This window comes from Vidua chalybeata, chromosome 7 (assembly GCF_026979565.1).
Source record: "Vidua chalybeata isolate OUT-0048 chromosome 7, bVidCha1 merged haplotype, whole genome shotgun sequence".
NCBI classification, from domain to species: domain Eukaryota; kingdom Metazoa; phylum Chordata; class Aves; order Passeriformes; family Viduidae; genus Vidua; species Vidua chalybeata.
Genome location: NC_071536.1, coordinates 450,249 through 507,534, shown reverse-complemented (window position 1 = coordinate 507,534; position 57,286 = coordinate 450,249). Strand labels below are relative to the sequence as shown.

At 49.8% G+C, this 57,286-nt stretch overlaps 5 protein-coding genes across 10 annotated transcripts; 2 read left to right on the top strand and 3 right to left on the bottom strand.

Annotated features, from left to right (window-relative positions):
- Nucleotides 1-7,026: 7,026 nt before the first annotated feature.
- Nucleotides 7,027-12,987, bottom strand: LOC128790545 (maestro heat-like repeat-containing protein family member 6). Of its 2 annotated transcripts, none has more exons than XM_053947387.1 (15): nucleotides 12,455-12,987; nucleotides 12,097-12,161; nucleotides 11,356-11,982; nucleotides 11,022-11,170; nucleotides 10,617-10,764; nucleotides 10,223-10,413; nucleotides 10,000-10,137; nucleotides 9,615-9,729; nucleotides 9,306-9,443; nucleotides 8,897-9,073; nucleotides 8,611-8,766; nucleotides 8,350-8,451; nucleotides 7,878-7,980; nucleotides 7,739-7,795; nucleotides 7,027-7,445 (listed from the first exon to the last, which is right to left on the bottom strand). In XM_053947387.1, the coding sequence occupies exons 1-15, from the start codon at nucleotides 12,570-12,572 to the stop codon at nucleotides 7,309-7,311; spliced, it is 2,421 nt and encodes an 806-aa protein (XP_053803362.1). In that variant the 5' UTR covers nucleotides 12,573-12,987; the 3' UTR covers nucleotides 7,027-7,308. The 2 variants fall into 2 exon arrangements, with proteins under 2 accessions (XP_053803362.1, XP_053803363.1); XM_053947388.1 differs by having other exon boundaries at nucleotides 12,097-12,155.
- A 3,889-nt stretch (nucleotides 12,988-16,876) lies between these two features.
- On the bottom strand, nucleotides 16,877-21,262 carry LOC128790871 (maestro heat-like repeat-containing protein family member 6). The gene is made up of 12 exons (XM_053948027.1): nucleotides 21,092-21,262; nucleotides 20,687-20,834; nucleotides 20,293-20,483; nucleotides 20,070-20,207; nucleotides 19,685-19,799; nucleotides 19,376-19,513; nucleotides 18,967-19,143; nucleotides 18,686-18,841; nucleotides 18,436-18,537; nucleotides 17,972-18,074; nucleotides 17,641-17,697; nucleotides 16,877-17,366 (listed from the first exon to the last, which is right to left on the bottom strand). The coding sequence occupies exons 1-12, from the start codon at nucleotides 21,238-21,240 to the stop codon at nucleotides 17,224-17,226; spliced, it is 1,617 nt and encodes a 538-aa protein (XP_053804002.1). The 5' UTR covers nucleotides 21,241-21,262; the 3' UTR covers nucleotides 16,877-17,223.
- Nucleotides 17,726-30,750, top strand: LOC128790872 (endogenous retrovirus group 3 member 1 Env polyprotein-like). Of its 3 annotated transcripts, none has more exons than XM_053948029.1 (2): nucleotides 17,726-17,914; nucleotides 28,110-30,750. In XM_053948029.1, exon 2 carries the CDS (start codon nucleotides 29,269-29,271, stop codon nucleotides 30,190-30,192), a length of 924 nt encoding a protein of 307 aa, XP_053804004.1. In that variant the 5' UTR covers nucleotides 17,726-17,914; nucleotides 28,110-29,268; the 3' UTR covers nucleotides 30,193-30,750. The 3 variants fall into 3 exon arrangements, with proteins under 3 accessions (XP_053804004.1, XP_053804003.1, XP_053804005.1); XM_053948028.1 differs by lacking the exon at nucleotides 17,726-17,914 and adding an exon at nucleotides 22,025-22,410; XM_053948030.1 differs by lacking the exon at nucleotides 17,726-17,914 and adding an exon at nucleotides 22,424-22,471.
- A 1,539-nt stretch (nucleotides 30,751-32,289) lies between these two features.
- LOC128790870 (maestro heat-like repeat-containing protein family member 6) lies at nucleotides 32,290-38,255 on the bottom strand. Its single transcript, XM_053948026.1, has 15 exons — nucleotides 37,723-38,255; nucleotides 37,360-37,424; nucleotides 36,619-37,245; nucleotides 36,285-36,433; nucleotides 35,880-36,027; nucleotides 35,486-35,676; nucleotides 35,263-35,400; nucleotides 34,878-34,992; nucleotides 34,569-34,706; nucleotides 34,160-34,336; nucleotides 33,874-34,029; nucleotides 33,613-33,714; nucleotides 33,141-33,243; nucleotides 33,002-33,058; nucleotides 32,290-32,708 (listed from the first exon to the last, which is right to left on the bottom strand). The coding sequence occupies exons 1-15, from the start codon at nucleotides 37,838-37,840 to the stop codon at nucleotides 32,572-32,574; spliced, it is 2,421 nt and encodes an 806-aa protein (XP_053804001.1). The 5' UTR covers nucleotides 37,841-38,255; the 3' UTR covers nucleotides 32,290-32,571.
- A 4,816-nt stretch (nucleotides 38,256-43,071) lies between these two features.
- Nucleotides 43,072-56,018, top strand: LOC128790865 (endogenous retrovirus group 3 member 1 Env polyprotein-like). Of its 3 annotated transcripts, none has more exons than XM_053948019.1 (2): nucleotides 43,072-43,182; nucleotides 53,378-56,018. In XM_053948019.1, the coding sequence occupies exon 2, from the start codon at nucleotides 54,537-54,539 to the stop codon at nucleotides 55,458-55,460; it is 924 nt and encodes a 307-aa protein (XP_053803994.1). In that variant the 5' UTR covers nucleotides 43,072-43,182; nucleotides 53,378-54,536; the 3' UTR covers nucleotides 55,461-56,018. The 3 variants fall into 3 exon arrangements, with proteins under 3 accessions (XP_053803994.1, XP_053803993.1, XP_053803995.1); XM_053948018.1 differs by lacking the exon at nucleotides 43,072-43,182 and adding an exon at nucleotides 47,293-47,678; XM_053948020.1 differs by lacking the exon at nucleotides 43,072-43,182 and adding an exon at nucleotides 47,692-47,739.
- Nucleotides 56,019-57,286: the final 1,268 nt, after the last annotated feature.

Here is a 57,286-nt window from a genome sequence, read left to right as displayed (position 1 = left end):
GAAGGGTTATTAGAGCAATTTGAGCCAAAAGAGAATAGCCAGATTTTACAATACGTGGATGATCTATTAATTTCAGGGGAGCAAAAGGAACTAATATGAGAAACTACCATAAGACTTTTAAATTTTCTGGGAAAAAAAGGGGTTAAAGGCGTCAAGGAAAAAAGCTCCAATTTGTAGAGCAAGAAGTAAAATATTTAGGACTTTTAATTGGGAAAGGTTATAAGAAATTAGCAATGAGTAGAATTGAGGGAATCCTATCCCTGCCCTCCCCAAAGACAAAAGGGGATGTACGAAAATTATTAGCTTTAGTTGGGTACTGTAAATCCTGGATTGATGGACACACCCAGTTAGTTAAATTTTCATACGATCAATTGGTTGAGACCAGGACTTTTGAATGGACTGAAGCAGATGAGGGGAAATTAATGGCATTGAAGGAAAGACTGATGAAAGCTGCGGTTTTAAGTTTGCCAAATTTGGAAAAACCTTTTGAACTGTTTGTAAATGTAGATGAAGGAATTGTTTAATGGTGTATTAGTGCAAGAGTGGTGCTGAGAAAGGAAACCGGTTGCGTATCTATCTAAATTGTTAGACCCTGTGGTGAGAGGCTGGCCCACCTGCCTACAGTCAGGGGCCGCTACTGTGACTCGAATTGAGGAAAGTTATCAACTAACTTGTGGAGGTAAAATTAAGGTACATATCCCCCATGATATAGAATTAATATTAAGCAAGAAAGCTAGTCAGTGGATTACGGACAGTCGATTACTGAAATATGAAATGAAGTACTCACTAATATTGATAACATAGAACTTACAACTACAAAAGTGCAAAACCCTGCACAATTTTTATATGGGAAATCAGAAGGCCACCTTGAACATTGTTGTGAAGAATTAATTGATCTGCAAACTAAAGCAAGAAAAGATCTACAAGAATTACCTTTATTAGAAGGGGAAGTGTTATTTGTAGATGGCTCTTCTCGAATTGTCGAAGGGAAAAGGATGTCAGGTTGCGCAGTCATAGATGTGGAAACGATGAAAGTAATAGAGAAAGGAAAATTGCCAACGAAATGGTCAGCTCAGTGCTGTGAATTGTATGCCCTAGTAAGAGGTCTAATTTGGTTGAAATACAATAAAGGAACTATCGATACTGATTCTAAGTATGCTTATGGAGTTGTTCACACATTCAGTTAGATTTGATAGGAAAGAGGGTTCATAAAGTCTAAAGGTAAAATGTTAATTCATGAAGAATTGATAAAAGAAATATTAAAAGCACTAAAAGATCCATTACAAGTCGCAGTAGTACATGTTAAAGGACATCAAAGGGGGACATCAATAGAAATACTCGGAAATAATTTAGCGGATCAGACAGCTAAAGGGGCAGCTTTAGGAAAAGAAGAGCAGCTACTTAAAATAGAAAACCTAAGAGTAATAGATGGGGAAGAGATTCCAATATTCACAGAACGAGAGCAAGAAGAATTGCAAAAACAAGGGGGCGTTAAGGATGAATTTGGGAAATGGACAATGCCTGATGGGAGGCAAGTATTGAATAAAAATCTATCTCGGAAAATCCTGGAAATTCTGCATGCCTCTACGCATTGGAGAACTCAAGCACTGTGTGATCACTTCTTAAGAACATATGTGCGCATTGGGTTATTTGGGCTAGGAAAAGCTGTAACAAAGGATTGTATGACTTGTCAGAAAAGAAACAATAAAATAATGGAGAAAGTACCTGTAGGGGGAAGAGAATTACCTAAAAGGCCTTTTCAGGATATACAAATTGACTTCACTGAATTTCCTCAGGTACAGAGGTTTAGATATTTATTAGTTATCATCGATCACCTTACCCATTGGATAGAGGCTTTTCCAACAGTAAAAGCAACTGCGGAGCTGTTAGTAAAATTCTACTTGAACAAATTATCCCACGTTATGGTATAGTGAATACAATAGATTCAGACAGAGGGCCTCATTTTACTGCTAGAATTTTACAAAATGTAATCAAAACCCTTGGTATGACTTGGAAGTTGCATACTCCTTGGAGGCCCCAAAGCTCAGGAAGAGTAGAGCGAGCTAACCAGACCCTGAAAATTACACTTGCCAAGCTAGTAGATGAAACAAAAATTAATTGGATCAAATGCCTCCCATTAGCCCTGATGAGAGTGAGAACAAAGCCTAGATCTGATGTGGGTATTTCCCCTTATGAATTGATGTTTGGACTCCCATTTTTGACCACCTCACATTGCATGGGGACATACGAAGGAGATAAAGATGTGAAAATTCACCTAAAAACAATTGCAAAAACATTAGAAGAGTTAAGAAGAAAATGATATCTCCCCCAAAGTACTCCTATTGATTTTAAAATCCATAAATATCCAGCAGGAGATTGGGTATTAATTAGATCGTGGAAAGAACAGCCGTTAACCCCCAGATGGGAAGGCCCGTACCAAGTTTCATTGACTACCAAAACTGCAAAAAGAACACAAGAGAAAGGGTGGACCCATGATACCAGGGTCAAAAGTCCAGTTCCGGCTCCCACAGAATAGACTATGGGAAATTTGACTAACATCAAGCAGCACCTCTTGTTTTTATAAGTGTTGTTCTAATGTTGTAATTTATGAACTGTTATTTAAAGATATTGTTTATCAACCTGTTATTTAATATCCTATTTAAATCCAGTATTAGTGTAAAAGTTAAGATAAAGAGTTATATGAATATTTATTGTCATATTTATTAAAATGTTACTATTGAAAATATTTATTGAAGTTAGAAAAGCATCTCTTTGATTTTAAAAAGTAAAAGTAAAACATTCAACTAATGGCAACTAATTACAATTTCTGGTATTTCTCATTACAGAATCAGTGACAAGAAGTCTCCATAAGATAGAGCATTCTCCCACCACTGTAGTGATCTGACCCTAAAACGGAAAAAAATAACAAGTCAACACAGGGAAAGAGTGGAGTGAGACGTGGACACCGGTAAGAACCGGTAAGCACAGGGGGCAAGCCCAGATCAGGTGACAGTGCTCTTACCATCCAAAGCTGACTAAGGACCATGAGAATCAAGAGAGTAACCTGTACTGGACCCCTATGGGGGTTGATAGCAATAACGACTGTGAGTCTCCAGGAGAGCTCACCAAACTCCTGTGATAAGTGCTATCATGCTGTCTATACCGGAAATGCGCGAAGCGCAGTTCTCAGATTCCACACTAATCTTAACCCTGAGTGTGTTGACTTGTCACAATTACAAACCTGTGTAGAAGATGGAAAAACCTATTGGCTATTTGAAAATGAAGGGACCCCTAAACAGAAACTAGTGGGGGAATGCCCTACAAGGGAGAAATGGTTCTGCACTGACAAGAAACCAGGGAATAAGGTTTGGACTTAATGGAAAAGGATTGGACTTAAAAAAAGAAAAAGAAATAAAAAGGGTGAATAAACCAGGGGTAGAAACAAAATTACCGAATGGAAAGAATTTGTTTTCAGATCTAGTAGAAAGAATTAGCCATGAGTTCAACGTATCGAATATATGCTGGATATGTGGGGATACCAGGAGGTCAGAAATATGGCCCTGGGAAGGAATCGCGCTCAGCCCTCAAGAAACTCTAAAAGCAATGAAAAACCTAGATAGAGATCGAAAACCAGACGTCCAAAATGCGGAAGAAGTTTGGAACTTAAAGTCCGAGGTAATCGGGGAAGAATGTATATGGAGAAAAGGACTGAACTTTCTTTCCTATGTAGGTGAACTGTCTTGTAAAAGGTATCTAACTACTAATGATACCCATGAGTGGTGGATTCCCCAGAGTAAACATCTGTATTGGGCACAAAAACAAAAGCCAGGCTCAAACTGTTCATTTATACAAAGAGAACAATTGTAGGAGTGTCTAGCTAAAGAACCAAATCTATTTCAAGACGAACCCTGGTTGTCTAAATTTTGGAACAAAAATGAAGTTAGAAATACCAGATCACTAAAATTCTGGAAAGGCCCAAAAGGATTGTTTTGGATTTGTGGAAAGATGGCATATGTGATGCTACCAAAAGACTGGAAGGGCAGTTGTACATTAGGTGTAATAAGAGTGTCATTCTTTTTACTTCCAAAAGATGACCATCCAGATTTAGGGGTACCCCTCTATGATGAATTAAAACGTCAAAAGAGATATCTAATTGGAGGAACCCAGAGCTGGGGAGACGAAGAGTGGCCCCCAGAGAGAATTATTGAAACCTACGGCCCTGCCACCTGGGCACAGGACGGTGCATGGGGGTATAGAACCCCCATTTACATGTTGAACACAATTATAAGGTTACAAGCACTTCTAGGAATAGTTTCTAATGAGACAGCTTTAGTTTTAGACTTGTTATCAGTACAGAGCCGCCAGATGAGGACTGCCATATATCAGAACCGGCTAGCCTTGGACTACCTGCTGGCCGAAGAAGAAGGGGTATGTGGAAAGTTTAATTCATCTGAATGTTGTCTAGAAATTGACAATCATGGGGACCTAATTAAAAATGTAACCACCAGGATTAGAAAACTCGCACATGTACCAGTACAACGATGGACCCCATTGATAAAAGCTAATTGGTGGGATAACATCTGGAATGGAGAATGGTGGAAAAAGATACTGCTTATAGGGGGAGGGGGGTTGGGGGGGGGACTCATAAATTTAATTTTCCTTCCTTGTTTAATACCTTGTCTTATCAGAATGATTAATAACATTGTCCAGACTTCTCTTGAAGGGTTAACAGATGAGAAAATTATGCTGATGAAAGAAAACCAAGACAGAAAAGGAACAGAGAGCGCAAAAGAGATGTATGAGAAATACCAGAAGTTAAGAGAATTTTACCAAAAGTATGAAATCCAGTTTGATAAGTTAAGGCTGATGCGGGCCAAGCCCGATCAAAGAATTAGAGGGGGGATTGTTATGAACAAAAATAAAATTTAAACCTTTGGGGAACGTAGTTAACAATGGTTAAATGTTGTTAATACAAGGTAAATGTTGTTAATACAAGTTAAATGTTGTTAATACCAGTAACAAAGTGTGATTAGTTCTATGAAAACCCAGTAGTGTGGTTCATGTATAAAGGGGGAGTGGAACCAGGGAGGTGATGGGTTGCCAATCTTTGTGCAGGGGCAGAGAAACTTTCAGGAGTATTCTGTCATAGAACACAACCACAACTTAAATCAAGATTGGAAGAGAGACCAGCCAATGGGAGGTGAGAATTCCAAAATGATTGGCCAAGACTGCACCAACTTATAAGTCAATCAGCAATGGAGAAATAGACCTGTCACAGCACAGATCCTGAGCGCCCCAATCAGGAGACAAGAGAGAGACTTGAAAAGGCCTGGGGTGTCTAACTCCCGCGTCTTTCCTGGGAGCCGCTTTCCCTGAAAACACCCCTAGGTTACAATTACTAAGCTGTTGAAACAGTATCTGGACTTGCCTGAGGCTTTTGCGGCCAGTTGTTCATTTTGTAATAAAGAAGCTTACTTTTTTAATCAACATGCCTCCTTTTTGTTACTTTAAAGTTTCCTTCTAAGCCTGTTTGCAACATGTACTGTGGACTATGGAGAGGATCTTGCAAAAGAATTTGCATCAGGATAAAGAGAAGGGGAGAATGAAACAAGGCCTTTGCTTGACATAAGCACAGAAGTAAACGAGTACTTAGCACAGATATACATAACTACTTAGCACCAGTTAGCATAAGGAAAAACTCGAGGGCCAAACCTGACAGGAGAGTGACTTGACAAAAAGCTTTAGACAGAGTCTACCAGAAGAACTAAGGGCAAGTACGGAATCAGCCCTGTGCAGGGAAACCATGAGGAGGAAGTGCTGCTTTAGGGCATGGACACTGCTCCTGGACAGCGGCTGGGCATTAGCTTCGAGGACAGGAATCTGACAGAATGTATTTCTAACCCCCTGCCTATCGAATCACCGCAGCAGGGTAAAGATGGATGGTATTTTTGATACAATTCCTCCATAAATGCACTAAAATTCATACATGGCAGAGAAGCATGTTAGTGGGGTGCAGCCCCATGCCCTCCCCCCGGATCAATAAAAGGGCTTTTGGCCGACAATGCATTTGTCTGCTGATTACTTTGAATTAGGGAGGCCCCTCAGGACTGCAGTATCCTGAGGGAACACCATTGGCCTTGACCTGTAGGCACCTGCAAAAGCTAAAAATCAGCTGCCTCAGCTTCCAGGGCCTCTCTGGGCCATCATCCTGACATGGATGCAGAACTGCTGCCAGGCACTGCTGGGACCCAGCGGGACAGGACCAGCTGTCTCGTGTCCACATAGCACCCCTGACACAGCCAGGGCCGTCCCGAAAGCAGACAGACGCTCCCGTGTCAGCAGAGAGGAGCAAGGAGCACTGGGCTCCCCTCAGCTGGGCTCACCACTGTGCTCCAGTGGGAGGGGCAGACAGGCCACCCACCTTCAGGGCATCCCCTGCATCAAAAGGACGTGCATTTTGGCCTTTTCGTCCCTCCACCCCAGAAGCAGGCCTGATGTCTCCTCCTCTGGAGTGGAGTCTTTCCAGTTCTGACGTCATCTCACGCTTGGCCAGCGCCTGAGATGAGCCGCAATGGCTTGTGATACCACTTCCATGCCAAGCACAGCTCCATTGTCTATTGTTCCTCTTTCACAGGTTAACTTCCCATCGATTGACCAACCCATTGCTTCTTTTAAGGGTCAAATTCACAGCAACTTCACAATAAGGTTTCCTTCATTGTCTGTTCTTCATTACCTGCCTGATGTGCACAACAGCAGACCAAGAATGGCAGGGCCTTAGACACGATTTCGGTCCCTGACACACAGGCTCCTTGTCCCACTGCCGGCCTTCCGTGTGCTCAGCAAGATCTGCAACTCCACAGTGTTGTGGAACTGCACCTTCAGCACAGGCACCTTTCCAGCCTGATCTGCCCTCGTTGCTCTGCGCGTGTGCACAAAACACGGCATGGAAGAGAACGGCAGCAGGGGCCTATGTGTCCAAGGGCTCGGGATTTGCGTCACTTCATCTCCACAGAGATGCAGGCAAAGTGAAAAAGCCAAACAATTTATTAATAGAAGACAAACCAAAGGGATGGGGTAGGAGGGAAAAATGGGATCGGCAGGATCTGAGGGCTAGAGGGAAAGAGCTGTCATCAGGGAGGGAGAGTGGAGGGGAAAAAAGGGGATGGGCAGTGTCTGAGGGCTGGAGGGAAGGAGCTATCTATAAGCAGGGAGAGGGCTGAAGCCCTGCAGGTTTCCCACAGGGTCAGCTGTGCCAATCATCAGCTGTGCCTGGAGCTCCAGCTGGTCTCTTCTGGTCTCAAGGTAGTCTCATCTTCCATGGCATTTGGAGGCCTGATGCAGACACTGGTTCTTCTGAGCCACTTCTGCAGCTCTTTCACTGAATGTATCTTGAACTACTATGTTTGTCTGGGAAGGACTGTCATCTCTCCACAGGGCTTGAAGGGCTGGAAGAGAGAGGGACAGAGCCCTGGTTAGAGCCAGGATCTGTGGGAATCCTAGCAGACCTTCCTGCGAGGTCCATCCCACCCAGCTCTAGCCATGGCCACAAGAAAAGGGGGTGTCAACTGGATCAGCCTGCCATGAGTCCGCCCCTCCGAGACCCTGAAATCTCTCTGTGCTCTGCCCACGCCACCTCTCATCCACACAAGGAGCAAAGCCCACCACAGCAAGGACAGGGATTGCAGCTCCCTGCCCAGGCATCGCACCTCTCCCACCAGCCCCCGCTGTCAGCCCTCACCCTTGTAGATAAACTGGGTCTCTTCCTGCTGCTTCCTCAAGTACCGCCCGGCGGTCACTAGGAACACAGAGCCTGTTATGGACCGTGGCCCAGATCCTGCTGTGGCAGGACAGGGAGGGAGCCTGGGCTCGTGGCTCACCCATGAACCTGATGGCCGCCTCTTGCAGGGGCTCCTGTGGGCTCTGCAGGTAGGGCCGGGCCCGGCGCAGGTGCTCAGCCGCTCGGCTCCTGTCCTCTGCCAGCTGGAGAGAGCGGCAGGAGGGAAGGGTTGGCGCGGGCTCCGCCCCTGGGCCGGGTGCTCCCTGCGCCCAGCCCAGGCCTCCCCTGCCCGCACAGCCCTGAGGCCCGGCCAGCAGCCGCTGGCGCCGGGCTCTGGAGGGGGCAGAGGGCCGGCTGCTGCCCGGGGAGCCGCCGTGCCACCCTGCAGCCCCGCCGGGCCGGGGCTCCATCGGCACCCGGCTGGGGCCCACAGGAGCCTGGAGAAGAGCCCGCGCGGCCTCTGGCTGCAGCAGCGGGCAGGGGCACAGCTGCCAGCCTGAGCTGCCAGACACTGAGCACCGTGCCCATGGGGCTTCTCCAGGCTGAGCCTGGGCCTTCCAGGCCGTCCTTACCAGGACCTCGGCAAACTTTGACAGCTGCTCCTTCTCCACCAGCTGTTCAAGATCCCACCTCTTCAAAAACTTGGACACACGAAGTAGCGTTTCCCGAGAGGCCTGGAGAGCAGCAGAGAGCCAGAGATGGCCCCACAGCCCAGGCCACAAGACCTGTGTCCCTGTGCCAAGGCCTGGAGGAGGCTGCAGCCCACCAGGCGCCAGGGCAGGAGGCAGCCGAGGCCCCTCTCAGAGATCCACCGGCATCACAGAAAACCTCACCTTTGCCACTTGCCAGTTCTCAACATGGCAATACAAGAAAAGTGGGAGCAAGCCCTGACTCAGAATCTTCTTCATGGGCTTTTTTCCCTCATCCACTACCAAGTCCATCATCTTGTGCATGAGTTGAATGGAGAGCAACTGCACATGGCTGTTGTCCTTTAGAAAAGAGGAGGATAAGATTTTAACACCAATTATTCCAGGCTTACTTGAGACAACGTATGAAAATCCATAAGGGAAAAGGTTATCTGGGCAGTCTGTGCCCATGGGTGTGGACACAGAGCCTTACATGCTCAAAGAGCAGCAGGAGTGCCTCAGCCAGCTTTGGGGCGGTGGTGCTGGATACCAGGATGTCTTTGTGCTGGAGCACATTGGTGAACACATGGAGGCTCATGCTGACCACCTCTCTATCTTCATCCCCCAACAGCTCCAGAAGGCTTTGAGACACGCTGCACATTCTTCTGGCCTGGGTGGAACACAAGGCTGTGCTGGGAAGCCATGGACGGCTGCACGGCCAGCAGCACCCTGGCACTGCAACCCCACCCTGCTGCTGCAGGGCCCACAGGCCAAAGGCCTGTCCCAAAGCACTGGGGCAGGTGAGGCAGGAGAGCTGGGAGCAGCTGCCTCAGCTCCTGAAGCCCTGCCAGACCAAGGGGCTGCTTTGCCGGGCACAGCTTCAGCCGTTGCCCCCTTCTCACCATCGAGGGATCCTTGCTGAGCACCACGAGGCCTCTGAGTGCCAGGCGACGCCGCTCCCTGCACTCGCTCTGCAGGTGCCTTGACATAATCTCCAGCATGCTGTCACCACATTTAGTCGTGTCCAGGCACTCGAGGACCTGAAAGGCGCAGGGCAGTGACAGGGGACCCGGCCGGCAGGAGCCCAGAAGCGCACAGGGCTGGGCCCAGGCAGCAGCACAGGGTGTGGGCACTGTCCTGGCAGCTGTGGCTACAAGAGGGCAGAGAGCTGGGAGGCAGCTCAGCGAGGCAGCGCTGGCCAACAGGCTCACCTCCACAAGGAATGCCAGGGCAGGCAGATCCCAGCACGGCTCCTCCCTGCTGAGCTGCCGGAGCAAGTGGAGTGCGATGCGAGAACACAAAGGGATCAAACCACGGAGCATCTCCCTGGCAGGGGGGAAAAAGACACCAAAGCCCTGAGGTGGGGAGACCAAACCTCTCACAACACTGACTCACAGAGCTCTGGTCTTTCCCCAGCATCCCTGGAGGGGATGTGAGCACTTGGAGAGGCAGCCCCTTCTGGGCACCCTCCTCTCCCAGCCTTTTCCAGTCTTCTTGGCTGTCTCCCGCTGAAGAGGCCCACTGGCCCATGAGCACAGGGACTGTGTGGGGCACAGGGCACAAATGCTGGGGGCAGTGGGCAGAAGAGGGTCTCACCTGGCCAGCAGACCCACGGCATAGTGCTGGGTGTGAGCACAAAGCAGCGTGTCCCAGCCACGCTTGCGCTCCATAGCCACCACCACATGGTCACACTGCAGTCGGCAGAGCAGAGCCTTCATGGCCTGCACTGCAAACCTGTGTGCAGAGGAAAGCCCAGGTCACACTGGGAGCACTGGCGCTGGCCACAAGGGCATGGGAAGGACAGGAGGACTGTTGGGACCTGTTGGGCTTGCTGGGAAGGCGGTGTTTCTCCTGGCATGCACTCCAGAAATTATCAACTTCCTCTGGTGGCATCTGCTGTGTGGTGATGACAACATGGAAGAGCAGAGCCACAAACAGGCGGGAGGAATAAAGGATGATCGCCTTGTGGCACTCAGGCACTTGGACAATCAGCCAGATCACCAGAGTTGCCTGCAAAAGAAGCAGCCCAAGGCAGCGCTCAGTGCCGAGGTGTCCATGGGGCAGGGCCCAAGGGCAGGCTCAGGGGGAGCAGCGGGCCTGCTGCCCCCTGAGCCTGCCCCTAGGCCAGGTTTCAGCCCAGCGCCTGAGGCATGGAGAGGATGGAGAGCTGCTGGAGAGGCAACCTGGGGCTGAGCAAAGGCCCAGAAACTCACAGCCAGGGCAAAAAGGTCCTTGTTGTCCCCATCGGAGGTGCACATTCTGTGCAGAGGCCAGTCCTCCATCACACAGAGCAGTGTTGGCAGCGCATTCTCCAGTGCTGGTCCCGATGAGCCTATGGCTCTCCACATCATTGCAGCAGCTCTGTGGGATGGCAGCTCTGTGTCAGGGGCATCTCAGTCACAGCACCATGCCCTGCGTAGCTGTGGGGACCCAGGTGACAGAGGCCTGGTGCCCTGAAGGGCAGGGGGGGAGCATTGGCAGCAGGCTCAGGAAACAGAGGGGCCTGAGGGTCCTGGGCCTCTCTGCCTGTCTGGCAGAGACCATTGGACAGGCTGTGCAGGGCCACGGGCCCTAAAGGCTGCTGAGCCCTGAGCTCTCAAGGCTCGTGGGCCCCGTACCTGTCACATGTTGGGGCACAGCGCAGGAGGGTCAGCACCACGTCAGCAGGGTGTTCTTCTGCCAGCCTCACAATGTCCGTTTGCAGCCTGGCATCCACAGAGACGTGGGACATGAGACTCTGGTGGATGTTCTCCACCTTGGCTGGCACCTGGAGGAGACATGGGGGAGACTTGGAGCGCTGTCCAAAGGAACAACTTCCCCAGCTTCCCCCAAGAAGTGCTTCTGTTCCCACCACACTGTGGGTGGCCTCAAAGGCTGAGGGGGCCCAGAGACCATGGCTTGAGGGGACACACCATCCTGGGAGGCCTCCAGGTGTGGACCCAGGCTGCTTACCTGCTGCTGCTGGTGAGAAGAAACACAAGGCTCCTTGAAACAGTCGAATATGAGTTCCTGACTCAGAGTGGGAGTGGGCGTGGTGTCAGTATTTGCAAGGCCCTGAGTCTCTGCGGTGTTGGCGTTTGTGATGGCCACATCCTCAGTCAGTGCCATGTCAGCCTTTGCCCTGTGATCGTTCATTGCAGCCTCAGAGTCTTCTAAGTGCTCCATTGAATCTGGGTTGGTGTCAGTAGTTGTGATGCCCTTAGTCTCTCTGGTTTTGGTGTTTCTGATGGCCACATCCTCAGTCAGTGCCATGTCAGCCTTTGCCCTGTGATCATTCATTGCAACCTCAGAGTCTTCTGAGTGCTCCAGTGAATCTGGGCTGGTGTCAGTAGTTGTGATGCCCTGAGTCTCTTCCTTGTCGTGGTTTGTGATGGCCACGTCCTCAGTCATTGGCGTGAGAAGAGCCTTTGCCCAGGTTTCAGTTTCTGAGGTCTCAGAGTCTTCTGAGCACTCAGCTGAACCTGGGCTGCCATCAGGCTCTGCCTGGAGCTCAGTCAGCCCCGAGTCAGGCTCGGCTGCGCCCGCAGCTGCTGTGCTGCCAGTCTTTCTACGCTGAATGCGCAGGAACTGCCGGAACATCTGCAGGAGAAGAAAGGACAGGGAAGCCTGGGATGTTCCATGGAGTGCTCCAAGCATGGTGCTGGGCTGAGCAGTGACAGCAGGCCCAGCCCATGTGGGGATGGCTGCTGGTACCTTCAGGCTTTTGCGGAAGCGGCCACGGGCGGGTTCCTGCTCTTGTGTCCGGTCCAGGGCTGCATCTGGCAAAGAGTGAGCGCAGCCAGAGCTGAGGGGCTGCGGGAGAGGCCGGAGAACACAGCCCAGCCCTGCGCTCCCCAGGCAGGGAGAGCCCCGGGATGTCCCAGGGGATGGAGCACGGCCACTGCAGGGTGTCTGCCCAGCCCCTCCTCCGTCCTGTCCATGGGCCTGTCATCAGTGGGGGGGATGGGATGGGATGGGATGGGATGGGATGGGATGGGATGGGATGGGATGGGATGGGATGGGGCCGAGCTGGCTGCAGTGATCAGCCCTGTGGCCCAGCTCTGCCACTCACCATCCTGCAGTGTCTGGAACTGCTCCGCTTCTTCATGCTCTTGTGCTGGGTCAGCTCCAGGGTCTTTCTTTTTTTTCCCCCTGATCACTTTAAACACACTGAGAAATCTGGCTGCCATGCCAGAGTCTGGCCTTGAGGCCACCTTGAAGGAAGATGGCAGGGTGAAGTTCTGAGTCAACAAGTCGCGTCGTTGTGCCTTGAAGGCATCTGAGGCAGAGAAACCTCAGGACGGCTGCAGGACAGCAAGTCCTGCACTCTGGTCTTGAGGGCTCCTGCCACAATGACAGGAGACTCCTCGTAAGGCTTGTGGTCACCAATTTCCTCAGTCTGGCCTTGCGGGCACCTGCAAAAGAAAAGCCTCGGGAAGGCCACGGGCTGCCAAGTCCCGCAGTCCTGCCACGAGGTCACCTGCAGGAATAACGCCTCGGAAAAGCTCCGGGTCAGACACGAAGGAGCGCGCTGTGCGGGGGCTCCTCACAGCACCGCTCTGTCCTGTCCTGTCCCGTCGCCTGCTCCGAGCACTGTGGCGTGCTCTTGTCACCGCCAGCTCCTATGTCACCACGCGTCACAAAGGGAGGGCCCTTGGACACCCCGGCCCCTTCCATGACACGGTGACCGTGCTGCAGCGTGTCACAAAGGGCCCTTGCACACACTGCCACCTGCCCTGGGGCCACCCCCAGCCCCACCCAAAGTGGCCCAGGTTGGAAGGAATCTCTGGCCCTAAGTGTCTAAGGCAGCCCAACAGGATCTTTAGGAACAACTCAAACCATCAGCAAACCCTGCCCTGCTCTGTGGTATCAGGGCATTTAAGACTCCTCAATTCCGGAAGGCTTTACTTCTCATTACACAACTCAAGTAGTTCCAAAATTTGCAAACTTCTCAAATCAATAGCGATTGCCGGAGAATGTGAATGATTTGGAAGTTTGTTCCCATCTAAAAGCAGCAACTCATTTGCCTTAACACATTCCATTGGAAGTCAATTCTGAAACATAGCACTATACAGAAGCAAAAGAAGGCCATTCTTTGGTGTGCAAATGGTTTTCGATGATAATATCACAATTCTCTTAAGGAATAAAAGCTCTCAAGGAATGAAAGTCCACTCAGTCTTACAAAAGTAGCCCAGACAAATGAGTAGATGGACAAAGGGCTCGTCCTCCCTCAGTACAGATATCTAAGTGGCCAATAAAGTACAGCTCTCCCATCTTGTTCCCTGCAAGAGAATCAGGACCATGAAGAGAAATAGTCACAGATATTCCTTCTGGCCTCCATAAGCAAAGCTGTGCCAAACCACAGATGCTGCCTTCAAGCTGACTCAAATTCCAGCCTAGACCTCTCACCTTGCAGACAACTCCTTCCCCAACACGCTCCCCAACACCAACCCCCTGCAAACACCCGCAGAGAAGCCCTCAACAGCCCACCAGGAGCCCCAGCTGTCCCCGTCCCTCCGCAGAGCTTTCCCACCGTCCAGCAGACCCCCTGGTTCCCTGCACGTGCTTTGGGATGGCACTCGGGAGCATCTGCTCCAAGGTCTTCCCTGGCAGCAAGCTCAGGCTGCCAGGCCTATGGACCCTGGCTCATCCTTCCCACCGAGCCTTCCTGTGCACGGCTGTTCCATTGGCACATCTGCGCTCAGCTCGGACTTCTCCACTCAGCCAGGGCTGCTGGGAAAGGATGGAGAGCAGCCTGGCAAGCTCTTTCTCCAGCTCCCCCTTCACTCTCGGGGGAGGTAGAGCATTCCAGAGGAAAGCAACTGGTGCCGCAAGGAGTGGGCGGCATCAGGCAGCTCTGGGGAGGCCCCTCAGGACTGCAGTATCCTGAGGGAACACTGTTGGCCATCCCCTGCATGTATCTGCAAAAGCTTAAAGTCAGCTGCCTCAGCTTCCAGGGCCTCTCTGGGCCAGCATCCTGACGTGGATGCAGGACTGCTGCCAGGCACTGCTGGGACCCAGCGGGACAGGACCAGCTGTCTCGTGTCCACATAGCACCCCTGACACAGCCAGGGCCGTCCCGAAAGCAGACAGACGCTCCCGTGTCAGCAGAGAGGAGCAAGGAGCACTGGGCTCCTCTCAGGGTATCTCAGCTGGGCTCGCTCCACAACACGCCCCCATTTTAAGGCCTGCTGATGCCCAGCTGCCAGAAATGCCTACCTTGTGCTCTCCAAGATGCACAGGGAGAGCCAATGAGCAGGACACTTGGGGAGGCAAACCTTCCAAGCCTTTCTGAGGCCAGGAGCACACCAAGATCAGCCAAGACTCTCCACGCTGCCTGGCCCACCCAGCCCACTCTGGGCTGGCTCTGGGCCACAGCGGCTCCCACCAAGCAGGTGGCAAATGCATATTGCAGAGAGTTGAAACACAGATGTCTTGGTTTGGAAAGACAGGTATCTGCTAAGGAAGGCAGGAGCCTCCTCTGAAATGGAAAAAGGTAGACCTGTTCCCTCTGAATTGTTAGAAGTTTGAAATTAAGGGGGGCTCTTGGGCAAAAATATGGGAGCAGGAATAACAGTTCTTTATTAGGGAAGAAATGAAAAGATAAAATAAACAGTGCAGTGAACTAAAACAACACATTCTGACAGAGTCAGAATACAACCTGACACCCTGTTGGTCAGGTTGTTGGTAGCAGTGCAATTGGAATTGTGGCTGCAGTCCTCCTGGAGTGTCAGGTGTGGTTCTTTTGGAGAAGTGATCTTGTAGAAAAGGGTGCAGTCTTCCTCTGAAAAGGCAGTGGAAGAGGCAGCTGTTCCTCTGGGAAAATCCAGCGCAAAAAAGCTGTGCTCCTGAGCCAGAATTTCAAGCCTATACATGCAGGTAGGATTGCTTGGCTCCTCCCTCTGGCCAGAGCCTCTCCCAGTGGGATGTGAGAGTTCTTATCAGTCATGCAGTGACACTCAATGGCCCCTTATCAGCAGATGTCTCCCCATAAGGAAGGATTGATTGTGGAAGAGATAAGGAACAAGTGCCCATTTAACACAAGACAAGTGCCATACAGATGGCAAATAGAATACATCTTGCTTTTTCCAGTCTGGGACAACAGCAGCCAGGGAAGATGTGAAATGTGTGTGTAAAGGCCTTTGAATTCACAGCGCCCAGAGAGAGCTTTGGGGCTCACAGCGGGACAGAGATGGTTCTGCTCACACCTCTGTCCAAAGGGGGGTAACACATCCTGCTGCAGGTGCTTGGGTTGTTCTCTGCAGCTCCAGGTGGATGCCAAAGCTGCTCTTCACAGCCTTCTTCCTGCCCCTCTGCCAAGTGCAATGGGCCTTCAAGGACTGAAAGGAGCACAGAGAGCCAAAGGGGGACACTTGCAGCTGCCTCACTGGGAGCTCCCTGGGCGAAGCACTTTCCTTGAGAAGCAAGCCCCTTTCCTCCAAAGGTGTTTCCCTAAATGCGCAGCTTTTCCGGGGAACACCAACACAGCCTTAAGAAACGCTGGCAAGGCTGAAGGAGTTCAGGTCCTTTCAGGACAGGCGCTCCAGCTCTAGCTCGTATTCCCCCAAGTGCGTATCCAGGTGGAGGTTCAGATGTGCAGACCTAGGCCCTCTACCAACACAAGATGCCCACTGCCTCTTCACCTGCCTCAACTCCTGCCTGTGCTCACGGCACCAAATCCAGGCTGTTCCCGGCCACAGACCAGAGCCCTGTTACTACAAGATGCTCTTGCCAGCACCTTCCAGGACTCTCCGCTGTACACACAGCGCTTTTCATGCCCGCTCCCAACAGGCTTTGGAAGGCAGAGTACAACCTGGCTGCCTCTGCCAGCAGCACACCCCAAACACAGGCAGAGGAAGAAGCAGCAGGGGCTGTTTTGCGGCCATGCCCAAGAGAAACGGGAAGGGTGCCCTCCCTGTGGGCTCACTTGGTTGGCTTTCTGACTGGCTCTGAGCCTGGGGCTGCCATTCCTCACCTGTGGGGACCAGAACCACACCCGGGATCCCAGCACTGCCTGACAGCGCTCCGGGCACTGGCACGGTTGCGCGTCCGAGTCCTGGGCGCTGCGCTGCAGCTTCATTTGCTCTTAGGCACACCCAAAGCCCCCTGTTAAGCCCGGATGGTCGCTGGTTCTGTCCTCTTCCGCATCCTGTGCAGGGATGGAGCACTGCTGAGCTTTAGGAAGCTATTCTTGAAAACTTCCAGCATTCCAAGCTCCTTTGAACTCTGTGGATGCTTGCCATGGAATCACTCACAGCTGGGTTCATCCTCAGGTTGGCTCTTCCAAATTCCAGGGGCTCCAGGGTGCTCAGCAAGATCTGCAACTCCACAGTGTTGTGGAACTGCACCTTCAGCACAGGCACCTTTTCAGCCGGATCTGCCCTCGTTGCTCTGTGTGTGCGCCCAAAACATGGCGTGGAAGAGAACGGCAGCAGGGGCCCGTGTGTCCCTGGGCTCAGGATTTGCGTCGCTTCATCTCCACAGAGATGCAGGCAAAGGGAAGAAGCCAAACCGTTTATTAATGGAAGATGAAACAAAGAGACGAGAGGGGAGGGGAAAAGAGGGGATGGGCAGGGTCTGAGGGCTGGAGGTAGGGAGCTGTCAACAGGGAGGGAGAGTGGAGGGGAAGAAAAGGTGATGGATAGACTGAGGGCTGGTGAGGCAGAGCTATCAAAAAGGAGGACATGTGGAGAGAAAAAAAGGTGATGGGCAGTGTCTGGGGGCTGGAGGAAGGGAGCTATCTAGAGGGAGGGAGCTATCTACAGGCAGGGAGAGTGCTGAAGCCACAAGAACTGTGCCCTATGCCAGGAGTTCCAGCAGCACTGAGAGGTGATGTCCTCTTCAATGTCTCCGGGTGTGTTCTTGGGACACTGGTTCACTGGATCCAGAAGGTGTGCCTAATTCTTTAGGTCTTTGAGGAAACTGGGCTTGATTTTCCAGGTTAGAGCATGACGGGCTGGCATCCTGCCTCCGGGCTTGAAGGGCTGGAAGAGACAGCAACAGAGACATGGTGAGATCCCGGATCTGTGGGAATGCTAGGAGTCCTTCTGAACAGGGCCATCCCACCCAGAAGGGAGTAGGAGACATTGGAATCAGCTGGGAGGTACTTGCCATGTCTCCCAGACGTGTGCCTGAAATCTCTGTGTGCTCTGCCCACAGCCTCCCTGGTGCGCACCGGGAGCAGAGCCCACTGCAGCCGGGACAGGGCTCGCAGCTGCCCCCGCCAGCCCCCGCTGTCAGCCCGCTGCCCTCACTCACCATTGCAGATCAGCTGGAGCTCTCCCTGCTGCCCCCTCGAGCTGCGCTCGGCCATCCCTGCGAACACAGAGCCTGTCACGGCCCAGCGGCACAGCTCCCTGCCAGCGGCGCTGCCAGCCCTGTGGTCACACGGCCTCCTGGCCCGGCAGGGCTCAGCCCGGGCCCTTGCCGCACGCTGCCAACCCAAGGGCACGGCTGCCGGAGGGCTGCAGCAGCGCCCAGGCCAGGCGGGGCTCCACGGCGCCGGGCCCGGATGGCGCTGCCGGGGCAGCAGGTGGGGCTGGGGCCGAGCTGCGGCGGGGCGGGGAGGGAGCCCGGGCTTGTGGCTCACCCATGAACCTGACGGCCGCCTCTCGCAGGGGCTCCTGTGGGCTCTGCAGGTAGGGCCGGGCCCGGCGCAGGTGCTCGGCCGCTCGGCTCCTGTCCTCTGCCAGCTGGAGAGAGCAGCAGGAGGGAAGGGTTGGCGCGGGCTCCGCCCCTGGGCCGGGCGCTCCCTGCGCCCAGCCCAGGCCTCCCCTGCCCGCACAGCCCTGAGGCCCGGCCAGCAGCCGCTGGCGCCGGGCTCTGGAGGGGGCAGAGGGCCGGCTGCTGCCCGGTGAGCCGCCGTGCCGCCCCGCAGCTCCGCCGAGCTGGGGCTCCATCGGCACCCGGCTGGGACCCACGGGAGTCTGGAGAAGAGCCCGCGCGGCCTCTGGCTGCAGCAGCGGGCAGGGGCACAGCTGCCAGCCCACACACTGAGCACTGTGCCCATGGGGCTTCTCCAGGCTGAGCCTGGGCCTTCCAGGCCGTCCTTACCAGGACCTCAGCAAACTTTGACAGCTGCTCCTTCTCCACCACTTGTTCGAGAGCCCTCCTGTTCAGGTACTTGGCCACCCAATGCAGCGTTTCCTGAGAGGCCTGGAGAGCAGCAGAGAGCCAGAGATGGCCCCACAGCCCAGGCCACAAGACCTGTGCCCCTGTGCCAAGGCCTGGAGGAGGCTGCAGCCCGCCAGGCGCCAGGGCAGGAGGCAGCCGAGCCCCCTCCCAGCATCATAGAAATGCTCACCTTTGCCACGTGCCAGTTGTCATCATGACAGTAGATGAAAAGTGTGTCCAGGCTCTTGTTCACAATTGTCTCCAGGGGCTTTTTTCCCTCATCCACTACCAAGTCCATCACCTTACAGAAGAGTTGAATGGAGAGCAACTGCACATGGCTGTTGTCCTAGAGGAAAGGAAAAGACCTACACCAGCTACTCCAGGCCCACCTGGGCAAAGGCCTGAAAATCCACAGGGCACAAAGTTTCTGGGAAGCACCCGATGCCTGTGGCTCAGGATGCAGAACCTTACGTGATCAAAGAGCAGCAGGAGTGCCTCAGCCAGCTTTGGGGCGGTGGTGCTGGATACCAGGATGTCTTTGTGCTGGAGCACATTGGTGAACACATGGAGGCTCATGCTGACCACCTCTCTATCTCCATCCCCCAACAGCTCCAGAAGGCTTTGAGACACGCTGCACATTCTTCTGGCCTGGGTGGAACACAAGGCTGTGCTGGGAAGCCATGGACGGCTGCACGGCCAGCAGCGCCCTGGCACTGCAACCCCACCCTGCTGCTGCAGGGCCCACAGGCCAAAGGCCTGTCCCAAAGCACTGGGGCAGGTGAGGCAGGAGAGCTGGGAGCAGCTGCCTCAGCTCCTGAAGCCCTGCCAGACCAAGGGGCTGCTTTGCCCGGCGCAGCTTCAGCCGTTGCCCCCTTCTCACCATCGAGGGATCCTTGCTGGGCACCACGAGGCCTCTGAGTGCCAGGCGATGCCGCTCCCTGCACTCGCTCTGCAGGTGCCTTGACATAATCTCCAGCATGCTGTCACCACATTTAGTCGTGTCCAGGCACTCGAGGACCTGAAAGGCACAGGGCAGTGACAGGGGACCCGGCCGGCAGGAGCCCAGAAGCGCACAGGGCTGGGCCCAGGCAGCAGCACAGGGTGTGGGCACTGTCCTGGCAGCTGTGGCTACAAGAGGGCAGAGAGCTGGGAGGCAGCTCAGCGAGGCAGCGCTGGCCAACAGGCTCACCTCCACAAGGAATGCCAGGGCAGGCAGATCCCAGCACGGCTCCTCCCTGCTGAGCTGCCGGAGCAAGTGGAGTGCGATGCGAGAACACAAAGGGATCAAACCACGGAGCATCTCCCTGGCAGGGGGGAAAAAGACACCAAAGCCCTGAGGTGGGGAGACCAAACCTCTCACAACACTGACTCACAGAGCTCTGGTCTTTCCCCAGCATCCCTGGAGGGGATGTGAGCACTTGGAGAGGCAGCCCCTTCTGGGCACCCTCCTCTCCCAGCCTTTTCCAGTCTTCTTGGCTGTCTCCCGCTGAAGAGGCCCACTGGCCCATGAGCACAGGGACTGTGTGGGGCACAGGGCACAAATGCTGGGGGCAGTGGGCAGAAGAGGGTCTCACCTGGCCAGCAGACCCACGGCATAGTGCTGGGTGTGAGCACAAAGCAGCGTGTCCCAGCCACGCTTGCGCTCCATAGCCACCACCACATGGTCACACTGCAGTCGGCAGAGCAGAGCCTTCATGGCCTGCACTGCAAACCTGTGTGCAGAGGAAAGCCCAGGTCACACTGGGAGCACTGGCGCTGGCCACAAGGGCATGGGAAGGACAGGAGGACTGTTGGGACCTGTTGGGCTTGCTGGGAAGGCGGTGTTCCTCCCTGCATGCTCTCCAGAAGTTATCAACTTCCTCTGGTGGCATCTGCTGTGTGGTGATGACAACATGGAAGAGCAGAGCCACAAACAGGCGGGAGGAATAAAGGACGATGGTCTCGTGGCACTCAGGCACTTGGACAATCAGCCAGATCACCAGAGTTGCCTGCAAAAGAAGCAGCCCAAGGCAGCGCTCAGTGCCGAGGTGTCCATGGGGCAGGGCCCAAGGGCAGGCTCAGGGGGAGCAGCGGGCCTGCTGCCCCCTGAGCCTGCCCCTAGGCCAGGTTTCAGCCCAGCGCCTGAGGCATGGAGAGGATGGAGAGCTGCTGGAGAGGCGACCTGGGGCTGAGCAAAGGCCCAGAAACTCACAGCCAGGGCAAAAAGGTCCTTGTTGTCCCCATCGGAGGTGCACATTCTGTGCAGAGGCCAGTCCTCCATCACACAGAGCAGTGTTGGCAGCACTTTCTCCAGTGCTGGTCCTGATGAGCCTATGGCTCTCCACATCATTGCAGCAGCTCTGTGGGATGGCAGCTCTGTGTCAGGGGCATCTCAGTCACAGCACCATGCCCTGTGCAGCTGTGGGGGCCCAGGTGACAGAGGCCTGGTGCCCTGAAGGGCAGGGGGGGAGCATTGGCAGCAGGCTCAGGAAACAGAGGGGCCTGAGGGTCCTGGGCCTCTCTGCCTGTCTGGCAGAGACCATTGGACAGGCTGTGCAGGGCCACGGGCCCTAAAGGCTGCTGAGCCCTGAGCTCTCAAGGCTCGTGGGCCCCGTACCTGTCACACGTTGGGGCACAGCGCAGGAAGGTCAGCACCACGTCAGCAGGGTGTTCTTCTGCCAGCCTCACAATGTCCGTTTGCAGCCTGGCATCCACAGAGACGTGGGACATGAGACTCTGGTGGATGTTCTCCACCTTGGCTGGCATCTGGAGGAGACATGGGGGAGACTTGGAGCGCTGTCCAAAGGAACAACTTCCCCAGCTTCCCCCAAGAAATGCTTCTGTTCCCACCACACTGTGCTGGCCTCAAAGGCTGAGGGGGCCCAGAGACCATGGCTTGAGGGGACACACCATCCTCGGAGGCCTCCAGGTGTGGACCCAGGCTGCTTACCTGCTGCTGCTGGTGAGAAGAAACACAAGGCTCCTTGAAATAGTCGAATATGAGTTCCTGACTCAGAGTGGGAGTGGGCGTGGTGTCAGTATTTGCAAGGCCCTGAGTCTCTGCGGTGTTGGCGTTTGTGATGGCCACATCCTCAGTCAGTGCCATGTCAGCCTTTGCCCTGTGATCATTCATTGCAACCTCAGAGTCTTCTGAGTGCTCCAGTGAATCTGGGCTGGTGTCAGTAGTTGTGACGCCCTGAGTCTCTTCCTTGTCGTGGTTTGTGATGGCCACGTCCTCAGTCATTGACGTGAGAAGAGCCTTTGCCTAGGTTTCAGTCTCTGAGGTCTCAGAGTCTTCTGAGTGCTCAGCCAAATCTGTGTTGCCATCAGGCTCTGCCTGGAGCTCGGTCAGCCCCGAGTCAGGCTCGGCTCTGCCCTCAGCTGCTGTGCTGCCGGTCTTTCTATGCCGAATGCGCAGGAACTGCCGGAACATCTGCAGGAGAAGAAAGGACAGGGAAGCCTGGGATGTTCCATGGAGTGCTCCAAGCGTGGTGCTGGGCTGAGCAGTGACAGCAGGCCCAGCCCATGTGGGGATGGCTGCTGGTACCTTCAGGCTTTTGCGGAAGCGGCCACGGGCGGGTTCCTGCTCTTGTGTCCGGTCCAGGGCTGCATCTGGCAAAGAATCAATGCACGGGCTGGCTGGCGGGCATCCCCCCAGAAAACGCTCTGGTCAAAATAGAACTGGGGGAAAAGATGAGGAAAATGAAATGTCTGGTGAATGCAGGTGCAACACATTCTGTATTAAATATAGAGTTGGAAAAAATTGGTCCTGGTAAAGTTTTGAATATTAGTGGAGCCACAAGTCACCAGCAGAAGTTATCCCTTTCAAAACCACAATCTTATAAACTGGGAAAAGGAGTAGGAATTCATCGGTTCTTATATATGCCTACGCCCCCCAATCATCCCTCACAGATGGGAGTGGCTTTGTAGGAGCAGGTCAGTGAAAATCAGGATATACAATTAGCAGAGAGCAACAGGGGATAGAAGCCCTACCTCTGTGAGTTTTTGTCTCTATAGATTGTTTTTTTTTTTTATTATTTCATTAAGTTTGTTCATTTTATTAATCTCAATTACAAGAATTCCAATTTGGTATTTTGGATTATTACTAGTTATATATAGATTGATCTTTTTATTGTAATCTATTCAGATTGATTTATTTAATTGTTTCTGTTAGATTCATTTGGTGTTCTACTGGTAATGTTTTATTTAGATTCTACATTTTAATCATTTAATTTCAATTTATCAATTATTTTATTTGATTGTTTTACTCTACAAAGTTTTGTCAAATTTCATTATTTAATTTCAATCATTCAATTTAATCATTTTATTTAAAGTTGACAATTGTGATTCCAATTATTTAATTTCAGTCATTCTGCTTCAAATCTACTAATTATTTCATTCTATTTCAATTATTTGATTTTCAGTTATTTAAACCTGAACTGGATTAGAAATTGTTATTCCAATTGTTTTATTTCAGTTGTTTTATTCCATTTTTTAATTTCAAGTTATTAATTATTTTATTCAATTGTTTTAATTTTAAAGTTGATACAATTGTGATTTTAATTCTTTAATTTCCATCATTCTGCTTCAAATCTATTAATTATTTCATTCTATTTCAATTATTTGATTTTGAATTATTCTCATTTAAATCTGAACCGCGATTGAATGTTGTTATTTCAATTATTTTGTTCTAATTGTTTTATTTCAATTTTTTTCAATATCTTATTTCAATTTTTTTACTTCAATTCACCAATTATTTTAAGTAATTGTTTTAATTATTTCATTCTATTTCAAATATTTGTTTTTCAATTAGTCTTATTTAAACCTGACCTGGATTAGAAATTGTTATTCCAATTTTTTTTATTCCAGTTGTTTTATTCTGGTTGTTTTATTGCAATTGTTTCATTCCAATTGTTTCATTCCAGTTGTTTTATTTCAGTTGTTTTATTTCAATTGCTTTGTTTCAATTTATTAATTATTTAATTCAATTGTTTTAATTTAAAAAATTGTTAATTCCATTATTTTGTTAGATACAATACTTAAAATTAAATGATCATGTGCTAGTCTGATTGCTTATTTCCAATCATTTTATTGAAATTTAATTGTTTTATTCCAATTGTTTCTTTATTGCAATTACACAATTCTCATTTTGTGATTCCAATTAATTTAATTCTGATCATTTTTACTTTAATTAAATTATTTTATTTTAATTATTTATTTCAAATGTTTTAATTAAATGCCAATACTTTAATTTTTTGTTTGATTTCAATCACTTGATTATTCAAGCTCGTATTCATTACGTTAATTTAGATTGTTGTATTCAATATTTTGGATAGAATTTATTTTTGACCAATCAAGGTTCCAATTGCTTTATCAGTTTATTTTGTTAAGAGTTATTTCAATTGACCTATTTCATATAAGTGTAGATCCTTTCATGAGCTCATTTGAGTTACTGGTTGCTAGGTTAGTTAGTTGTCCGGTTCATTTACAAAATGGGGCAGTGTACTAGTAAGAACTCCCGTAGGGGAAGGACTGAGAAGGGTAAGCTGAAAGAAATTCCACCCAGTAGCCCTTTAGGAGAAATGATTGAAAAATGGGAAAGTGATGAGAAGTTTAAGGAATTAGATAAAATAAAGATGATACAGTATTGGGTCGAGATATGGCCAAAGGAGGCTCTTCAAGAAGGGTCAGTTTACTGGCCTTGGTATGGTTCAAAGGAGAGAAAACCAGACCAAAGAGGAGAATTTGAAAAACCAGACTGCTTTTACTGCGGTAAAGGGGGTCACGTTAAGAAATATTGTAAGCAGCTCGTAAAGGGCCAGAAATTATACAGAGAAACTGAGACAGGAGTTGGAGAAGGAGAAGATTAGGGATGTCAAGGGCTCTATTCTCTGAGGGCAGTAAAAGATTTAAAAGCAGAGCCCTCGATAAATTGAGAAGTAGGCCCTCAGAGAGAAGAATTTGAATTTTTAGTAGATACAGGAGCTGATAGGTCATGTGTTTTTAAGATACCAGAAGGAGCAAACTTAGTAGAGCAACTTGTAAAGTAAGAGGGGCAAGCAACAGTCCATTTGAAGTACCTGTAATTAAACAAGTAATAGTGAGAGGAAATTCAAGGGAAGGATGTGTTGATTCACTATTTATGCCTAAGTTGAACTGTAACTTACTCGGCCGTGATTTACAAATAAAGATGGGGATGGGGTAGTTCCGAAAGAAGGGAAGATGGTAGCAACAATTATGAGATTAAATAGAGAAGACGAGAAAGAAATAGATTCCCAGGTGTGGGCAGAAGAGGGTGGTTGAGGTTTATTAGACATACCACCGATAGAGATAAAAATGAAACCCGGAACTACAGCCATTCAAGTCCGTCAATATCCCATCTCAGCTGAAGGAAAACAGGGGTTAAGTCCCGTAATAAAAGGATTGATTCAAGATGGGGTATTAGAGCCGTGCATGTCACCCCACAATACACCAATTTTACCAGTTAAGAAACCGGATGGAAGATAGCGATTAGTACAGGATCTAAGAGAGGTCAATAAGCAAACTGTAGCCAGATATCCAGTAGTGCCCGACCCTTACACTCTGTTGAATAAAAAACCACCAGAACATTCCTGGTTTAGTGTGATAGCTCTTAAAGATGTATTTTGGGCGTGCCCATTAGCAGAGGAAAGTAGGGGGTGGTTTGCTTTTGAATGGTATGATGAGAACACAGGGAGAAAACAACAATATCAATGGATGAGATTGCCCCAAGGGTTTACTGAATCACCAAATTTGTTTGGACAAGCACTGGAAGGGTTATTAGAGCAATTTGAGCCAAAAGAGAATAGCCAGATTTTACAATACGTGGATGATCTATTAATTTCAGGGGAGCAAAAGGAACTAATATGAGAAACTACCATAAGACTTTTAAATTTTCTGGGAAAAAAAGGGGTTAAAGGCGTCAAGGAAAAAAGCTCCAATTTGTAGAGCAAGAAGTAAAATATTTAGGACTTTTAATTGGGAAAGGTTATAAGAAATTAGCAATGAGTAGAATTGAGGGAATCCTATCCCTGCCCTCCCCAAAGACAAAAGGGGATGTACGAAAATTATTAGCTTTAGTTGGGTACTGTAAATCCTGGATTGATGGACACACCCAGTTAGTTAAATTTTCATACGATCAATTGGTTGAGACCAGGACTTTTGAATGGACTGAAGCAGATGAGGGGAAATTAATGGCATTGAAGGAAAGACTGATGAAAGCTCCGGTTTTAAGTTTGCCAAATTTGGAAAAACCTTTTGAACTGTTTGTAAATGTAGATGAAGGAATTGTTTAATGGTGTATTAGTGCAAGAGTGGTGCTGAGAAAGGAAACCGGTTGCGTATCTATCTAAATTGTTAGACCCTGTGGTGAGAGGCTGGCCCACCTGCCTACAGTCAGGGGCCGCTACTGTGACTCGAATTGAGGAAAGTTATCAACTAACTTGTGGAGGTAAAATTAAGGTACATATCCCCCATGATATAGAATTAATATTAAGCAAGAAAGCTAGTCAGTGGATTACGGACAGTCGATTACTGAAATATGAAATGAAGTACTCACTAATATTGATAACATAGAACTTACAACTACAAAAGTGCAAAACCCTGCACAATTTTTATATGGGAAATCAGAAGGCCACCTTGAACATTGTTGTGAAGAATTAATTGATCTGCAAACTAAAGCAAGAAAAGATCTACAAGAATTACCTTTATTAGAAGGGGAAGTGTTATTTGTAGATGGCTCTTCTCGAATTGTCGAAGGGAAAAGGATGTCAGGTTGCGCAGTCATAGATGTGGAAACGATGAAAGTAATAGAGAAAGGAAAATTGCCAACGAAATGGTCAGCTCAGTGCTGTGAATTGTATGCCCTAGTAAGAGGTCTAATTTGGTTGAAATACAATAAAGGAACTATCGATACTGATTCTAAGTATGCTTATGGAGTTGTTCACACATTCAGTTAGATTTGATAGGAAAGAGGGTTCATAAAGTCTAAAGGTAAAATGTTAATTCATGAAGAATTGATAAAAGAAATATTAAAAGCACTAAAAGATCCATTACAAGTCGCAGTAGTACATGTTAAAGGACATCAAAGGGGGACATCAATAGAAATACTCGGAAATAATTTAGCGGATCAGACAGCTAAAGGGGCAGCTTTAGGAAAAGAAGAGCAGCTACTTAAAATAGAAAACCTAAGAGTAATAGATGGGGAAGAGATTCCAATATTCACAGAACGAGAGCAAGAAGAATTGCAAAAACAAGGGGGCGTTAAGGATGAATTTGGGAAATGGACAATGCCTGATGGGAGGCAAGTATTGAATAAAAATCTATCTCGGAAAATCCTGGAAATTCTGCATGCCTCTACGCATTGGAGAACTCAAGCACTGTGTGATCACTTCTTAAGAACATATGTGCGCATTGGGTTATTTGGGCTAGGAAAAGCTGTAACAAAGGATTGTATGACTTGTCAGAAAAGAAACAATAAAATAATGGAGAAAGTACCTGTAGGGGGAAGAGAATTACCTAAAAGGCCTTTTCAGGATATACAAATTGACTTCACTGAATTTCCTCAGGTACAGAGGTTTAGATATTTATTAGTTATCATCGATCACCTTACCCATTGGATAGAGGCTTTTCCAACAGTAAAAGCAACTGCGGAGCTGTTAGTAAAATTCTACTTGAACAAATTATCCCACGTTATGGTATAGTGAATACAATAGATTCAGACAGAGGGCCTCATTTTACTGCTAGAATTTTACAAAATGTAATCAAAACCCTTGGTATGACTTGGAAGTTGCATACTCCTTGGAGGCCCCAAAGCTCAGGAAGAGTAGAGCGAGCTAACCAGACCCTGAAAATTACACTTGCCAAGCTAGTAGATGAAACAAAAATTAATTGGATCAAATGCCTCCCATTAGCCCTGATGAGAGTGAGAACAAAGCCTAGATCTGATGTGGGTATTTCCCCTTATGAATTGATGTTTGGACTCCCATTTTTGACCACCTCACATTGCATGGGGACATACGAAGGAGATAAAGATGTGAAAATTCACCTAAAAACAATTGCAAAAACATTAGAAGAGTTAAGAAGAAAATGATATCTCCCCCAAAGTACTCCTATTGATTTTAAAATCCATAAATATCCAGCAGGAGATTGGGTATTAATTAGATCGTGGAAAGAACAGCCGTTAACCCCCAGATGGGAAGGCCCGTACCAAGTTTCATTGACTACCAAAACTGCAAAAAGAACACAAGAGAAAGGGTGGACCCATGATACCAGGGTCAAAAGTCCAGTTCCGGCTCCCACAGAATAGACTATGGGAAATTTGACTAACATCAAGCAGCACCTCTTGTTTTTATAAGTGTTGTTCTAATGTTGTAATTTATGAACTGTTATTTAAAGATATTGTTTATCAACCTGTTATTTAATATCCTATTTAAATCCAGTATTAGTGTAAAAGTTAAGATAAAGAATTATATGAATATTTATTGTCATATTTATTAAAATGTTACTATTGAAAATATTTATTGAAGTTAGAAAAGCATCTCTTTGATTTTAAAAAGTAAAAGTAAAACATTCAACTAATGGCAACTAATTACAATTTCTGGTATTTCTCATTACAGAATCAGTGACAAGAAGTCTCCATAAGATAGAGCATTCTCCCACCACTGTAGTGATCTGACCCTAAAACGGAAAAAAATAACAAGTCAACACAGGGAAAGAGTGGAGTGAGACGTGGACACCGGTAAGAACCGGTAAGCACAGGGGGCAAGCCCAGATCAGGTGACAGTGCTCTTACCATCCAAAGCTGACTAAGGACCATGAGAATCAAGAGAGTAACCTGTACTGGACCCCTATGGGGGTTGATAGCAATAACGACTGTGAGTCTCCAGGAGAGCTCACCAAACTCCTGTGATAAGTGCTATCATGCTGTCTATACCGGAAATGCGCGAAGCGCAGTTCTCAGATTCCACACTAATCTTAACCCTGAGTGTGTTGACTTGTCACAATTACAAACCTGTGTAGAAGATGGAAAAACCTATTGGCTATTTGAAAATGAAGGGACCCCTAAACAGAAACTAGTGGGGGAATGCCCTACAAGGGAGAAATGGTTCTGCACTGACAAGAAACCAGGGAATAAGGTTTGGACTTAATGGAAAAGGATTGGACTTAAAAAAAGAAAAAGAAATAAAAAGGGTGAATAAACCAGGGGTAGAAACAAAATTACCGAATGGAAAGAATTTGTTTTCAGATCTAGTAGAAAGAATTAGCCATGAGTTCAACGTATCGAATATATGCTGGATATGTGGGGATACCAGGAGGTCAGAAATATGGCCCTGGGAAGGAATCGCGCTCAGCCCTCAAGAAACTCTAAAAGCAATGAAAAACCTAGATAGAGATCGAAAACCAGACGTCCAAAATGCGGAAGAAGTTTGGAACTTAAAGTCCGAGGTAATCGGGGAAGAATGTATATGGAGAAAAGGACTGAACTTTCTTTCCTATGTAGGTGAACTGTCTTGTAAAAGGTATCTAACTACTAATGATACCCATGAGTGGTGGATTCCCCAGAGTAAACATCTGTATTGGGCACAAAAACAAAAGCCAGGCTCAAACTGTTCATTTATACAAAGAGAACAATTGTAGGAGTGTCTAGCTAAAGAACCAAATCTATTTCAAGACGAACCCTGGTTGTCTAAATTTTGGAACAAAAATGAAGTTAGAAATACCAGATCACTAAAATTCTGGAAAGGCCCAAAAGGATTGTTTTGGATTTGTGGAAAGATGGCATATGTGATGCTACCAAAAGACTGGAAGGGCAGTTGTACATTAGGTGTAATAAGAGTGTCATTCTTTTTACTTCCAAAAGATGACCATCCAGATTTAGGGGTACCCCTCTATGATGAATTAAAACGTCAAAAGAGATATCTAATTGGAGGAACCCAGAGCTGGGGAGACGAAGAGTGGCCCCCAGAGAGAATTATTGAAACCTACGGCCCTGCCACCTGGGCACAGGACGGTGCATGGGGGTATAGAACCCCCATTTACATGTTGAACACAATTATAAGGTTACAAGCACTTCTAGGAATAGTTTCTAATGAGACAGCTTTAGTTTTAGACTTGTTATCAGTACAGAGCCGCCAGATGAGGACTGCCATATATCAGAACCGGCTAGCCTTGGACTACCTGCTGGCCGAAGAAGAAGGGGTATGTGGAAAGTTTAATTCATCTGAATGTTGTCTAGAAATTGACAATCATGGGGACCTAATTAAAAATGTAACCACCAGGATTAGAAAACTCGCACATGTACCAGTACAACGATGGACCCCATTGATAAAAGCTAATTGGTGGGATAACATCTGGAATGGAGAATGGTGGAAAAAGATACTGCTTATAGGGGGAGGGGGGTTGGGGGGGGGACTCATAAATTTAATTTTCCTTCCTTGTTTAATACCTTGTCTTATCAGAATGATTAATAACATTGTCCAGACTTCTCTTGAAGGGTTAACAGATGAGAAAATTATGCTGATGAAAGAAAACCAAGACAGAAAAGGAACAGAGAGCGCAAAAGAGATGTATGAGAAATACCAGAAGTTAAGAGAATTTTACCAAAAGTATGAAATCCAGTTTGATAAGTTAAGGCTGATGCGGGCCAAGCCCGATCAAAGAATTAGAGGGGGGATTGTTATGAACAAAAATAAAATTTAAACCTTTGGGGAACGTAGTTAACAATGGTTAAATGTTGTTAATACAAGGTAAATGTTGTTAATACAAGTTAAATGTTGTTAATACCAGTAACAAAGTGTGATTAGTTCTATGAAAACCCAGTAGTGTGGTTCATGTATAAAGGGGGAGTGGAACCAGGGAGGTGATGGGTTGCCAATCTTTGTGCAGGGGCAGAGAAACTTTCAGGAGTATTCTGTCATAGAACACAACCACAACTTAAATCAAGATTGGAAGAGAGACCAGCCAATGGGAGGTGAGAATTCCAAAATGATTGGCCAAGACTGCACCAACTTATAAGTCAATCAGCAATGGAGAAATAGACCTGTCACAGCACAGATCCTGAGCGCCCCAATCAGGAGACAAGAGAGAGACTTGAAAAGGCCTGGGGTGTCTAACTCCCGCGTCTTTCCTGGGAGCCGCTTTCCCTGAAAACACCCCTAGGTTACAATTACTAAGCTGTTGAAACAGTATCTGGACTTGCCTGAGGCTTTTGCGGCCAGTTGTTCATTTTGTAATAAAGAAGCTTACTTTTTTAATCAACATGCCTCCTTTTTGTTACTTTAAAGTTTCCTTCTAAGCCTGTTTGCAACATGTACTGTGGACTATGGAGAGGATCTTGCAAAAGAATTTGCATCAGGATAAAGAGAAGGGGAGAATGAAACAAGGCCTTTGCTTGACATAAGCACAGAAGTAAACGAGTACTTAGCACAGATATACATAACTACTTAGCACCAGTTAGCATAAGGAAAAACTCGAGGGCCAAACCTGACAGGAGAGTGACTTGACAAAAAGCTTTAGACAGAGTCTACCAGAAGAACTAAGGGCAAGTACGGAATCAGCCCTGTGCAGGGAAACCATGAGGAGGAAGTGCTGCTTTAGGGCATGGACACTGCTCCTGGACAGCGGCTGGGCATTAGCTTCGAGGACAGGAATCTGACAGAATGTATTTCTAACCCCCTGCCTATCGAATCACCGCAGCAGGGTAAAGATGGATGGTATTTTTGATACAATTCCTCCATAAATGCACTAAAATTCATACATGGCAGAGAAGCATGTTAGTGGGGTGCAGCCCCATGCCCTCCCCCCGGATCAATAAAAGGGCTTTTGGCCGACAATGCATTTGTCTGCTGATTACTTTGAATTAGGGAGGCCCCTCAGGACTGCAGTATCCTGAGGGAACACCATTGGCCTTGACCTGTAGGCACCTGCAAAAGCTAAAAATCAGCTGCCTCAGCTTCCAGGGCCTCTCTGGGCCATCATCCTGACATGGATGCAGAACTGCTGCCAGGCACTGCTGGGACCCAGCGGGACAGGACCAGCTGTCTCGTGTCCACATAGCACCCCTGACACAGCCAGGGCCGTCCCGAAAGCAGACAGACGCTCCCGTGTCAGCAGAGAGGAGCAAGGAGCACTGGGCTCCCCTCAGCTGGGCTCACCACTGTGCTCCAGTGGGAGGGGCAGACAGGCCACCCACCTTCAGGGCATCCCCTGCATCAAAAGGACGTGCATTTTGGCCTTTTCGTCCCTCCACCCCAGAAGCAGGCCTGATGTCTCCTCCTCTGGAGTGGAGTCTTTCCAGTTCTGACGTCATCTCACGCTTGGCCAGCGCCTGAGATGAGCCGCAATGGCTTGTGATACCACTTCCATGCCAAGCACAGCTCCATTGTCTATTGTTCCTCTTTCACAGGTTAACTTCCCATCGATTGACCAACCCATTGCTTCTTTTAAGGGTCAAATTCACAGCAACTTCACAATAAGGTTTCCTTCATTGTCTGTTCTTCATTACCTGCCTGATGTGCACAACAGCAGACCAAGAATGGCAGGGCCTTAGACACGATTTCGGTCCCTGACACACAGGCTCCTTGTCCCACTGCCGGCCTTCCGTGTGCTCAGCAAGATCTGCAACTCCACAGTGTTGTGGAACTGCACCTTCAGCACAGGCACCTTTCCAGCCTGATCTGCCCTCGTTGCTCTGCGCGTGTGCACAAAACACGGCATGGAAGAGAACGGCAGCAGGGGCCTATGTGTCCAAGGGCTCGGGATTTGCGTCACTTCATCTCCACAGAGATGCAGGCAAAGTGAAAAAGCCAAACAATTTATTAATAGAAGACAAACCAAAGGGATGGGGTAGGAGGGAAAAATGGGATCGGCAGGATCTGAGGGCTAGAGGGAAAGAGCTGTCATCAGGGAGGGAGAGTGGAGGGGAAAAAAGGGGATGGGCAGTGTCTGAGGGCTGGAGGGAAGGAGCTATCTATAAGCAGGGAGAGGGCTGAAGCCCTGCAGGTTTCCCACAGGGTCAGCTGTGCCAATCATCAGCTGTGCCTGGAGCTCCAGCTGGTCTCTTCTGGTCTCAAGGTAGTCTCATCTTCCATGGCATTTGGAGGCCTGATGCAGACACTGGTTCTTCTGAGCCACTTCTGCAGCTCTTTCACTGAATGTATCTTGAACTACTATGTTTGTCTGGGAAGGACTGTCATCTCTCCACAGGGCTTGAAGGGCTGGAAGAGAGAGGGACAGAGCCCTGGTTAGAGCCAGGATCTGTGGGAATCCTAGCAGACCTTCCTGCGAGGTCCATCCCACCCAGCTCTAGCCATGGCCACAAGAAAAGGGGGTGTCAACTGGATCAGCCTGCCATGAGTCCGCCCCTCCGAGACCCTGAAATCTCTCTGTGCTCTGCCCACGCCACCTCTCATCCACACAAGGAGCAAAGCCCACCACAGCAAGGACAGGGATTGCAGCTCCCTGCCCAGGCATCGCACCTCTCCCACCAGCCCCCGCTGTCAGCCCTCACCCTTGTAGATAAACTGGGTCTCTTCCTGCTGCTTCCTCAAGTACCGCCCGGCGGTCACTAGGAACACAGAGCCTGTTATGGACCGTGGCCCAGATCCTGCTGTGGCAGGACAGGGAGGGAGCCTGGGCTCGTGGCTCACCCATGAACCTGATGGCCGCCTCTTGCAGGGGCTCCTGTGGGCTCTGCAGGTAGGGCCGGGCCCGGCGCAGGTGCTCAGCCGCTCGGCTCCTGTCCTCTGCCAGCTGGAGAGAGCGGCAGGAGGGAAGGGTTGGCGCGGTCTCCGCCCCTGGGCCGGGTGCTCCCTGCGCCCAGCCCAGGCCTCCCCTGCCCGCACAGCCCTGAGGCCCGGCCAGCAGCCGCTGGCGCCGGGCTCTGGAGGGGGCAGAGGGCCGGCTGCTGCCCGGGGAGCCGCCGTGCCACCCTGCAGCCCCGCCGGGCCGGGGCTCCATCGGCACCCGGCTGGGGCCCACAGGAGCCTGGAGAAGAGCCCGCGCGGCCTCTGGCTGCAGCAGCGGGCAGGGGCACAGCTGCCAGCCTGAGCTGCCAGACACTGAGCACCGTGCCCATGGGGCTTCTCCAGGCTGAGCCTGGGCCTTCCAGGCCGTCCTTACCAGGACCTCGGCAAACTTTGACAGCTGCTCCTTCTCCACCAGCTGTTCAAGATCCCACCTCTTCAAAAACTTGGACACACGAAGTAGCGTTTCCCGAGAGGCCTGGAGAGCAGCAGAGAGCCAGAGATGGCCCCACAGCCCAGGCCACAAGACCTGTGTCCCTGTGCCAAGGCCTGGAGGAGGCTGCAGCCCACCAGGCGCCAGGGCAGGAGGCAGCCGAGGCCCCTCTCAGAGATCCACCGGCATCACAGAAAACCTCACCTTTGCCACTTGCCAGTTCTCAACATGGCAATACAAGAAAAGTGGGAGCAAGCCCTGACTCAGAATCTTCTTCATGGGCTTTTTTCCCTCATCCACTACCAAGTCCATCATCTTGTGCATGAGTTGAATGGAGAGCAACTGCACATGGCTGTTGTCCTTTAGAAAAGAGGAGGATAAGATTTTAACACCAATTATTCCAGGCTTACTTGAGACAACGTATGAAAATCCATAAGGGAAAAGGTTATCTGGGCAGTCTGTGCCCATGGGTGTGGACACAGAGCCTTACATGCTCAAAGAGCAGCAGGAGTGCCTCAGCCAGCTTTGGGGCGGTGGTGCTGGATACCAGGATGTCTTTGTGCTGGAGCACATTGGTGAACACATGGAGGCTCATGCTGACCACCTCTCTATCTTCATCCCCCAACAGCTCCAGAAGGCTTTGAGACACGCTGCACATTCTTCTGGCCTGGGTGGAACACAAGGCTGTGCTGGGAAGCCATGGACGGCTGCACGGCCAGCAGCACCCTGGCACTGCAACCCCACCCTGCTGCTGCAGGGCCCACAGGCCAAAGGCCTGTCCCAAAGCACTGGGGCAGGTGAGGCAGGAGAGCTGGGAGCAGCTGCCTCAGCTCCTGAAGCCCTGCCAGACCAAGGGGCTGCTTTGCCGGGCACAGCTTCAGCCGTTGCCCCCTTCTCACCATCGAGGGATCCTTGCTGAGCACCACGAGGCCTCTGAGTGCCAGGCGACGCCGCTCCCTGCACTCGCTCTGCAGGTGCCTTGACATAATCTCCAGCATGCTGTCACCACATTTAGTCGTGTCCAGGCACTCGAGGACCTGAAAGGCGCAGGGCAGTGACAGGGGACCCGGCCGGCAGGAGCCCAGAAGCGCACAGGGCTGGGCCCAGGCAGCAGCACAGGGTGTGGGCACTGTCCTGGCAGCTGTGGCTACAAGAGGGCAGAGAGCTGGGAGGCAGCTCAGCGAGGCAGCGCTGGCCAACAGGCTCACCTCCACAAGGAATGCCAGGGCAGGCAGATCCCAGCACGGCTCCTCCCTGCTGAGCTGCCGGAGCAAGTGGAGTGCGATGCGAGAACACAAAGGGATCAAACCACGGAGCATCTCCCTGGCAGGGGGGAAAAAGACACCAAAGCCCTGAGGTGGGGAGACCAAACCTCTCACAACACTGACTCACAGAGCTCTGGTCTTTCCCCAGCATCCCTGGAGGGGATGTGAGCACTTGGAGAGGCAGCCCCTTCTGGGCACCCTCCTCTCCCAGCCTTTTCCAGTCTTCTTGGCTGTCTCCCGCTGAAGAGGCCCACTGGCCCATGAGCACAGGGACTGTGTGGGGCACAGGGCACAAATGCTGGGGGCAGTGGGCAGAAGAGGGTCTCACCTGGCCAGCAGACCCACGGCATAGTGCTGGGTGTGAGCACAAAGCAGCGTGTCCCAGCCACGCTTGCGCTCCATAGCCACCACCACATGGTCACACTGCAGTCGGCAGAGCAGAGCCTTCATGGCCTGCACTGCAAACCTGTGTGCAGAGGAAAGCCCAGGTCACACTGGGAGCACTGGCGCTGGCCACAAGGGCATGGGAAGGACAGGAGGACTGTTGGGACCTGTTGGGCTTGCTGGGAAGGCGGTGTTTCTCCTGGCATGCACTCCAGAAATTATCAACTTCCTCTGGTGGCATCTGCTGTGTGGTGATGACAACATGGAAGAGCAGAGCCACAAACAGGCGGGAGGAATAAAGGATGATCGCCTTGTGGCACTCAGGCACTTGGACAATCAGCCAGATCACCAGAGTTGCCTGCAAAAGAAGCAGCCCAAGGCAGCGCTCAGTGCCGAGGTGTCCATGGGGCAGGGCCCAAGGGCAGGCTCAGGGGGAGCAGCGGGCCTGCTGCCCCCTGAGCCTGCCCCTAGGCCAGGTTTCAGCCCAGCGCCTGAGGCATGGAGAGGATGGAGAGCTGCTGGAGAGGCAACCTGGGGCTGAGCAAAGGCCCAGAAACTCACAGCCAGGGCAAAAAGGTCCTTGTTGTCCCCATCGGAGGTGCACATTCTGTGCAGAGGCCAGTCCTCCATCACACAGAGCAGTGTTGGCAGCGCATTCTCCAGTGCTGGTCCCGATGAGCCTATGGCTCTCCACATCATTGCAGCAGCTCTGTGGGATGGCAGCTCTGTGTCAGGGGCATCTCAGTCACAGCACCATGCCCTGCGTAGCTGTGGGGACCCAGGTGACAGAGGCCTGGTGCCCTGAAGGGCAGGGGGGGAGCATTGGCAGCAGGCTCAGGAAACAGAGGGGCCTGAGGGTCCTGGGCCTCTCTGCCTGTCTGGCAGAGACCATTGGACAGGCTGTGCAGGGCCACGGGCCCTAAAGGCTGCTGAGCCCTGAGCTCTCAAGGCTCGTGGGCCCCGTACCTGTCACATGTTGGGGCACAGCGCAGGAGGGTCAGCACCACGTCAGCAGGGTGTTCTTCTGCCAGCCTCACAATGTCCGTTTGCAGCCTGGCATCCACAGAGACGTGGGACATGAGACTCTGGTGGATGTTCTCCACCTTGGCTGGCACCTGGAGGAGACATGGGGGAGACTTGGAGCGCTGTCCAAAGGAACAACTTCCCCAGCTTCCCCCAAGAAGTGCTTCTGTTCCCACCACACTGTGGGTGGCCTCAAAGGCTGAGGGGGCCCAGAGACCATGGCTTGAGGGGACACACCATCCTGGGAGGCCTCCAGGTGTGGACCCAGGCTGCTTACCTGCTGCTGCTGGTGAGAAGAAACACAAGGCTCCTTGAAACAGTCGAATATGAGTTCCTGACTCAGAGTGGGAGTGGGCGTGGTGTCAGTATTTGCAAGGCCCTGAGTCTCTGCGGTGTTGGCGTTTGTGATGGCCACATCCTCAGTCAGTGCCATGTCAGCCTTTGCCCTGTGATCGTTCATTGCAGCCTCAGAGTCTTCTAAGTGCTCCATTGAATCTGGGTTGGTGTCAGTAGTTGTGATGCCCTTAGTCTCTCTGGTTTTGGTGTTTCTGATGGCCACATCCTCAGTCAGTGCCATGTCAGCCTTTGCCCTGTGATCATTCATTGCAACCTCAGAGTCTTCTGAGTGCTCCAGTGAATCTGGGCTGGTGTCAGTAGTTGTGATGCCCTGAGTCTCTTCCTTGTCGTGGTTTGTGATGGCCACGTCCTCAGTCATTGGCGTGAGAAGAGCCTTTGCCCAGGTTTCAGTTTCTGAGGTCTCAGAGTCTTCTGAGCACTCAGCTGAACCTGGGCTGCCATCAGGCTCTGCCTGGAGCTCAGTCAGCCCCGAGTCAGGCTCGGCTGCGCCCGCAGCTGCTGTGCTGCCAGTCTTTCTACGCTGAATGCGCAGGAACTGCCGGAACATCTGCAGGAGAAGAAAGGACAGGGAAGCCTGGGATGTTCCATGGAGTGCTCCAAGCATGGTGCTGGGCTGAGCAGTGACAGCAGGCCCAGCCCATGTGGGGATGGCTGCTGGTACCTTCAGGCTTTTGCGGAAGCGGCCACGGGCGGGTTCCTGCTCTTGTGTCCGGTCCAGGGCTGCATCTGGCAAAGAGTGAGCGCAGCCAGAGCTGAGGGGCTGCGGGAGAGGCCGGAGAACACAGCCCAGCCCTGCGCTCCCCAGGCAGGGAGAGCCCCGGGATGTCCCAGGGGATGGAGCACGGCCACTGCAGGGTGTCTGCCCAGCCCCTCCTCCGTCCTGTCCATGGGCCTGTCCCCAGTGGGGGGGATGAGATGGGATGGGATGGGATGGGATGGGATGGGATGGGATGGGATGGGATGGGATGGGATGGAGCCAAGCTGGCTGCAGTCATCAGCCCTGTGGCCCAGCTCTGCCACTCACCATCCTGCAGTGTCTGGAACTGCTCCGCTTCTTCATGCTCTTGTGCTGGGTCAGCTCCAGGGTCTTTCTTTTTTTTCCCCCTGATCACTTTAAACACACTGAGAAATCTGGCTGCCATGCCAGAGTCTGGCCTTGAGGCCACCTTGAAGGAAGATGGCAGGGTGAAGTTCTGAGTCAACAAGTCGCGTCGTTGTGCCTTGAAGGCATCTGAGGCAGAGAAACCTCAGGACGGCTGCAGGACAGCAAGTCCTGCACTCTGGTCTTGAGGGCTCCTGCCACAATGACAGGAGACTCCTCGTAAGGCTTGTGGTCACCAATTTCCTCAGTCTGGCCTTGCGGGCACCTGCAAAAGAAAAGCCTCGGGAAGGCCACGGGCTGCCAAGTCCCGCAGTCCTGCCACGAGGTCACCTGCAGGAATAACGCCTCGGAAAAGCTCCGGGTCAGACACGAAGGAGCGCGCTGTGCGGGGGCTCCTCACAGCACCGCTCTGTCCTGTCCTGTCCCGTCGCCTGCTCCGAGCACTGTGGCGTGCTCTTGTCACCGCCAGCTCCTATGTCACCACGCGTCACAAAGGGAGGGCCCTTGGACACCCCGGCCCCTTCCATGACATGGTGACCGTGCTGCAGCGTGTCACAAAGGGCCCTTGCACACACTGCCACCTGCCCTGGGGCCACCCCCAGCCCCACCCAAAGTGGCCCAGGTTGGAAGGAATCTCTGGCCCTAAGTGTCTAAGGCAGCCCAACAGGATCTTTAGGAACAACTCAAACCATCAGCAAACCCTGCCCTGCTCTGTGGTATCAGGGCATTTAAGACTCCTCAATTCCGGAAGGCTTTACTTCTCATTACACAACTCAAGTAGTTCCAAAATTTGCAAACTTCTCAAATCAATAGCGATTGCCGGAGAATGTGAATGATTTGGAAGTTTGTTCCCATCTAAAAGCAGCAACTCATTTGCCTTAACACATTCCATTGGAAGTCAATTCTGAAACATAGCACTATACAGAAGCAAAAGAAGGCCATTCTTTGGTGTGCAAATGGTTTTCGATGATAATATCACAATTCTCTTAAGGAATAAAAGCTCTCAAGGAATGAAAGTCCACTCAGTCTTACAAAAGTAGCCCAGACAAATGAGTAGATGGACAAAGGGCTCGTCCTCCCTCAGTACAGATATCTAAGTGGCCAATAAAGTACAGCTCTCCCATCTTGTTCCCTGCAAGAGAATCAGGACCATGAAGAGAAATAGTCACAGATATTCCTTCTGGCCTCCATAAGTAAAGCTGTGCCAAACCACAGATGCTGCCTTCAAGCTGACTCAAATTCCAGCCTAGACCTCTCACCTTGCAGACAACTCCTTCCCCAACACGCTCCCCAACACCAACCCCCTGCAAACACCCGCAGAGAAGCCCTCAACAGCCCACCAGGAGCCCCAGCTGTCCCCGTCCCTCCGCAGAGCTTTCCCACCGTCCAGCAGACCCCCTGGTTCCCTGCACGTGCTTTGGGATGGCACTCGGGAGCATCTGCTCCAAGGTCTTCCCTGGCAGCAAGCTCAGGCTGCCAGGCCTATGGACCCTGGCTCATCCTTCCCACCGAGCCTTCCTGTGCACGGCTGTTCCATTGGCACATCTGCGCTCAGCTCGGACTTCTCCACTCAGCCAGGGCTGCTGGGAAAGGATGGAGAGCAGCCTGGCAAGCTCTTTCTCCAGCTCCCCCTTCACTCTCGGGGGAGGTAGAGCATTCCAGAGGAAAGCAACTGGTGCCGCAAGGAGTGGGCGGCATCAGGCAGCTCTGGGGAGGCCCCTCAGGACTGCAGTATCCTGAGGGAACACTGTTGGCCATCCCCTGCATGTATCTGCAAAAGCTTAAAGTCAGCTGCCTCAGCTTCCAGGGCCTCTCTGGGCCAGCATCCTGACGTGGATGCAGGACTGCTGCCAGGCACTGCTGGGACCCAGCGGGACAGGACCAGCTGTCTCGTGTCCACATAGCACCCCTGACACAGCCAGGGCCGTCCCGAAAGCAGACAGACGCTCCCGTGTCAGCAGAGAGGAGCAAGGAGCACTGGGCTCCTCTCAGGGTATCTCAGCTGGGCTCGCTCCACAACACGCCCCCATTTTAAGGCCTGCTGATGCCCAGCTGCCAGAAATGCCTACCTTGTGCTCTCCAAGATGCACAGGGAGAGCCAATGAGCAGGACACTTGGGGAGGCAAACCTTCCAAGCCTTTCTGAGGCCAGGAGCACACCAAGATCAGCCAAGACTCTCCACGCTGCCTGGCCCACCCAGCCCACTCTGGGCTGGCTCTGGGCCACAGCGGCTCCCACCAAGCAGGTGGCAAATGCATATTGCAGAGAGTTGAAACACAGATGTCTTGGTTTGGAAAGACAGGTATCTGCTAAGGAAGGCAGGAGCCTCCTCTGAAATGGAAAAAGGTAGACCTGTTCCCTCTGAATTGTTAGAAGTTTGAAATTAAGGGGGGCTCTTGGGCAAAAATATGGGAGCAGGAATAACAGTTCTTTATTAGGGAAGAAATGAAAAGATAAAATAAACAGTGCAGTGAACTAAAACAACACATTCTGACAGAGTCAGAATACAACCTGACACCCTGTTGGTCAGGTTGTTGGTAGCAGTGCAATTGGAATTGTGGCTGCAGTCCTCCTGGAGTGTCAGGTGTGGTTCTTTTGGAGAAGTGATCTTGTAGAAAAGGGTGCAGTCTTCCTCTGAAAAGGCAGTGGAAGAGGCAGCTGTTCCTCTGGGAAAATCCAGCGCAAAAAAGCTGTGCTCCTGAGCCAGAATTTCAAGCCTATACATGCAGGTAGGATTGCTTGGCTCCTCCCTCTGGCCAGAGCCTCTCCCAGTGGGATGTGAGAGTTCTTATCAGTCATGCAGTGACACTCAATGGCCCCTTATCAGCAGATGTCTCCCCATAAGGAAGGATTGATTGTGGAAGAGATAAGGAACAAGTGCCCATTTAACACAAGACAAGTGCCATACAGATGGCAAATAGAATACATCTTGCTTTTTCCAGTCTGGGACAACAGCAGCCAGGGAAGATGTGAAATGTGTGTGTAAAGGCCTTTGAATTCACAGCGCCCAGAGAGAGCTTTGGGGCTCACAGCGGGACAGAGATGGTTCTGCTCACACCTCTGTCCAAAGGGGGGTAACACATCCTGCTGCAGGTGCTTGGGTTGTTCTCTGCAGCTCCAGGTGGATGCCAAAGCTGCTCTTCACAGCCTTCTTCCTGCCCCTCTGCCAAGTGCAATGGGCCTTCAAGGACTGAAAGGAGCACAGAGAGCCAAAGGGGGACACTTGCAGCTGCCTCACTGGGAGCTCCCTGGGCGAAGCACTTTCCTTGAGAAGCAAGCCCCTTTCCTCCAAAGGTGTTTCCCTAAATGCGCAGCTTTTCCGGGGAACACCAACACAGCCTTAAGAAACGCTGGCAAGGCTGAAGGAGTTCAGGTCCTTTCAGGACAGGCGCTCCAGCTCTAGCTCGTATTCCCCCAAGTGCGTATCCAGGTGGAGGTTCAGATGTGCAGACCTAGGCCCTCTACCAACACAAGCTGCCCACTGCCTCTTCACCTGCCTCAACTCCTGCCTGTGCTCACGGCACCAAATCCAGGCTGTTCCCGGCCACAGACCAGAGCCCTGTTACTACAAGATGCTCTTGCCAGCACCTTCCAGGACTCTCCGCTGTACACACAGCGCTTTTCATGCCCGCTCCCAACAGGCTTTGGAAGGCAGAGCACAACCTGGCTGCCTCTGCCAGCAGCACACCCCAAACACAGGCAGAGGAAGAAGCAGCAGGGGCTGTTTTGCGGCCATGCCCAAGAGAAACGGGAAGGGTGCCCTCCCTGTGGGCTCACTTGGTTGGCTTTCTGACTGGCTCTGAGCCTGGGGCTGCCATTCCTCACCTGTGGGGACCAGAACCACACCCGGGATCCCAGCACTGCCTGACAGCGCTCCGGGCACTGGCACGGTTGCGCGTCCGAGTCCTGGGCGCTGCGCTGCAGCTTCATTTGCTCTTAGGCACACCCAAAGCCCCCTGTTAAGCCCGGATGGTCGCTGGTTCTGTCCTCTTCCGCATCCTGTGCAGGGATGGAGCACTGCTGAGCTTTAGGAAGCTATTCTTGAAAACTTCCAGCATTCCAAGCTCCTTTGAACTCTGTGGATGCTTGCCATGGAATCACTCACAGCTGGGTTCATCCTCAGGTTGGCTCTTCCAAATTCCAGGGGCTCCAGGGTGCTCAGCAAGATCTGCAACTCCACAGTGTTGTGGAACTGCACCTTCAGCACAGGCACCTTTTCAGCCGGATCTGCCCTCGTTGCTCTGTGTGTGCGCCCAAAACATGGCGTGGAAGAGAACGGCAGCAGGGGCCCGTGTGTCCCTGGGCTCAGGATTTGCGTCGCTTCATCTCCACAGAGATGCAGGCAAAGGGAAGAAGCCAAACCGTTTATTAATGGAAGATGAAACAAAGAGACGAGAGGGGAGGGGAAAAGAGGGGATGGGCAGGGTCTGAGGGCTGGAGGTAGGGAGCTGTCAACAGGGAGGGAGAGTGGAGGGGAAGAAAAGGTGATGGATAGACTGAGGGCTGGTGAGGCAGAGCTATCAAAAAGGAGGACATGTGGAGAGAAAAAAAGGTGATGGGCAGTGTCTGGGGGCTGGAGGAAGGGAGCTATCTAGAGGGAGGGAGCTATCTACAGGCAGGGAGAGTGCTGAAGCCACAAGAACTGTGCCCTATGCCAGGAGTTCCAGCAGCACTGAGAGGTGATGTCCTCTTCAATGTCTCCGGGTGTGTTCTTGGGACACTGGTTCACTGGATCCAGAAGGTGTGCCTAATTCTTTAGGTCTTTGAGGAAACTGGGCTTGATTTTCCAGGTTAGAGCATGACGGGCTGGCATCCTGCCTCCGGGCTTGAAGGGCTGGAAGAGACAGCAACAGAGACATGGTGAGATCCCGGATCTGTGGGAATGCTAGGAGTCCTTCTGAACAGGGCCATCCCACCCAGAAGGGAGTAGGAGACATTGGAATCAGCTGGGAGGTACTTGCCATGTCTCCCAGACGTGTGCCTGAAATCTCTGTGTGCTCTGCCCACAGCCTCCCTGGTGCGCACCGGGAGCAGAGCCCACTGCAGCCGGGACAGGGCTCGCAGCTGCCCCCGCCAGCCCCCGCTGTCAGCCCGCTGCCCTCACTCACCATTGCAGATCAGCTGGAGCTCTCCCTGCTGCCCCCTCGAGCTGCGCTCGGCCATCCCTGCGAACACAGAGCCTGTCACGGCCCAGCGGCACAGCTCCCTGCCAGCGGCGCTGCCAGCCCTGTGGCCACACGGCCTCCTGGCCCGGCAGGGCTCAGCCCGGGCCCTTGCCGCACGCTGCCAACCCAAGGGCACGGCTGCCGGAGGGCTGCAGCAGCGCCCAGGCCAGGCGGGGCTCCACGGCGCCGGGCCCGGATGGCGCTGCCGGGGCAGCAGGTGGGGCTGGGGCCGAGCTGCGGCGGGGCGGGGAGGGAGCCCGGGCTTGTGGCTCACCCATGAACCTGACGGCCGCCTCTCGCAGGGGCTCCTGTGGGCTCTGCAGGTAGGGCCGGGCCCGGCGCAGGTGCTCGGCCGCTCGGCTCCTGTCCTCTGCCAGCTGGAGAGAGCAGCAGGAGGGAAGGGTTGGCGCGGGCTCCGCCCCTGGGCCGGGCGCTCCCTGCGCCCAGCCCAGGCCTCCCCTGCCCGCACAGCCCTGAGGCCCGGCCAGCAGCCGCTGGCGCCGGGCTCTGGAGGGGGCAGAGGGCCGGCTGCTGCCCGGTGAGCCGCCGTGCCGCCCCGCAGCTCCGCCGAGCTGGGGCTCCATCGGCACCCGGCTGGGACCCACGGGAGCCTGGAGAAGAGCCCGCGCGGCCTCTGGCTGCAGCAGCGGGCAGGGGCACAGCTGCCAGCCCACACACTGAGCACTGTGCCCATGGGGCTTCTCCAGGCTGAGCCTGGGCCTTCCAGGCCGTCCTTACCAGGACCTCAGCAAACTTTGACAGCTGCTCCTTCTCCACCACTTGTTCGAGATCCCTCCTGTTCAGGTACTTGGCCACCCAATGCAGCGTTTCCTGAGAGGCCTGGAGAGCAGCAGAGAGCCAGAGATGGCCCCACAGCCCAGGCCACAAGACCTGTGCCCCTGTGCCAAGGCCTGGAGGAGGCTGCAGCCCGCCAGGCGCCAGGGCAGGAGGCAGCCGAGCCCCCTCCCAGCATCATAGAAATGCTCACCTTTGCCACGTGCCAGTTGTCATCATGACAGTAGATGAAAAGTGTGTCCAGGCTCTTGTTCACAATTGTCTCCAGGGGCTTTTTTCCCTCATCCACTACCAAGTCCATCACCTTACAGAAGAGTTGAATGGAGAGCAACTGCACATGGCTGTTGTCCTAGAGGAAAGGAAAAGACCTACACCAGCTACTCCAGGCCCACCTGGGCAAAGGCCTGAAAATCCACAGGGCACAAAGTTTCTGGGAAGCACCCGATGCCTGTGGCTCAGGATGCAGAACCTTACGTGATCAAAGAGCAGCAGGAGTGCCTCAGCCAGCTTTGGGGCGGTGGTGCTGGATACCAGGATGTCTTTGTGCTGGAGCACATTGGTGAACACATGGAGGCTCATGCTGACCACCTCTCTATCTCCATCCCCCAACAGCTCCAGAAGGCTTTGAGACACGCTGCACATTCTTCTGGCCTGGGTGGAACACAAGGCTGTGCTGGGAAGCCATGGACGGCTGCACGGCCAGCAGCGCCCTGGCACTGCAACCCCACCCTGCTGCTGCAGGGCCCACAGGCCAAAGGCCTGTCCCAAAGCACTGGGGCAGGTGAGGCAGGAGAGCTGGGAGCAGCTGCCTCAGCTCCTGAAGCCCTGCCAGACCAAGGGGCTGCTTTGCCCGGCGCAGCTTCAGCCGTTGCCCCCTTCTCACCATCGAGGGATCCTTGCTGGGCACCACGAGGCCTCTGAGTGCCAGGCGATGCCGCTCCCTGCACTCGCTCTGCAGGTGCCTTGACATAATCTCCAGCATGCTGTCACCACATTTAGTCGTGTCCAGGCACTCGAGGACCTGAAAGGCACAGGGCAGTGACAGGGGACCCGGCCGGCAGGAGCCCAGAAGCGCACAGGGCTGGGCCCAGGCAGCAGCACAGGGTGTGGGCACTGTCCTGGCAGCTGTGGCTACAAGAGGGCAGAGAGCTGGGAGGCAGCTCAGCGAGGCAGCGCTGGCCAACAGGCTCACCTCCACAAGGAATGCCAGGGCAGGCAGATCCCAGCACGGCTCCTCCCTGCTGAGCTGCCGGAGCAAGTGGAGTGCGATGCGAGAACACAAAGGGATCAAACCACGGAGCATCTCCCTGGCAGGGGGGAAAAAGACACCAAAGCCCTGAGGTGGGGAGACCAAACCTCTCACAACACTGACTCACAGAGCTCTGGTCTTTCCCCAGCATCCCTGGAGGGGATGTGAGCACTTGGAGAGGCAGCCCCTTCTGGGCACCCTCCTCTCCCAGCCTTTTCCAGTCTTCTTGGCTGTCTCCCGCTGAAGAGGCCCACTGGCCCATGAGCACAGGGACTGTGTGGGGCACAGGGCACAAATGCTGGGGGCAGTGGGCAGAAGAGGGTCTCACCTGGCCAGCAGACCCACGGCATAGTGCTGGGTGTGAGCACAAAGCAGCGTGTCCCAGCCACGCTTGCGCTCCATAGCCACCACCACATGGTCACACTGCAGTCGGCAGAGCAGAGCCTTCATGGCCTGCACTGCAAACCTGTGTGCAGAGGAAAGCCCAGGTCACACTGGGAGCACTGGCGCTGGCCACAAGGGCATGGGAAGGACAGGAGGACTGTTGGGACCTGTTGGGCTTGCTGGGAAGGCGGTGTTCCTCCCTGCATGCTCTCCAGAAGTTATCAACTTCCTCTGGTGGCATCTGCTGTGTGGTGATGACAACATGGAAGAGCAGAGCCACAAACAGGCGGGAGGAATAAAGGACGATGGTCTCGTGGCACTCAGGCACTTGGACAATCAGCCAGATCACCAGAGTTGCCTGCAAAAGAAGCAGCCCAAGGCAGCGCTCAGTGCCGAGGTGTCCATGGGGCAGGGCCCAAGGGCAGGCTCAGGGGGAGCAGCGGGCCTGCTGCCCCCTGAGCCTGCCCCTAGGCCAGGTTTCAGCCCAGCGCCTGAGGCATGGAGAGGATGGAGAGCTGCTGGAGAGGCGACCTGGGGCTGAGCAAAGGCCCAGAAACTCACAGCCAGGGCAAAAAGGTCCTTGTTGTCCCCATCGGAGGTGCACATTCTGTGCAGAGGCCAGTCCTCCATCACACAGAGCAGTGTTGGCAGCACTTTCTCCAGTGCTGGTCCTGATGAGCCTATGGCTCTCCACATCATTGCAGCAGCTCTGTGGGATGGCAGCTCTGTGTCAGGGGCATCTCAGTCACAGCACCATGCCCTGTGCAGCTGTGGGGGCCCAGGTGACAGAGGCCTGGTGCCCTGAAGGGCAGGGGGGGAGCATTGGCAGCAGGCTCAGGAAACAGAGGGGCCTGAGGGTCCTGGGCCTCTCTGCCTGTCTGGCAGAGACCATTGGACAGGCTGTGCAGGGCCACGGGCCCTAAAGGCTGCTGAGCCCTGAGCTCTCAAGGCTCGTGGGCCCCGTACCTGTCACACGTTGGGGCACAGCGCAGGAAGGTCAGCACCACGTCAGCAGGGTGTTCTTCTGCCAGCCTCACAATGTCCGTTTGCAGCCTGGCATCCACAGAGACGTGGGACATGAGACTCTGGTGGATGTTCTCCACCTTGGCTGGCATCTGGAGGAGACATGGGGGAGACTTGGAGCGCTGTCCAAAGGAACAACTTCCCCAGCTTCCCCCAAGAAATGCTTCTGTTCCCACCACACTGTGCTGGCCTCAAAGGCTGAGGGGGCCCAGAGACCATGGCTTGAGGGGACACACCATCCTGGGAGGCCTCCAGGTGTGGACCCAGGCTGCTTACCTGCTGCTGCTGGTGAGAAGAAACACAAGGCTCCTTGAAATAGTCGAATATGAGTTCCTGACTCAGAGTGGGAGTGGGCGTGGTGTCAGTATTTGCAAGGCCCTGAGTCTCTGCGGTGTTGGCGTTTGTGATGGCCACATCCTCAGTCAGTGCCATGTCAGCCTTTGCCCTGTGATCATTCATTGCAACCTCAGAGTCTTCTGAGTGCTCCAGTGAATCTGGGCTGGTGTCAGTAGTTGTGACGCCCTGAGTCTCTTCCTTGTCGTGGTTTGTGATGGCCACGTCCTCAGTCATTGACGTGAGAAGAGCCTTTGCCTAGGTTTCAGTCTCTGAGGTCTCAGAGTCTTCTGAGTGCTCAGCCAAATCTGTGTTGCCATCAGGCTCTGCCTGGAGCTCGGTCAGCCCCGAGTCAGGCTCGGCTCTGCCCTCAGCTGCTGTGCTGCCGGTCTTTCTATGCCGAATGCGCAGGAACTGCCGGAACATCTGCAGGAGAAGAAAGGACAGGGAAGCCTGGGATGTTCCATGGAGTGCTCCAAGCGTGGTGCTGGGCTGAGCAGTGACAGCAGGCCCAGCCCATGTGGGGATGGCTGCTGGTACCTTCAGGCTTTTGCGGAAGCGGCCACGGGCGGGTTCCTGCTCTTGTGTCCGGTCCAGGGCTGCATCTGGCAAAGAATCAATGCACGGGCTGGCTGGCGGGCATCCCCCCAGAAAACGCTCTGGTCAAAATAGAACTGGGGGAAAAGATGAGGAAAATGAAATGTCTGGTGAATGCAGGTGCAACACATTCTGTATTAAATATAGAGTTGGAAAAAATTGGTCCTGGTAAAGTTTTGAATATTAGTGGAGCCACAAGTCACCAGCAGAAGTTATCCCTTTCAAAACCACAATCTTATAAACTGGGAAAAGGAGTAGGAATTCATCGGTTCTTATATATGCCTACGCCCCCCAATCATCCCTCACAGATGGGAGTGGCTTTGTAGGAGCAGGTCAGTGAAAATCAGGATATACAATTAGCAGAGAGCAACAGGGGATAGAAGCCCTACCTCTGTGAGTTTTTGTCTCTATAGATTGTTTTTTTTTTTTATTATTTCATTAAGTTTGTTCATTTTATTAATCTCAATTACAAGAATTCCAATTTGGTATTTTGGATTATTACTAGTTATATATAGATTGATCTTTTTATTGTAATCTATTCAGATTGATTTATTTAATTGTTTCTGTTAGATTCATTTGGTGTTCTACTGGTAATGTTTTATTTAGATTCTACATTTTAATCATTTAATTTCAATTTATCAATTATTTTATTTGATTGTTTTACTCTACAAAGTTTTGTCAAATTTCATTATTTAATTTCAATCATTCAATTTAATCATTTTATTTAAAGTTGACAATTGTGATTCCAATTATTTAATTTCAGTCATTCTGCTTCAAATCTACTAATTATTTCATTCTATTTCAATTATTTGATTTTCAGTTATTTAAACCTGAACTGGATTAGAAATTGTTATTCCAATTGTTTTATTTCAGTTGTTTTATTCCATTTTTTAATTTCAAGTTATTAATTATTTTATTCAATTGTTTTAATTTTAAAGTTGATACAATTGTGATTTTAATTCTTTAATTTCCATCATTCTGCTTCAAATCTATTAATTATTTCATTCTATTTCAATTATTTGATTTTGAATTATTCTCATTTAAATCTGAACCGCGATTGAATGTTGTTATTTCAATTATTTTGTTCTAATTGTTTTATTTCAATTTTTTTCAATATCTTATTTCAATTGTTTTACTTCAATTCACCAATTATTTTAAGTAATTGTTTTAATTATGTCATTCTATTTCAAATATTTGTTTTTCAATTAGTCTTATTTAAACCTGACCTGGATTAGAAATTGTTATTCCAATTTTTTTTATTCCAGTTGTTTTATTCTGGTTGTTTTATTGCAATTGTTTCATTCCAATTGTTTCATTCCAGTTGTTTTATTTCAGTTGTTTTATTTCAATTGCTTTGTTTCAATTTATTAATTATTTAATTCAATTGTTTTAATTTAAAAAATTGTTAATTCCATTATTTTGTTAGATACAATACTTAAAATTAAATGATCATGTGCTAGTCTGATTGCTTATTTCCAATCATTTTATTGAAATTTAATTGTTTTATTCCAATTGTTTCTTTATTGCAATTACACAATTCTCATTTTGTGATTCCAATTAATTTAATTCTGATCATTTTTACTTTAATTAAATTATTTTATTTTAATTATTTATTTCAAATGTTTTAATTAAATGCCAATACTTTAATTTTTTGTTTGATTTCAATCACTTGATTATTCAAGCTCGTATTCATTACGTTAATTTAGATTGTTGTATTCAATATTTTGGATAGAATTTATTTTTGACCAATCAAGGTTCCAATTGCTTTATCAGTTTATTTTGTTAAGAGTTATTTCAATTGACCTATTTCATATAAGTGTAGATCCTTTCATGAGCTCATTTGAGTTACTGGTTGCTAGGTTAGTTAGTTGTCCGGTTCATTTACAAAATGGGGCAGTGTACTAGTAAGAACTCCCGTAGGGGAAGGACTGAGAAGGGTAAGCTGAAAGAAATTCCACCCAGTAGCCCTTTAGGAGAAATGATTGAAAAATGGGAAAGTGATGAGAAGTTTAAGGAATTAGATAAAATAAAGATGATACAGTATTGGGTCGAGATATGGCCAAAGGAGGCTCTTCAAGAAGGGTCAGTTTACTGGCCTTGGTATGGTTCAAAGGAGAGAAAACCAGACCAAAGAGGAGAATTTGAAAAACCAGACTGCTTTTACTGCGGTAAAGGGGGTCACGTTAAGAAATATTGTAAGCAGCTCGTAAAGGGCCAGAAATTATACAGAGAAACTGAGACAGGAGTTGGAGAAGGAGAAGATTAGGGATGTCAAGGGCTCTATTCTCTGAGGGCAGTAAAAGATTTAAAAGCAGAGCCCTCGATAAATTGAGAAGTAGGCCCTCAGAGAGAAGAATTTGAATTTTTAGTAGATACAGGAGCTGATAGGTCATGTGTTTTTAAGATACCAGAAGGAGCAAACTTAGTAGAGCAACTTGTAAAGTAAGAGGGGCAAGCAACAGTCCATTTGAAGTACCTGTAATTAAACAAGTAATAGTGAGAGGAAATTCAAGGGAAGGATGTGTTGATTCACTATTTATGCCTAAGTTGAACTGTAACTTACTCGGCCGTGATTTACAAATAAAGATGGGGATGGGGTAGTTCCGAAAGAAGGGAAGATGGTAGCAACAATTATGAGATTAAATAGAGAAGACGAGAAAGAAATAGATTCCCAGGTGTGGGCAGAAGAGGGTGGTTGAGGTTTATTAGACATACCACCGATAGAGATAAAAATGAAACCCGGAACTACAGCCATTCAAGTCCGTCAATATCCCATCTCAGCTGAAGGAAAACAGGGGTTAAGTCCCGTAATAAAAGGATTGATTCAAGATGGGGTATTAGAGCCGTGCATGTCACCCCACAATACACCAATTTTACCAGTTAAGAAACCGGATGGAAGATAGCGATTAGTACAGGATCTAAGAGAGGTCAATAAGCAAACTGTAGCCAGATATCCAGTAGTGCCCGACCCTTACACTCTGTTGAATAAAAAACCACCAGAACATTCCTGGTTTAGTGTGATAGCTCTTAAAGATGTATTTTGGGCGTGCCCATTAGCAGAGGAAAGTAGGGGGTGGTTTGCTTTTGAATGGTATGATGAGAACACAGGGAGAAAACAACAATATCAATGGATGAGATTGCCCCAAGGGTTTACTGAATCACCAAATTTGTTTGGACAAGCACTGGAAGGGTTATTAGAGCAATTTGAGCCAAAAGAGAATAGCCAGATTTTACAATACGTGGATGATCTATTAATTTCAGGGGAGCAAAAGGAACTAATATGAGAAACTACCATAAGACTTTTAAATTTTCTGGGAAAAAAAGGGGTTAAAGGCGTCAAGGAAAAAAGCTCCAATTTGTAGAGCAAGAAGTAAAATATTTAGGACTTTTAATTGGGAAAGGTTATAAGAAATTAGCAATGAGTAGAATTGAGGGAATCCTATCCCTGCCCTCCCCAAAGACAAAAGGGGATGTACGAAAATTATTAGCTTTAGTTGGGTACTGTAAATCCTGGATTGATGGACACACCCAGTTAGTTAAATTTTCATACGATCAATTGGTTGAGACCAGGACTTTTGAATGGACTGAAGCAGATGAGGGGAAATTAATGGCATTGAAGGAAAGACTGATGAAAGCTCCGGTTTTAAGTTTGCCAAATTTGGAAAAACCTTTTGAACTGTTTGTAAATGTAGATGAAGGAATTGTTTAATGGTGTATTAGTGCAAGAGTGGTGCTGAGAAAGGAAACCGGTTGCGTATCTATCTAAATTGTTAGACCCTGTGGTGAGAGGCTGGCCCACCTGCCTACAGTCAGGGGCCGCTACTGTGACTCGAATTGAGGAAAGTTATCAACTAACTTGTGGAGGTAAAATTAAGGTACATATCCCCCATGATATAGAATTAATATTAAGCAAGAAAGCTAGTCAGTGGATTACGGACAGTCGATTACTGAAATATGAAATGAAGTACTCACTAATATTGATAACATAGAACTTACAACTACAAAAGTGCAAAACCCTGCACAATTTTTATATGGGAAATCAGAAGGCCACCTTGAACATTGTTGTGAAGAATTAATTGATCTGCAAACTAAAGCAAGAAAAGATCTACAAGAATTACCTTTATTAGAAGGGGAAGTGTTATTTGTAGATGGCTCTTCTCGAATTGTCGAAGGGAAAAGGATGTCAGGTTGCGCAGTCATAGATGTGGAAACGATGAAAGTAATAGAGAAAGGAAAATTGCCAACGAAATGGTCAGCTCAGTGCTGTGAATTGTATGCCCTAGTAAGAGGTCTAATTTGGTTGAAATACAATAAAGGAACTATCGATACTGATTCTAAGTATGCTTATGGAGTTGTTCACACATTCAGTTAGATTTGATAGGAAAGAGGGTTCATAAAGTCTAAAGGTAAAATGTTAATTCATGAAGAATTGATAAAAGAAATATTAAAAGCACTAAAAGATCCATTACAAGTCGCAGTAGTACATGTTAAAGGACATCAAAGGGGGACATCAATAGAAATACTCGGAAATAATTTAGCGGATCAGACAGCTAAAGGGGCAGCTTTAGGAAAAGAAGAGCAGCTACTTAAAATAGAAAACCTAAGAGTAATAGATGGGGAAGAGATTCCAATATTCACAGAACGAGAGCAAGAAGAATTGCAAAAACAAGGGGGCGTTAAGGATGAATTTGGGAAATGGACAATGCCTGATGGGAGGCAAGTATTGAATAAAAATCTATCTCGGAAAATCCTGGAAATTCTGCATGCCTCTACGCATTGGAGAACTCAAGCACTGTGTGATCACTTCTTAAGAACATATGTGCGCATTGGGTTATTTGGGCTAGGAAAAGCTGTAACAAAGGATTGTATGACTTGTCAGAAAAGAAACAATAAAATAATGGAGAAAGTACCTGTAGGGGGAAGAGAATTACCTAAAAGGCCTTTTCAGGATATACAAATTGACTTCACTGAATTTCCTCAGGTACAGAGGTTTAGATATTTATTAGTTATCATCGATCACCTTACCCATTGGATAGAGGCTTTTCCAACAGTAAAAGCAACTGCGGAGCTGTTAGTAAAATTCTACTTGAACAAATTATCCCACGTTATGGTATAGTGAATACAATAGATTCAGACAGAGGGCCTCATTTTACTGCTAGAATTTTACAAAATGTAATCAAAACCCTTGGTATGACTTGGAAGTTGCATACTCCTTGGAGGCCCCAAAGCTCAGGAAGAGTAGAGCGAGCTAACCAGACCCTGAAAATTACACTTGCCAAGCTAGTAGATGAAACAAAAATTAATTGGATCAAATGCCTCCCATTAGCCCTGATGAGAGTGAGAACAAAGCCTAGATCTGATGTGGGTATTTCCCCTTATGAATTGATGTTTGGACTCCCATTTTTGACCACCTCACATTGCATGGGGACATACGAAGGAGATAAAGATGTGAAAATTCACCTAAAAACAATTGCAAAAACATTAGAAGAGTTAAGAAGAAAATGATATCTCCCCCAAAGTACTCCTATTGATTTTAAAATCCATAAATATCCAGCAGGAGATTGGGTATTAATTAGATCGTGGAAAGAACAGCCGTTAACCCCCAGATGGGAAGGCCCGTACCAAGTTTCATTGACTACCAAAACTGCAAAAAGAACACAAGAGAAAGGGTGGACCCATGATACCAGGGTCAAAAGTCCAGTTCCGGCTCCCACAGAATAGACTATGGGAAATTTGACTAACATCAAGCAGCACCTCTTGTTTTTATAAGTGTTGTTCTAATGTTGTAATTTATGAACTGTTATTTAAAGATATTGTTTATCAACCTGTTATTTAATATCCTATTTAAATCCAGTATTAGTGTAAAAGTTAAGATAAAGAGTTATATGAATATTTATTGTCATATTTATTAAAATGTTACTATTGAAAATATTTATTGAAGTTAGAAAAGCATCTCTTTGATTTTAAAAAGTAAAAGTAAAACATTCAACTAATGGCAACTAATTACAATTTCTGGTATTTCTCATTACAGAATCAGTGACAAGAAGTCTCCATAAGATAGAGCATTCTCCCACCACTGTAGTGATCTGACCCTAAAACGGAAAAAAATAACAAGTCAACACAGGGAAAGAGTGGAGTGAGACGTGGACACCGGTAAGAACCGGTAAGCACAGGGGGCAAGCCCAGATCAGGTGACAGTGCTCTTACCATCCAAAGCTGACTAAGGACCATGAGAATCAAGAGAGTAACCTGTACTGGACCCCTATGGGGGTTGATAGCAATAACGACTGTGAGTCTCCAGGAGAGCTCACCAAACTCCTGTGATAAGTGCTATCATGCTGTCTATACCGGAAATGCGCGAAGCGCAGTTCTCAGATTCCACACTAATCTTAACCCTGAGTGTGTTGACTTGTCACAATTACAAACCTGTGTAGAAGATGGAAAAACCTATTGGCTATTTGAAAATGAAGGGACCCCTAAACAGAAACTAGTGGGGGAATGCCCTACAAGGGAGAAATGGTTCTGCACTGACAAGAAACCAGGGAATAAGGTTTGGACTTAATGGAAAAGGATTGGACTTAAAAAAAGAAAAAGAAATAAAAAGGGTGAATAAACCAGGGGTAGAAACAAAATTACCGAATGGAAAGAATTTGTTTTCAGATCTAGTAGAAAGAATTAGCCATGAGTTCAACGTATCGAATATATGCTGGATATGTGGGGATACCAGGAGGTCAGAAATATGGCCCTGGGAAGGAATCGCGCTCAGCCCTCAAGAAACTCTAAAAGCAATGAAAAACCTAGATAGAGATCGAAAACCAGACGTCCAAAATGCGGAAGAAGTTTGGAACTTAAAGTCCGAGGTAATCGGGGAAGAATGTATATGGAGAAAAGGACTGAACTTTCTTTCCTATGTAGGTGAACTGTCTTGTAAAAGGTATCTAACTACTAATGATACCCATGAGTGGTGGATTCCCCAGAGTAAACATCTGTATTGGGCACAAAAACAAAAGCCAGGCTCAAACTGTTCATTTATACAAAGAGAACAATTGTAGGAGTGTCTAGCTAAAGAACCAAATCTATTTCAAGACGAACCCTGGTTGTCTAAATTTTGGAACAAAAATGAAGTTAGAAATACCAGATCACTAAAATTCTGGAAAGGCCCAAAAGGATTGTTTTGGATTTGTGGAAAGATGGCATATGTGATGCTACCAAAAGACTGGAAGGGCAGTTGTACATTAGGTGTAATAAGAGTGTCATTCTTTTTACTTCCAAAAGATGACCATCCAGATTTAGGGGTACCCCTCTATGATGAATTAAAACGTCAAAAGAGATATCTAATTGGAGGAACCCAGAGCTGGGGAGACGAAGAGTGGCCCCCAGAGAGAATTATTGAAACCTACGGCCCTGCCACCTGGGCACAGGACGGTGCATGGGGGTATAGAACCCCCATTTACATGTTGAACACAATTATAAGGTTACAAGCACTTCTAGGAATAGTTTCTAATGAGACAGCTTTAGTTTTAGACTTGTTATCAGTACAGAGCCGCCAGATGAGGACTGCCATATATCAGAACCGGCTAGCCTTGGACTACCTGCTGGCCGAAGAAGAAGGGGTATGTGGAAAGTTTAATTCATCTGAATGTTGTCTAGAAATTGACAATCATGGGGACCTAATTAAAAATGTAACCACCAGGATTAGAAAACTCGCACATGTACCAGTACAACGATGGACCCCATTGATAAAAGCTAATTGGTGGGATAACATCTGGAATGGAGAATGGTGGAAAAAGATACTGCTTATAGGGGGAGGGGGGTTGGGGGGGGGACTCATAAATTTAATTTTCCTTCCTTGTTTAATACCTTGTCTTATCAGAATGATTAATAACATTGTCCAGACTTCTCTTGAAGGGTTAACAGATGAGAAAATTATGCTGATGAAAGAAAACCAAGACAGAAAAGGAACAGAGAGCGCAAAAGAGATGTATGAGAAATACCAGAAGTTAAGAGAATTTTACCAAAAGTATGAAATCCAGTTTGATAAGTTAAGGCTGATGCGGGCCAAGCCCGATCAAAGAATTAGAGGGGGGATTGTTATGAACAAAAATAAAATTTAAACCTTTGGGGAACGTAGTTAACAATGGTTAAATGTTGTTAATACAAGGTAAATGTTGTTAATACAAGTTAAATGTTGTTAATACCAGTAACAAAGTGTGATTAGTTCTATGAAAACCCAGTAGTGTGGTTCATGTATAAAGGGGGAGTGGAACCAGGGAGGTGATGGGTTGCCAATCTTTGTGCAGGGGCAGAGAAACTTTCAGGAGTATTCTGTCATAGAACACAACCACAACTTAAATCAAGATTGGAAGAGAGACCAGCCAATGGGAGGTGAGAATTCCAAAATGATTGGCCAAGACTGCACCAACTTATAAGTCAATCAGCAATGGAGAAATAGACCTGTCACAGCACAGATCCTGAGCGCCCCAATCAGGAGACAAGAGAGAGACTTGAAAAGGCCTGGGGTGTCTAACTCCCGCGTCTTTCCTGGGAGCCGCTTTCCCTGAAAACACCCCTAGGTTACAATTACTAAGCTGTTGAAACAGTATCTGGACTTGCCTGAGGCTTTTGCGGCCAGTTGTTCATTTTGTAATAAAGAAGCTTACTTTTTTAATCAACATGCCTCCTTTTTGTTACTTTAAAGTTTCCTTCTAAGCCTGTTTGCAACATGTACTGTGGACTATGGAGAGGATCTTGCAAAAGAATTTGCATCAGGATAAAGAGAAGGGGAGAATGAAACAAGGCCTTTGCTTGACATAAGCACAGAAGTAAACGAGTACTTAGCACAGATATACATAACTACTTAGCACCAGTTAGCATAAGGAAAAACTCGAGGGCCAAACCTGACAGGAGAGTGACTTGACAAAAAGCTTTAGACAGAGTCTACCAGAAGAACTAAGGGCAAGTACGGAATCAGCCCTGTGCAGGGAAACCATGAGGAGGAAGTGCTGCTTTAGGGCATGGACACTGCTCCTGGACAGCGGCTGGGCATTAGCTTCGAGGACAGGAATCTGACAGAATGTATTTCTAACCCCCTGCCTATCGAATCACCGCAGCAGGGTAAAGATGGATGGTATTTTTGATACAATTCCTCCATAAATGCACTAAAATTCATACATGGCAGAGAAGCATGTTAGTGGGGTGCAGCCCCATGCCCTCCCCCCGGATCAATAAAAGGGCTTTTGGCCGACAATGCATTTGTCTGCTGATTACTTTGAATTAGGGAGGCCCCTCAGGACTGCAGTATCCTGAGGGAACACCATTGGCCTTGACCTGTAGGCACCTGCAAAAGCTAAAAATCAGCTGCCTCAGCTTCCAGGGCCTCTCTGGGCCATCATCCTGACATGGATGCAGAACTGCTGCCAGGCACTGCTGGGACCCAGCGGGACAGGACCAGCTGTCTCGTGTCCACATAGCACCCCTGACACAGCCAGGGCCGTCCCGAAAGCAGACAGACGCTCCCGTGTCAGCAGAGAGGAGCAAGGAGCACTGGGCTCCCCTCAGCTGGGCTCACCACTGTGCTCCAGTGGGAGGGGCAGACAGGCCACCCACCTTCAGGGCATCCCCTGCATCAAAAGGACGTGCATTTTGGCCTTTTCGTCCCTCCACCCCAGAAGCAGGCCTGATGTCTCCTCCTCTGGAGTGGAGTCTTTCCAGTTCTGACGTCATCTCACGCTTGGCCAGCGCCTGAGATGAGCCGCAATGGCTTGTGATACCACTTCCATGCCAAGCACAGCTCCATTGTCTATTGTTCCTCTTTCACAGGTTAACTTCCCATCGATTGACCAACCCATTGCTTCTTTTAAGGGTCAAATTCACAGCAACTTCACAATAAGGTTTCCTTCATTGTCTGTTCTTCATTACCTGCCTGATGTGCACAACAGCA

Excerpts from the sequence above, each read along its gene's own strand:
- LOC128790545 (XM_053947387.1), bottom strand. The coding sequence starts at position 12,572 with ATGGCAGCCAGATTTCTCAGTGTGTTTAAAGTGATCAGGGGGAAAAAA. Across the intron at positions 11,983-12,096 it reads GCTTCCGCAAAAGCCTGAAG|ATGTTCCGGCAGTTCCTGCG; the intron begins GTACCAGCAGCC and ends CTTCTCCTGCAG. Across the intron at positions 9,074-9,305 it reads TCAGCAAGGATCCCTCGATG|GCCAGAAGAATGTGCAGCGT; the intron begins GTGAGAAGGGGG and ends TGTTCCACCCAG.
- LOC128790872 (XM_053948029.1), top strand. The coding sequence starts at position 29,269 with ATGGCATATGTGATGCTACCAAAAGACTGGAAGGGCAGTTGTACATTA.
- LOC128790865 (XM_053948019.1), top strand. The coding sequence starts at position 54,537 with ATGGCATATGTGATGCTACCAAAAGACTGGAAGGGCAGTTGTACATTA.
- LOC128790870 (XM_053948026.1), bottom strand. The coding sequence starts at position 37,840 with ATGGCAGCCAGATTTCTCAGTGTGTTTAAAGTGATCAGGGGGAAAAAA. Across the intron at positions 37,246-37,359 it reads GCTTCCGCAAAAGCCTGAAG|ATGTTCCGGCAGTTCCTGCG; the intron begins GTACCAGCAGCC and ends CTTCTCCTGCAG. Across the intron at positions 36,434-36,618 it reads CTTCTCACCAGCAGCAGCAG|GTGCCAGCCAAGGTGGAGAA; the intron begins GTAAGCAGCCTG and ends TGTCTCCTCCAG.
- LOC128790871 (XM_053948027.1), bottom strand. The coding sequence starts at position 21,240 with ATGCCAGCCAAGGTGGAGAACATCCACCAGAGTCTCATGTCCCACGTC. Across the intron at positions 20,484-20,686 it reads AGGACCTTTTTGCCCTGGCT|GCAACTCTGGTGATCTGGCT; the intron begins GTGAGTTTCTGG and ends CTTCTTTTGCAG. Across the intron at positions 17,698-17,971 it reads GGCGGCCGTCAGGTTCATGG|GGATGGCCGAGCGCAGCTCG; the intron begins GTGAGCCACAAG and ends CTGTGTTCGCAG.